This window comes from Primulina huaijiensis, chromosome 9 (assembly GCF_012295235.1).
Source record: "Primulina huaijiensis isolate GDHJ02 chromosome 9, ASM1229523v2, whole genome shotgun sequence".
In the NCBI taxonomy this organism is placed as follows: Eukaryota; Viridiplantae; Streptophyta; class Magnoliopsida; order Lamiales; family Gesneriaceae; genus Primulina; species Primulina huaijiensis.
In genome coordinates, this window is record NC_133314.1 from 1,874,279 (window position 1) to 1,940,705 (window position 66,427).

The 66,427-nt window shown below is 32.0% G+C and overlaps 3 protein-coding genes and 1 long non-coding RNA gene across 9 annotated transcripts; 3 read left to right on the forward strand and 1 right to left on the reverse strand.

Annotated features, from left to right (window-relative positions):
- The first annotated feature begins 2,669 nt into the window (after window positions 1-2,669).
- Window positions 2,670-6,174, forward strand: LOC140984931 (protein DETOXIFICATION 29-like). Of its 2 annotated transcripts, none has more exons than XM_073452630.1 (7): window positions 2,670-3,081; window positions 3,330-3,871; window positions 3,962-4,048; window positions 4,367-4,423; window positions 4,575-4,813; window positions 5,027-5,232; window positions 5,845-6,174. In XM_073452630.1, the coding sequence occupies exons 1-7, from the start codon at window positions 2,824-2,826 to the stop codon at window positions 5,935-5,937; spliced, it is 1,482 nt and encodes a 493-aa protein (XP_073308731.1). In that variant the 5' UTR covers window positions 2,670-2,823; the 3' UTR covers window positions 5,938-6,174. The 2 variants fall into 2 exon arrangements, with proteins under 2 accessions (XP_073308731.1, XP_073308732.1); XM_073452631.1 differs by having other exon boundaries at window positions 2,948-3,081; window positions 3,334-3,871.
- A 10,244-nt stretch (window positions 6,175-16,418) lies between these two features.
- Window positions 16,419-18,999, forward strand: LOC140984297 (protein DETOXIFICATION 33-like). Of its 2 annotated transcripts, XM_073451597.1 has the most exons (7): window positions 16,419-16,676; window positions 16,975-17,516; window positions 17,614-17,700; window positions 17,917-17,973; window positions 18,090-18,328; window positions 18,542-18,747; window positions 18,828-18,999. In XM_073451597.1, the coding sequence occupies exons 1-7, from the start codon at window positions 16,419-16,421 to the stop codon at window positions 18,897-18,899; spliced, it is 1,461 nt and encodes a 486-aa protein (XP_073307698.1). In that variant the 3' UTR covers window positions 18,900-18,999. The 2 variants fall into 2 exon arrangements, with proteins under 2 accessions (XP_073307698.1, XP_073307697.1); XM_073451596.1 differs by having other exon boundaries at window positions 18,542-18,999.
- A 15,893-nt stretch (window positions 19,000-34,892) lies between these two features.
- On the reverse strand, window positions 34,893-53,793 carry LOC140984471 (F-box/kelch-repeat protein At3g06240-like). Of its 4 annotated transcripts, XM_073451910.1 has the most exons (5): window positions 53,635-53,792; window positions 52,990-53,571; window positions 36,535-36,542; window positions 35,912-36,495; window positions 34,893-35,079 (listed from the first exon to the last, which is right to left on the reverse strand). In XM_073451910.1, the coding sequence occupies exons 2-5, from the start codon at window positions 53,528-53,530 to the stop codon at window positions 35,076-35,078; spliced, it is 1,137 nt and encodes a 378-aa protein (XP_073308011.1). In that variant the 5' UTR covers window positions 53,531-53,571; window positions 53,635-53,792; the 3' UTR covers window positions 34,893-35,075. The 4 variants fall into 4 exon arrangements, with proteins under 4 accessions (XP_073308011.1, XP_073308010.1, XP_073308008.1 ...); XM_073451909.1 differs by lacking the exons at window positions 34,893-35,079; window positions 35,912-36,495; window positions 36,535-36,542 and adding an exon at window positions 52,312-52,950 and having other exon boundaries at window positions 53,635-53,790; XM_073451907.1 differs by lacking the exons at window positions 34,893-35,079; window positions 35,912-36,495; window positions 36,535-36,542 and having other exon boundaries at window positions 52,312-53,541; window positions 53,635-53,793.
- On the forward strand, window positions 38,072-39,948 carry LOC140985086 (uncharacterized). The gene is made up of 3 exons (XR_012176695.1): window positions 38,072-38,319; window positions 38,918-38,966; window positions 39,684-39,948. It is a non-coding gene; the product is annotated as an uncharacterized lncRNA (long non-coding RNA).
- Window positions 53,794-66,427: the final 12,634 nt, after the last annotated feature.

A 66,427-nucleotide genomic window follows, 5' to 3' on the forward strand; every position in this document is an offset into this window, starting at 1 on the left:
TGCAACTCAAATCCTTTAACTCTACAACAACTTAAACTTCACGTTTCAATTACTTTATCCAATCGAAACAATCATTCCGCACAACGAATAAGATCAAAGTCTTAACCACAAACACAAGAGTACCTAATCTCAATAAACACAGACTATGACTAGAAAAAGACATTTAGATGCATGTCGATGACTAATAACCTATATGATAATAACATTTTACATTTGAGATGAGTTTGTGATTGAGACTTAATTATATTTTTTTTTAAAAAAGCCCATTAAAAAACGCATTTAGATGGCCAGTCGATCCTCGTGCAATTAAATTCAAGCAGGGACTCATTAATTCAGTGAGTCAGTGAACGTTACGTCGGAAAAAGTATACACATGATTTTTTATAATTAATTAATATAATATATAAAAAATAATTTAATTTTTAAATTTAACTAACACGATCATAATTCACATCCTTGATATAATCGTCTTTGAAAGATTAAAAAACAAAACTAATTTTGTCTTTTTTGGGGGACAAACAAGAAAAGAAGAACAAGATTACAAGGTCTCGATTGATTTTTGGAAATAAAAAAAAATAGCCAAGAAAATATATATGCAAACATTATTACATTATAAGTTTTAATTTAATATTTACTAGTATTAAATTTATAATATTTTAATATATTATCAATTACTTTTATTTAATTTCAAATTATGAGTTATTGTTTTTTTTATATAAATAAAATTGATTTATTTGAGTTTCCGTATGCTTGGTTGTTTATTTTTCAAAATCTGATTTATTTCGGTTAGTGGACTCAAATATCGGAATTTAAATCATTTCGATTGTATTTGAGACTTGAGAGAATATTTTACTTCGATCTAAGAAATGATTTAATGCCAATCATTTAAGTGTATTTTTAATCCATCATAATTATTATTCAAAGTTTTTAAATTGATATATAATAGATTTAAATTTATTTGAATTTATGCATTTAGTTCATACAAAGAAGACAGAGAATTTTAAATCACGGATCGCAGGTAAGTGATGTCGGGTCGTCCTTTATTGTAACGACCATGGGTCTTTTACTGTCTTGAGTTCTCACTGGGGTCTTTTCCTTCACGAGCTTTCCACATGCGATATTATTCATAGGACTCCACACCAAGATGGTGGAGTGATACCTTCCCAAGTCTCGAACCATGACATCATTCGATCTAAACATAACCTCAACAAGTATAAAATTTATTTGAATTGGTGTCAAAAAAGAAAATAATTAATTGGTTTTTAGTTATGTACGTGTTTCGCTACTTTCAGACGGACCTAATATGATAATAATATTAATCGGGTTATTAGTTACGTTTGCTAAGTATAAAAGTCAAAGATTGCCTTCGGTTTCAAGCTTTCACCAAACACTTTTGACGTTGAAATTTCAAGAAATGCATGCACATATTATTGGCCCACAAATATACCAACAATGAATATGATCATGCTTCTATTGTTATAACTATATCGTTTTTGTTTTTTGTTTTTTGTTTTTTGATTTTTGATCTTGATTACCATTTTCATATATATGGTTTCTAGGTGATAGTCGGGAAAAATTATAATTTTATCATTTACGCTGTCAAATTTTAGACATAATATTAGATGTATCTTTTAATTTTTAACGATTTTAGTCATTTTTATGTTAGAGTTTTGATGTGACGTTACACAAATGAAGTTCATGTCAGCTTTACTTCAATGCTATATCGTGGAAAAAAATCTAAAAATCAAAAACAAAAACAAAGATAACACATTAAATTTAAAGTTTGACCATATTTCTTATAAAATTTATAAATTGACAAAAATACAAGATTGAAATTGCAATTTTTTTCGTCAAAAATATTCAAAATCATGTAGAGATATATTTTTTTATGCAAAAAAAAGATTTTTTTTGTGTGGTAGTAATTGAAATTTGCCATTTAACAAAAAAAAGAAAAATAAAAAAACAGAGATGATTAATATCAGACTGCATTCCTATTTAGAGTGGGTCTCATGTGAGACCGTCTCACACAAGTTTTTGCCTCCTATTTAATAGGTTTTAAATATCTGAAGAAATAACTATCAATAGAGTAAAAATAAGAGACTAGTCAAAATACTATCTTGATGCATCAAATATATAAAAGAAAACATAATACTATGAACCTACCAAATACATTTCGAGGCGAGCCAGTCGTCCATAATTTGTCCAATGCGGTTTACTTCGCTAGTATAGTTTATATTTCGTTAAAAAACGATAATACTTATAAATTGAAACTTGATAAAAATGGATTTTAAATATAAATTAGCAAAATACAACCTCATCATTGTATCTTCGTTGACTCAAGTTTTATTATAATGGTTGGTGTAGATAAAAATAACTATTTAATAAATATATTTGCTTTTATTATTTCATTCTAATCATGGCCAAACTAGAAGGCATCTCCAGTTCTTAATCGGTGCTTTTTTTCTTCTGTCAAACAGAGGGGAAAAAAGGAATTTATATTTAAATTATGAATATTTTTTTATTAATATATAACTTTACTATTTTATATATATTAAAAGATACTCAATGTTGTTATTTACGGTTGTTATTTACGTCGGCCACACATGCATGGCCAACGAAGATTTTTATTTTTATTTTTGAAAATCCAACGAAAAAATTTCGAAGATCCTCAACCACTACACCTAATCATTTGATAAAGAAACAAATTACCACACCTGAAAGATCTTCCACGAGACAAAACTAGAATTGTTTGAAACTAGTTAGTGACAAATAGTTAAATACACATGCATACATGAAACAAAGATAATAATAAAGGCCACAGAATATGAAGTCATCTACTTTAGAAGTGGAAAAAGAAAATGAAGTTCAGATTTCCAATGTTGAGCTCAGAAAAATGGGATCTAGAACCTGTGATGAATCGAAGAAGCTGTGGAAGATTGCTGCGCCGGCGATTCTTACAGCCATAGCACAATTCTCTATTGGATTTGTGACTGTTGCATTTGTCGGCCATCTTGGAGAGGTGGAACTTGCTGCTGTTTCAGTCGTGCAGAATGTGCTTGAGGGTTTTGTGTTTGGCATAATGGTGAGTCTTGTGTGAATCAAAAAAATTACTTTTTGTGGTAATAATCTGACATTATGTGATTGATCACAAAGCTACAAAGGGCTTTGTATATCAGATCTTGAATCTTCTGCGTTTTATTATCTCAAATTTTTTTCAAGGGATCCATGATTTCAGTAGAGTGGGGTGATTCTTCATTGTGGAACTAACTTCAAAGTTAACAAAAAACGCGTTTTTTGTTAACTTTGAATTTGTTAATTTTCTCGTATTAGCTAGGAATGGGAAGTGCCCTGGAAACACTCTGTGGCCAAGCAGTTGGTGCTGGACAATATGAAATGCTTGGAATCTATCTCCAAAGATCATGTGTCATAACTCTTGTCACAGCCTTGTTCCTCTCTCCCCTGTATATTTTTACGTCACCGATACTAAAACTTCTTCGACAAAGTAAAAGTATCTCAAATCTTGCTGGAAAGTATGCTCTTTGGGTGATCCCTCAGTTATTCGCTTATGCATTGAATTTCCCACTTCAAAAATTCCTCCAAGCACAGAGTAAAGTATGGGTTATGGCCGTAATTTCGTTACTCGTTTTGGGTTTCCATGTCTTCTTGAACTGGCTAGTTGTCATAAAACTTGGGAAAGGCTTGCTTGGTGCTGCTGTGGTGGAGAATATATCATGGTGCCTTATGGTCTTAGCTCAAATGGTTTATGTGGTATCCGGATTCTTCCCCGAATCATGGACTGGATTATCTTTCAAGGCATTCAAGTCCCTTTCTAGATTTGTGAAGTTGTCTCTTGCATCAGCTATCATGCTCTGGTAAGTATTGTTGGATTTTAAATGAAGGTGTATAAGATCTGTTTCTTTCGTTTTAGGTGATTGCTTATGAATTCTTTTCGATTTTCGAAGTTTGGAGCTATGGTATTATACGGTGGTGATACTAATGGTTGGCTGGTTGAAGAATCCAGAAATTGCAGTTGATGCCATTTCTATTTGGTTAGTTCTTCAATTCTGTCACAGTTTCAACACCTTAATACATAAAGATGAACGCTGCTGTCGATGAGAGGGATAATCATGTCCCTCAACAAAATTTTTTGGATTTATTCATGTAATTTTATAGAAGCTACAAGTTTTTTCCCTGTAAGTCCATTCAGTTCCCCCACCTCACCCTATGCATCCCTCTCTTGCCCATTTTTCTTCGAATTCCTGCGTGTTCGGCCTTGTTTAAATGCGTTGAGTTTTGTTATAAAATGGAATATAGAGTACCCCATTTGGATAATTGATTCATTTATTCATTAATCTTGTCCATGACAGTATGAATCTGGAACTTTGGACATTAATGATAGCTCTGGGTTTCAATGCTGCAATCAGGTTAGTATTCTTGGTTTATCCCCTATTGAGAAGAAAATAATCGAGTACTTGACACAAACAAAACAAAGTACTTTTCAATTATAGAATTACAATGAATAGTTGAATTATTTCCGAATTGCGACCACTTATTGCTAGATTCGTTGATTTCCAGTGTTCGTGTTTCAAACGAACTTGGAGCTAATTGTCCCAAAGCAGCGAAATTCGCTGTTGCAGTAGCTGTAGTTTCATCAACAATGTTTGGAGTGGTATTCACAGTCTCCATTCTTGCAACCAAGAATGTGTTTCCCAAGATGTTTTCTGATAAAACAGAAGTCATAAAGGAGACATCCAAGTTGGGTTATTTCTTGGCTGCAACCATTCTCCTCAACAGCATTCAGCCTGTACTCCATGGTGGGTAGTACAATATTCTACATATATATCTCATATCAAATCATAAAGAGATATGTGAATAACCTTATAAGATTGAATAATTTAGCCTTCTCGCAACTTAGGTAAATTATTTTCGTAAACTAAAAGCACACGTAAAGTATTTGCTAGCAGAACCTATTAGCGTGAAGTCGCATGGTTTTGAGCCTACTGACGATTTGGTCCTCGACTGTGTAGGAGTGGCAGTAGGTGCAGGGTGGCAAGCATCTGTCGCACTAGTAAATATTGGGTGTTATTATGTATTTGGGCTTCCTCTCGGGGCGTTGCTCGGTTACAAGTTCGATCTTGGTGTGAAAGGGATATGGTTAGGGATGTTATCTGGCTGCTTGCTTCAAACCGTGGTGTTGGTTTTGCTCGTGGCTCGTGCTAATTGGAATAAAGAGGTTTGCATTCTGCACAATGTAGTTGTTTTCTTGTTCTGATTCTAGTTTTTGAGCGAACGAAGCGAAGTAGTGATCAGAAGTAGTGATCATTAGTGAGTAGTTTTCAAATCGTTTAAGCAATGTCTGAAACTTTCCAATGAAATTATCTTTCATTCCAGGCCAAAAATTGGCCTGAAACCTGATCCGACCTGTCCATTTACTCCCTGATAATAGTCTCATACATGACCGACCTGGATTTTACACTTGCTAAGATGGAGCTAGACGACTCTGTTTCCCTGCACCCATCACCCTAACACGTTCATGTAACAAGTTGGGGGAGGGGCCGTGGCCTCGTCTGTCCCCCTACGGCTCATGGCTCATTATATGTACATCGGGAGTGTTAACTCTCGTATATTTTTATACAAGATGTTTATGTGGATATTTTGCATAAGAACAAATAATACGAGACTCGTTAGTACTTTTTTGTTTTCAATTTAGATGTTAATATGAACATTTTGTATAAAATACACGGTGTTGCATAGATCAAACTACTTGTATCGCTCTCGAGGAATATTTTTAGATTACTTTTAATGCAATGATTTTGTTATATATTATTTTTTCTTTGGAATGCAGGCTTCCAGGGCTGAGGAGAGAGTTCGCATCTATGCCGATTCATCGCTGCCTCAAATAGAGAGAACAGAAAATAGTACGTTAGTGAAAAATTGAAGGAACTTGCTTCCCATGATAGGAAAACATATATTAAAATTAAAATATACACACGTTAATTATTGTTTTACTCATTCTCTATGTATTTGTACGAAATTCTCTTGCAATTGTAATTCCTCGCACTTGCTAGATCTTTGAGAGCATGTTCAATGATTAAATGAAGTTAGTAAAGTGAAGTTGGTAACTTCATCTCATGTCGATGTCATTGTATGTTCCTAGAGTAACGAAATTATGTTGGTGAGATTATGTTGAAATATTAATTTTTTATTCTATTTAAAAATTTTGTATTTTAAAAAACAATAAAATTGCATATAATTGAAAAAAAAAATTAAGATTGCACATAATTAAAATTTAGAACAAAAATAAAAAAAATTATTACACATAATTAAAACATATAAATAATTAAAAGGTGAAGTAATTCAACTTGTATCTCTATATATACTCCAAATATGTTCGATCAAATGTTTTTGAAGCCTATGATGTAATACTCGGTTCCAAATGCTGACATGTCAGCTCCAGAAAGACATTGAATTTTATGGTAGGATTTCTTGAATGGACAACATCTGGGGGCACATATTAACCATCTCGAGCTGGGAAATCACAATCTTCTAGCATATAATCCATTTCGTTCTCAACGATCATATTATGGAAATTGATGCACGTTTTCGTTATACAATCTAAATCAATTGGATCTCACATGTGTGGTGAACCTCTTACTATATGCCAACGTTATTGGAGTACAACAAATGCGCGTTCAACATCTTTTCGCACCCTTCTTGATATCATGCAAAAATCTTATGTTTTTGTGAGAAGGGCTGAGGTATAGTTTTCATAAAGGTAGTCCAAAATGGATAAATACCATTGTTTAGGTATTAACCCATGCTGTACCCATTCTCGTTCACCTAAAACTGCAGTGGAGGTGCTTCATCCTTTGCAACGTTTATGAACAAATTGGACCTCTCCACATGTTGATGTCGTTGTTGAATCCCGATACACCAAAATATGCATGTCAAACCCATAAATACCTCGATGCAACCGCCTTTAATTGTTGGATCTAGGTTTTCTACGCGCCCAAACACAGCGGAAGTTTTAAAATTTTTTATTTATTTTGACAATCAAAATATGTTTTGCTTTGAGCGCTCGTATGATTTTATCATAAACATTCATAGGGCGTTTAGAATTTATACCTTTGGTGAATTAATCACATGGCTCCAACTAATCCGGGGTTAGCGGATATAGCTCTTGATTAATTCCCTACGAACTTTCTTCAAGGACTCCTTCCTTCAATCTTCTAATCAGGTCCACGACTAGGTGATTTGTTTTTCTTCTAATTTGCATTAGAAAAATTAGAAGAATTTTTACGTTGGAGATCAAAGTTTGAGAGACGGCTCAAACTCCTTTTCAAAAAGAAGATGGCCGAAATTCTATGAGAGGAGATGGAAGTGTTTTTCGAAAATTGTGTTCTCTTGGAGGCTAGGGTTTTTTGAAAAATTATGAATGAATTAATTCTAACCTTAAGCCTAATACACCTATATATAAGCTTAGGGCCCATTACTAAATTAAATATTTAATGGGCTTAATCAATTAATTATTCTAGTCTAACTAGTTTAATTAATTAATTAATCTTTTAAAGTCTAATTAAGAACCTTAATAATATGTATGTTGGTCTTGTACTCTTACAAGCCCATTATACATATATCCATTACATTTAATTTAAATCTCTTATAAATTCAACATTTGAATTTAATATTTAAATTATAAATTCAACTCCTTGAATTTATTACCTCCAAAATTTAATATTTAATACACTCAACATTTGAGTTTAATAAATTAAATTATCAAATTTTATAAATTCAACTCCTTGAATTTATTCTCTCCAAATTTCATAAATTCAACTTCTTGAATTTACGATATCATAAATTCAACTCCTTGAATTTACTATATCATAATATAAATTCAACTCCTTGAATTTATTCTCTCAACGAGAACAAACGATCCAATGCTTGTGTGACCCTCAATGGTTCAGGGATACAGCTAGCTGTGGATTCACAACTCTTTGTGATTCAGAATAACATTTATTCTTATTCGGGCTTACCCTAGTTAGCCCCATTCTTTTCATCAACACCTTGATAAAGAATGTCACAACTCATTTCTGATTGCACCCATCGGATCATGGTAAGAGCGTCTAGTAGCATGGCCCCATGATCCCCTAGGTATCACTGATAGTGCCTGCAAGGACCAGTCGATTATGATTAACGTACAGTACGGTCCCTCCATTTCATATATCCCGATCGAATCTGCAACCATTGGTTCATCGAGGGTTGCATATTAATTCGATAACTATGTGACACATATAATAGTGGCATCGCGTGTACTATTAGAGAACTCCTTCTCCAACGTATATCTCATACTCTGGCCAGAGATTCCATGCACTATTATTACATTAGATCACATAGGATATCCACACCCGTAGGTGAGTGGTGAATCCCCGACAACAATACACTGGCTCCTATATGTGTTGCAACTGTACCCAACCTCGCCACCTGATGACTCTCCTGGAGCCGGTAAACGAGTCAAAGCACAGCCCTAGCATATAGAGCCTCAGTGTTGTCCCGGGTTGTAAGGACTAATGGTGTACAATCATAACAACGGACTTATCCTCTCGATGAATGATAACCACTTGGAAAGTCAGAGGGAGGGTTGTTCGGTATAATCATCATATGACTACTCATCTGCATGTTTGGACATCTCCATGCCCTTACCAAGAAACGCAGTACACAACATCACATATGCTAGTCTCGAGCTCAAGCGACCTTTATCCCTGTTTTAGGCGGCTGAATCGACTAAGAACGAATTTAGAATATGCAGTGTTTACAAATGAGTTTCAACATCGAATTACGATTCATTTGTATTAAAGAATAACCAAAGACTTTATCTATGTTGCTTGCATGAGTATACAGATAAAGTATAACGAAATGCAGAAGCGTAAAATACGATAATATAACTAAAAGACACAATAACAAGGTTGTTCTTAAATTGGATTGGCTTCATCATGATCCCCAAAAATATTCTTGTTCTTTATCTTCGATTTGTTTCTCGCTCTTATCTGGGATGAGAATGTAAGGGGTGAGTATTTGGGAAAATACTTAGCAAATAGGGGTCTATCGTGCATAACAAATATCAAGGTTATAATTATACAAATACATTTATCATAATTTCAATAATAAACATGTAGAATCGAATACGAACAAAATACAAACATAGAACTGAAAATCATCTAATTTTCATGGTTTAATGATCAGTCCCCTATTTGTTACTTCTCTAAGGGGTGAGGCCAAATGAATGGTTATTATATCCCACCGCATCAGGGCCTAAACAAAACATATCAAATGTCAGAATTTCTTTGCTATTTCTAATTCGAATCATTACAGTGCATTTTAAATATTTCAAACATGCTTTCAAATATTATAACTGACATCAAATAACAAATTGTTCAAGGATTTTCATAATAAATAGAAACTAATATATCATGTCGATCGAATTTTCAAAGACATACGTAAATTATTTTTTTTTTTAAAAAAAAAGTTACTAAGCCCACTTAAAAGAATTATAAGTGTGNAAAAAAAAAAAAAAAAAAAAAAAAAAAAAAAAAAAAACCCCACTTATTTTTGCAAATCTTGCAAGAAAGAATGCTGCTCGTTTTGGGAACCTAACTTAGCTGCTGCAAGGCTTCGAAAATGGACAATAATGAGCTGCTGCAAGGCTTCGAAAATAGCTGCTGGTGGTGTGATTCCTCTTAACCTTTGGCCACTATTTATAGGCCAAAATGAGGAGCTAAAAGGGCAGCTTTCATTCTCGGTTTTTAAGGCTGCTAATGGCCATTGAATTGGCTCATTAACTCTCGGTTTGTAAAGCTGCTAATGGTCAATGAATGTGTTGTTACAACTTGCCCTTAACAGCTGCACATATCCTTCAAATTTCTAATTTTGAGTTGCATTTCTTGATATTTCTTTCTTGATTTTAGTAGTTGTTGCATGCTTGGTCAAAGTGCTAATTTATGGCTCGGTTTTAGGGGCATCATTGTCCTTCAATGTGGTTCAATGACCATAATTCTACCGGCTGTTACAACTTTTTTTAGGTCTTCACATGGCCTTTTCCTTTTTCTTATGTTTTGTAAACTAAAATTTCTGGAGCAGCACTGTTGCTGAGTTAGAAATGGCGTGACTGCCTTTTATTATTTTAAAACTATTCTTTTTCATTATTTTAATATTTTATAAATTAAAAATGTTTTTTTTAAAATATATAATTTGAGAAAATTTTGACAAATTATAACACTCGGGGGAGAGAAACAAAGTATCAGAGTAGTTAGTTGTCCCACATCGGTTAGATAAAATTCCTGAGAGTTACATATATGAACTTGGATAATTTTCCTCCCATAACCCACATCGGTTAGATAAAATCCATGTGAGTTGCATATGTGAACTTGGACAACAGCTTTTGAAGTTGAGTTAGGTCCAAGTTCCAATCTTAACATGGTATCAGAGCTCAAGTTCCACCGTTATGTGCTGAACTGCCCATATTTGGCTACCCGTTCTGCCCATAATTGGGTCATTTGTAAACTTCACGCTCCAGATGTTCATTCCTAGGCGTGAGGGGGTGTGTTAATTGTCCCACATCAGTTGGATAAAATTCATGGGACTTGCATATATGGGCCTAGACAATCCTTCCCATTTGAGCTAGCTTTTGAGGTTGAGTTAGGTTCAAGTCCCAATTTTAACAAGAGTCCAGCTGGTGAGCTGCTGAATTTTGAGCAAAAACAAATTTTTCTCAATTACATATAAATCTTGTTGGAACATATTTAATTTTAGTGATGTGAAACTATACAAAAGTATCAAATTCATGCAAATCAGCATACCGTCAAAATAGAAAATTCTTATAATTTTTTTTACTGATCTGGGAACATAAATCTGCAGACCTCACGAGATACATTTCCTTAAATGGTCATACATACTTTTCAGAAGATATAATCTCATTGAATGTTTTGAAACATAAGACAAATTCATTATGGTTTTTTAATATTAGTGTATCAGTCATTAAATGATGTTTACTATTTTTATAAGATATGTGACATTAAATACTATTTTTGGATAACAACCTTAGAAGAATTCATTTTTTTCAAATGTCAATTCAAAACTCAGATTTTACTCTACACACTCTGCAATCGATACTATCCGATATACATTCAACAGCTCTTCTAAAATTCTCAATTACAAGCTTAAAGTTCCATCATATCATTTCAAAGATCATCCAGTATTGATTCTACACTCACAATATATTTCAAGTATTTTATCTTAAGTGTGAGCTGGTTGTAATAGTGTGAAGGAGCCCTTCCACAAGCATTATGTTTGAAAAATGTTGTTTACTAGAAGTTTCAATAGGTTGTGATGTAAGTCCTATTGAATTGGATTGTAAATGTTTGTCTACGTAACAGTTAAAGTCTTATAATGATACCTTCTGAAAACAGAAAGGGGGAGACGTAGTCGAACATCCAAAAACAAATCTTTTGTCTTACCTTTATGTTGCTTACACTTCCATTACTGTTTCTTGATTTATGTTTTCTTAATTAAGTATTCAGATTCACAGAGTTCAGTGAGACTCATTTCACACTTATTTTATTAGTTGTCTTTCAACTTTGCATATTGAGATTTGATTGATGTTGTTAACACCAGTGCTGAGCCATTCATATTGTTAAGCAAAGAGTTTTTTTAAGGTTTAGCATAATCCTAACACCAATTCTGAGCCAGTCTCTTAATCCCTCTAAACACCAGAGCCAATCCCAACAAATTTATTGGATTGGTTTAGCATAATAATAATAATAACAATAATAAAACCACAACAAAATATGCCATTTTAATTGGCTCATTCTGCATGGCTCTGTTTTTTAAAAGGAAAAGGAATGCTTAGTTGTGTTGTGCATATCCCCCAACCATGTAATCTGTGGGATCCTTAACTCATAATCTTTATTACAATATAATTTGATTAGAGTTAATTAATTACAGTGAAAAACGAGTAAAAATTTTCTTTACAATGAGCCCAAAATGTGTCAACTATAATTATAATACTATAAATAGTATATAATAAAGTCTCGTCTAAACATATCACATCATAAAATAAGCCAACACATGACTAAAACCAACTACATGCAAACAACTCATATTCCCGGGACATACCCCGGTATATAGATACATATATACATTGGGATATACAACTCCACCTCGACTCAGATGTGACTCTCTCCAGAAGTACCCTCTCCGGTCTCCTGATAAATTGGAGTACCTATCATTGTCCATACACAAAGAAAACAACAGCCCCCTTGGGGGTGAACAAACGCTCTGTATGGAACAACCATAATATACACAACATGTATCTACACAATGATATATGATATGCAATGCATGCATGTCGTGGAGATATCAGGTCAAATGTTCCTCCACTGAGCAAGTATCGGAAGCAATCGAATCGCTATCAAATCAATACTCGAGCTGGCACACCGACCTCAGTCAAGTATAAGAGATTATTTGTATGATAGCGTCGGAAACGTGCCATCAAATCTCAAATCTCAACCAATTAATTATAGGGGTCACAAATGACTATTTTTTAAGGGCCACATAATGCCAAACATAGCATCGTACTCAAAACAACAAAATCAAAATCCAAGGATACAAATGTATCCAAGGATCATAACATAACGTATATGTCATGTATCGATGTATGTATAAAATGATGTGTGTTAATAAAATATTTATTTTATACATCGATCTACCAATCATGAATGTCGTGTATGCCACATCAAATCAACAAATAAGACATATAGACACATATTTTCAGTCAAATCAATCAAGCATATATCATACGACACAGATACTTGTCGTATGTTACTCGGTCGCAACATACCTCAATTCTTCGTCTCCGGTCATTGTAGCATGATCCACAATTAGGATTTTAATACCAAAACTCAATCTACATAGCCAAAAAATTCATTTCAATCAATGAATTCATTCAATTGCAACTTTATTAGTATATTTGAATGTATTAATTTGTTATAAGCTATTCAGTTTAACATTTAAATTATTAAGATAATTATATCGTATAATAAATCCTAATAATTCATTAATATACAATCAATAATATATCTGTTCATTTCAAATCAAGATTTAAAGTTTTAGAATTGTTTTGAAACTCTCAAAAATTCATATAAAATTGAAATCTTGATATAATTCAATTGTAACTTTGAAAGTTAATTTCTCGTCGACTATTCTATCGCATATATTGAAATCAAATTCAAATAAACACATATACATGAAGAACCAATTGACAATTCACATGCATCCACTTGGATTTATGTTCATAATTACTATTTTGCCACCGTATCCTTGAATTACAAAATGGCGATCAAATTTTAATGGACTATTATAATTACAATTTTGCATCAAAATTTAATTGTTTATTTTTCATATTATTTACAATTTTGCCATCGAATTTTAATGAAATATTTTTCAATTTATTTACAAGTCTGTCATTAAAATTAAATGCATTATTTTCCAAAGAAATATAGAATATGTTCAACTTGTATAGTTTATTTCATTTGCATAGACTATTTCAAATCAATTTCTAATTACAATTATATTATGAGTTGATTTACTCTCGTAATCTACGTAATTATTGTTAATCAGATCATGGAGTCTCACACAATCTTTGTACAATATTAACATGGATTTCATTTTTTTAAAAAAAAACATGGAATTGAATGTAGTAAAAAGAGGATGACAAATCTTTTTTATTGGAAAAAATCAATTTAATTAGAGTATAAGATTTAGAAAGAATTTAATTTAATTTATAATTTTTTAATAATATAAAAATAATTATAAACTAATGAGGTGACAAATTAAATCTAAAGGCTTAGAGCTCATTAAAAAATTAAAATCCTTACCGTTAAGAAATTTAACCAAACTGTTAAACCAAACCAATCTATATGGTTTTGGATCGGTAAATCACGTTTTGAATCGATTTAAAAACCATCCAAACAAAAAAAAAAGTTGGTTCAAGTTTTAGAAACAAATAAAGCGAACCAAACCACTCCAAACCGAATAAACTAATATAAAAAATTATGTAATAGTTTGTTAATTTTGTGTTATTTTTTTTGATATAGACATATATTGTTTGTTTTTCAGTTTGTATTATATAACTACAAAAAAGGGTCAATTAACGATGAAATTTATAAAATTGTTGAGTTTATTCAAATTTCATCGCTAATTTGAAATAAATCATCGCTATTTTAGCGACGTCAATGGGTATTAAAAAATGTCACTAACAGTGACGGTTTTGTGACCGTGGATAAATTTAGATATTTTTTTAAGACAGTTGCTAAAAATAGCGATACTTTTTTAAAAAATGTTGCATTTAAATATATAGCGACGATTTATATATAATTTTTTTCACTAAGTACGACGGAATTTCTAGATTAAATTCCGTCTCAAATTTGAAATTTAAAAAACCACCGCAAGTTTGCGAGGATATTTTTTTCAAAAACTATTGGTAGTTGCCTAATAGACCCTTCTCAATTTTTTTTAGCAATTTTTGCCTTTCTCCTTTGCTATGGGAGAATTTTTGCCAATATTTTTTTGCCAAATTTCATGCATTTTAATTATTCTAACTTGTGTTTTTATTTAATATTGCAGATTTGGTTCTAGGCTTCAACTTNCTTACATGTCATATACATAGTTTTACTGTTAACTAGAAGATTTTTATATGAAAATTATGTATGTTAAATTATTTAATTTATTGTAATATTTAATTATATGTTGGATCTAAACAGTATATATGTGCATGTAATATAGTGTATTTCTTTTATGTTAATTTGATAATAATTATATAAATTTACATATACTAATTATGTGTATAATTATTTATATTAATTATTATTTAAAGTAATGTACTATTTTAATATTAAATAATAATTTAATATTTAATAAACTTATATTATATAATTATATGATTATTTAATATTTTGAAAAAAAATTAGCAATGATTTTTGAAAAACCATCGTAATTGGCGACGGTTTGAATAAAAAAAAATCGCTTATTAACGAACAATAATTAAATATCATAATTGTCTTATTATTTAATATTTTAAAATTTTTAATTTAGAAACTGTTTTGCAAAAAATCGTCTAAGTAACGACGGTTTGAATAAAAAATAGTCTCTAATTAGCGATAGTTTTGTTTAAAAATTTTAATTTAGTGATTGTTTTTAAAAAAATCGTCGCAAGTGGCGACAATTTGAATAAAAAAATAGTCGCTAATTAGCAACAATTTTAATCTAAATTGTCGTAAAACAGTGTAAATTAATTAATATCATAATTATATTCTTATTAATATTTTTAAATTTTAATTTGGGAAAAATCATGGCAAAGCGATGGTTTAGTGACATTGTTCTTCCCAAAACTATCGCGAAATTAGGTACATTTTTTTCAAAATATTCATTAAAATCGTCGCTAATATAAATAGCGATGTTTTTTTACTGTCTTTAGGTGCATTTTTTTTATTATATCGAGAATTTATTGATGGCAGATTTTAGTCCAATAAACATAAGCACATTTTTAAAATTTTATGTTATTTATAAGTTCCAAATTTTGTAACTTGTATAAGATATAATATGGTTTGGTTCTCATTTTTATATAAAATAAATCAAACCATAATTGAACACCTTAATCTTCACCTGCTACGTTTCTTTCTTTCTTTTTTTTTTAAAAAAAGGTAACAGAAAATCTGATACTTTGTGTATCTCCCACAAAGTATAATACTTTGTCAAAATTTTCCGAAATTTATAATATATTTTTGAAAAAAAGAACCAATTTTTTTAGTTTTAGGACATTACATTTTATTTTAGCCCCACTACTAGGTACGTCTTCCTCTAATTTTTTTTTTTTAATTAATTTTGGGGTAAATATTTTTATTATTGGATAGAAAAATAGAAATTCACTTTAATAAAAAATATTAATAAAGTAGTAAATAAAATTAATATAATTTATTAATTAATTGAACAATAAATTATTTATTTTAATTTTTTATATTTCCCCGACGGTATGAAGTAAGAGCTACATAAGACAAGTCTTGAACATAGAGTAGACGTCATATCCTCGTTCGTTCTAGCAATCGGTGCGATTTTTCTTCTGTCAAAATAACCAATATTTTGCAGATTCCCAAGCAGTAGACCTTATCATTTGTATCTATATCCGAATACCAACAAATTTCTGCGCCAGAAATTAAGACTTTTTCTTCGAGATAAAACCAAGTTTCAACTAAAATTGGTCAAAACTAGTAAGTGATAAACACTGCAAAAAAAAAAAAAAAACATTGGTTTTTTTTAATTATATTATACATTCCTGCATGAAACTGAGCAAATCAAGAAAGCTAACAAAACATGAAACCCACTTCTTTAGAAATCGAAACAGAAAGAGAAGCTCACCTCTCCAGCGTTGATGTCAAAAAAACGGGATCAAGAACCTGGGATGAATCAAAGAAGCTGTGGAAGATTGCGGCGCCGGCGATTCTTACCTCCGTCGCACAGTTTTCCATCGCGTTTGTGACTGTTGCGTTTGTCGGCCATCTTGGAGAGGTGGAACTTGCTGCTGTTTCAATTGTGCAGAATGTGCTCGAGGGCTTTGTGTTTGGCATCATGGTATGATCAACTCTATTGTGGACAAAAATTTACTCATTGGTTTTATAATATTACATTATTTTATTGATCACAATGGTTTTGTATAGATGAGATGGGAAATATAAAATGTAATTTCGAATATTATTTCAGGTCTTGAATCTTGAATCTTGAATCAATCAGTGTTTTTTTTAAAAAAAAATAATAAATCATGGGATTCAAGATTTTAGTAGAGTGGGGTGAAACTAACCCAAAACTCTCTCACACACACGCAAAAAAGCGTGAATTTTTATTCAAGATTTTGTTGATTTTCTTGTATTAGCTCGGAATGGGAAGTGCCCTGGAAACACTCTGTGGCCAAGCAGTTGGTGCTGGACAATATGTTAGGCTTGGAATCTATCTCCAACGATCATGCGTTATAACTCTTGTCACCGCCTTATTCCTATCCCCACTTTACGTTTTTACGTCGCCGATACTAATACTTTTCCGACAAAGTGAAAATATCTCAAGTCTTGCTGGAAAGTTTGCTCTTTGGGTGATCCCTCAGTTATTCGCTTATGCATTGAATTTCCCACTTCAAAAATTCCTTCAAGCACAGAGCAGAATATGGGTTATGGCTGTGATTTCGTTACTCGTATTGGGTTTCCACGTTTTCTTGAACTGGCTAGTCGTGATAAAACTTGGGAAAGGCTTGTTTGGTGCTGCTATGGTGGGGAACATATCATGGTGCCTTGTGGTCTTAGCTCAAATGGTTTATGTGGTATCCGGATTCTTCCCCGAATCATGGAATGGATTATCTTTCATGGCATTTAAGTCCCTTTTTGGATTTGTGAAATTGTCTCTTGCATCAGCCATCATGCTCTGGTAAGTTGTTGGATTTTGAATGTAGATGTTTAAGATCTGTTTATTTTGTTTTAGGTGATTGCTTATGAAATTCTTTCCGATTTATTTGTGAATGCAGTTTGGAGCTATGGTTTTATACTGTGGTGTTACTTATGGTTGGCTGGTTAAAGAATACAGAAATTGCAGTTGATGCCATTTCCATCTGGTTAGTTCTTCAATTCTGTCACGGTTTCAACACCTTAAATATAAAAATGAATGCTGCTGTCGATGAGAGGGTCAATCGTCCCGTCTTGCCTGTTCTTTTCTGAGTCCCTGGATTCACCGTGGTCTAAATGCATTGAGTTTGTTATAAATTTGAATACCGAGCACTCCATTAGAGCTATTATCGATTCATTATGCATTAATCTATCCTTTGTGACAGTATGAATCTGGAAATTTGGACATTAATGATCACTCTTGGTTTCAATGCTGCAATCAGGTGTGAAACTTCAGCCTATACCTTTTGAGAAGCATGAACAAAGTACTTTTAATTTTCATTGATACAAATAGTTGAATTATTTGAAACCATTTAATGTTCAATTCGACGATTCGCAGTGTTCGTGTTTCAAACGAACTTGGAGCTAACTGTCCCAAAGCAGCGAAATTCTCTGTCGTAGTAGCTGTCGTTACATCAATATTGTTTGGAGTTGTATTCGCAGTCTCCATTCTTGCGACCAAGAATGTGTTTCCCAGGATGTTTTCTGATAAAGCAGAAGTCATAAAGGAGACATCCAAGTTGGGTTATTTCTTGGCTGCAACCATTCTCCTCAACAGCATTCAGCCTGTACTCCATGGTGGGTAGTACAATATTCTACATATATATCTCATATCAAATCATAAAGAGATATGTGAATAACCTTATAAGATTGAATAATTTAGCCTTCTCGCGACTTGGGTAATTTATTTTGGTAAACTAAAAGCACGTGTAAAGTAGTTGCTAGCAGAACCTATTAGCATGAAGTCACTTGGTTTTGAGCCTACTGACGATTTGCTCCTCCACTGTGTAGGAGTAGCAGTAGGTGCAGGGTGGCAAGCATCTGTCGCACTAGTAAATATTGGGTGTTATTATGTATTTGGGCTTCCTCTCGGGGCGTTGCTCGGTTACAAGTTCGATCTTGGTGTGAAAGGGATCTGGCTAGGTATGTTATCTGGCTGTTTGCTTCAAACTGTGGTGTTGCTTGTGCTCGTGACTCGTGCGAATTGGAATAAAGAGGTGTGCACTCTGCTCCATATATGTAGTTATTTGGATTCTAATCTATTTTGGATGAAAACAACATTTTGTTCGGAAATCAGGCTTCCAAGGCTGTGGAGAGAGTCCGGGCCAATGATGACTTGTTGCTGCTTCAATCTGAGAGAAGAGCATAACATAGTGCGACAGAAGAAAATTGAACAAACTTGTGCAAAACTTGAAATAAAGACATTTTATTGATAAGAAATAGATGAGTCAAAATACCCATATATTATTAAGCTAATCTTTTATTCTCTTAATTAATTTATATGTCTTTTTAATTTATTAGTGTTTTTTTAAAATTAAAAAAAAACAAATATTGCTAATAACAATACAAAATGCTAAACTTCAATAATAATATTACAAATATTCTCTGAATTTAATAAACAATATTAGATTATTTAAACAAAATATACTTTGTTCGGAATAACGGTTCCAAAAACTTGAATATGAGTAAAAAAAAAATATATGTTTTTTGGTTTAAATAATAATATTTTTTAATGAGTGACTTGAATGGAAGACTCGTCTCATATAATTAACATGTGAGATCGTTTCATAGGAGTTTTTTTTGTAATAAAGAATATATTTTAAAATTTTTAAATTGCATGAAAAGTTAAGTTATTTATATTATCTTCATAATATAGAGTTTGATTCTTTAAATTTAACTACATTATCAAAAATAGATGTTTTGTCTATTTTATCAAGGGTAAATTGTGAAAAATATCCAAACCAAACTATACTTTAAATTTAATACCCACACTAAAAAACTTTGGTTCTACTAACTAAAAAGAAGTTAAAAAGACATAAATACCCTTATTTTTTATTATATGTGATAAAATCCGAATGATTGATTTCTGGGTCGAAAATTGTATCAGAACCTAGGTAAAATTATTTCAAATATACGAATTTATTATTATCCAGTAATTAAAAGTTTGAGGAGGAGAATTTTCTCAAAATAACATTCCGAACCCAGGTTCGAGATTAACTATTTACAGGATTTATTCCAGAACTCTGGGATATTTGCAACAGGAAGATCTAACCAAGGTTAGATATCAAGAAGAACCTATCAGAATCCTAAGGTAAATTATGATTCAAAATAATAGATTCTTAGAAATAGTACCAGATTCATCTAAACTCTCTGGAGATCTTAGAGAAATTCAAAAGACGGTACAAAACTATGTCAATATGATGTATTATGTACCACAGGATGTGGAGAAAATCCTTGAAAACCAAGAAGAAATTCTTGGAATATTAAAGGATATTCGAACAAGAATTCAAATCCTAGAACAACAACCAAGTTCTAGTAAAAGGACTTCAGAAAGGAAGGTTACCACCATCTTTTGGTACTGAACTCTTATTACATCAAAGAGAGAAGGCCAAATTGATGCCAAAACCTTTACTGAAGAAGAAAATATGATCAATCTGATCAAAACAGTCTCGGAAAAGAAATTAATCTGATGACAACTTAAAAAAATGATTGGTCTGGAGGATCTACAAGAAATTGCAGAATCTTTTGCAAATCTCAAAGTTGAAGATCTAAAGATGAACACGACTAGTGGTGAACAACCTACCATAACCTGGTCATTTTCTCAGGAACCATCAAAAGAAAGTGTGGGATCTCAGAATATAAATATGAGAGAATCACAACCAGATTTTAATCTTGGTGAAATTTGGTGGAGAATTTCACCCAGCGGGAACAAGGTCAAGGAAGAATCAAATTCCTTTGCACCAAACACCCTATGAGAAATCTGTTTTAGAACCTATACATCATTATGGGGTTATGCTTAACTTAAATGTATTAGATTTCAAAAACAGAGAAGATCTCATAGATGATTGGACATCCGCTATGAGAATCGCGGCAGGAACACTAGATTTCAATAGAGAATGATTCATTAAACTTCTAGAAATGAGTCTTAAGTGATCAGTTAAAATTTCTTGGGACATGACTTCGGTAGAAACCAAAGAGTCAGTCCTAGCCGGAGAATCTCTTAGCGAGATAGCCGGAAGAATGACTATCCTGTTTAAAGCACAATTCATAGGGGTAGACTATTTTAAGAGTCAAAACACAGAGAAGAAAAAGAAATATACTCAAGCTCTGTATAATCTTGAATTACATGATATATGTTTAGTGGATGAATATATTATGTTATTCGCTAAATATAGATGGAATTCAGGGGTCGAAGAAGATATAGCGATGCAGCTCTTTTTCGCCAAGATGCCAAGTCCCTGGAGAGAAACGCACATAAGAGAATATGTACATGGCAATCCAGATACATTGGCACGAAGAGCCTCTTTTCTTAAAGGAAAATTGGCAGAATGGTGTCATCTGGCAGCATTACAAAAGAATTACAAACGTTTAAGGGATATTAATAAACGAGCTCCTTTGTGTTGTAAGGAAAATGACCTTCCAACAATTATTGGAAGTAAACCACAGAAGCATAAGAAGAAAAGTTTTAGGACTCATCCTTATGCGAGAAGTGGAAGAAGTTCTTGGAAACCAAGAACAGTTTGGTCTAGACGAAAAACCAGATCTTATAAATTTGGGCAAAGAAGTGGACCATCAAGAAGTAAGATATCTTTCCAAGCATCGAGTACATCTCGAAGCATAGGAAGAACACCTACGAAGAAAACTTTCAGAAGAGCTCATACTCAAGCTAATGAAAGTTTCAAGGATTGTAATTTCTGGACGTGTGGAGCAAGATGTCATATCTCAACCAACTGTCCAGAAAATGAAAAAACAGGTATTAAACTCTTTGATCCAAACTCGGATATTGAAGAAGCAGTTTGTCACATCCCGTTAGTCGACACCGGCGTTGCTCTCAAATTTAAATTCGAAAACAACAAGCCTCAGAAGTACAAAATTCAGAAACTAGTCTTTTATTCATAATAATGAATATTCATTGTCCGATACAAAGTCAAATAATAATGTTTTACAGCGGAAATGTAAAACCAAACATAATAACGTCTTAACAGATGCAGCGGAAAACATAAACTAGAACTGAGAAACAACGGTCTTCTTCACCAGCTCTAGAATTGATTCTGCTCGTCTTCTTCTAACCTTTCTTCCTCGTTCTTATCTGGGATGGGTTTGGTGGGTGAGTGATATGGTTGTCACTTAGTAAGTGGGGGTGGGAATAACTCTCAGTTTTCAAAATCGTTTTTAAACAGAAACAATAATACAGTAATATACAGAACTATTACTTTCAGAACAGAAATCGGTATTCAAGAATCAGTATTCAGGAATCACAGGTTTCAGAATCAGAAATCAGAAATAATTAAGCAAGTAAGCAAGCACTAAGCACGTTAGTGAATTTCATGGCTAAACTGATATCTGTCCCCTATATGTTCTCTCCTCTAAGATGTGAGGCCAGTAATCAGTAATCAGAATTTAGTAATGTTCAGAATATATATTCCTACCATTAGTTCACTAGGTTTCAGTGCTTCAAAATCAGATATCAGAAATCAAGAATACTTATACTTTTCTTTAAAACAGAAATCATCAAACTGGTTTCAAGATGTTTATACATAAGCCCACTTACTGTAATTTGCTAAAAAGTTTCGGTTGAAGTCTACTGGAATCCGGTTTCTCTCCCTACTGGATTTTACAGCTCGAACAGGGCACTCTCTTAGCTCGAAAATTCAAGTGATAACTCAATATTTGTGTAGCAACAATTTCAGAGATTGAGGGTGATATTTATAGGCCAAATTCTGACTCTTGGACTCCCTATTAATGACCATAATCTGTCATGATGTGCCATTAACAGTCTTTATTCCATGTTAAATGCTTCAGTTACAAGTTCTAATCTGAATTAGTAGCTTATCTGCTGGAAACTAGCTACTGAACTTCTTCTGCTGCTGGATTCTGTCTGCTAGATTCTATATGCTGGATTTTGTCTGCTGGAAAAATATCATCTTCTGAATTATTAGTTGCTGCTGGATTTCTTAGCTTCTGCTGAATTTTTGCATTGCTGCAGCATATTGCTAGCTGCTGCAAAAATGCAAGCTATTGCTGAAATTCGGGTTCTCACACAGTTTATTACCAAGATTTTATTCAGGTATACTGATTTGAGGACATTGCCTCAGATGAAAGTATATGTGAAGAAGAAGAAGTCTTAAGTCAGGGAGAATCTGATGGAACTGAATCGGAATCTGACTGAAGACGAGGTGTTTTGACAAGAAACACATGAAGATTTGTCTGGTTTCTTTGGCCAGACAAAAATATCTCATAATATGGTCCAAAGGATTATGAGAGAAAATCCTAATCTACATAGATATCAAGGATTCTCTGCAGGACAGATAGAAAAGTTCTTAGGAAGTCTTGGCCTAAGAAACAGAAAGCATCATCTAATGTATAAAGTTTCTAGAAGGAAAATGACAATCCCAATGGAACTTACAGGAAATAGAATGGAGATGCAATTAATTCCTTCTAAAAAAATTAAAGAGGAATTAAAAAAAACTCAAGATAGAAGTAGCAAGGACTATGTCCTGGATTAATATCGGAGCAATCCAAATTATGATAAAAGCTACTTTCAAAGAAGGAATAGATTCACCCATTGATATTGATGTATGCGATAAACGAATGGGGAACCTTCAAGATTCAGTACTGGGAACCATCTCAGGAAATCTCTGCGCAGGAAAGATTGTAGGAGTAATCTATCCGAGAATTGCCTACAACTTGGCAGATCAAGATTTTAGCCGAGCCTTGACATTGCACCAGAATTTCAAGGAAAAAGGCTGATGAAAAAAGGTAATATACCATATTCTATTACCTATCAAATTTCATATGCTCTATCTAATATACATCATTCAGAATTGTTTATTAGAAATGAGTTTATTGAGATACCTGAGATATTTGGAAAAGTTGCTCAGACAATTTATCCAGAAAGAGTTGAGTTTCCTTTAATACAGAAAACAGATATCCAAATACAAGGCAAATCGATTTTACAAAGGAATCAAAGTCTTAGATTGGAATCAAGAAGACTATCTTTTCAAGGAGATAGAATTACAAGTTACAAGTGGGAAAAAACACATGTCCAAGAAACCCAACAGGAGCCAAAAAGCTTTTCTACAATAGGAAAGCTTAGATGCCTAGAAGGGTGGAAAGAAGTAGAAATAGTATTTGATATTACAAAAAAAAAAAAGAATCAATTTCTAATATCATATACTATCTAGAACAACCTATGATAGGAACTTACCAAGGAATGATTAAGATTGGTAAATTGGAAGTTCATATCAAAGGAATTCCAGGAAAAGAAACAGATCGATTGGTTCTTGGACTAGAGTTTCTCAAGGAACACAAACCTTGGAAACGTCTAGAGTATGGAATGGAGTTTATGACGAACAATAGGATGTGGAAAATCCAATGACCACAAGCTCATTCTCCATATACATTCCAGTAGGAATGTTGTACGAACAATATAAGGCAGAATATTTCGCTGCTTATATTGATTCAGGTGTCGGAATCTGTACAGAAAAAGAAGAGTTTTTCCAAATAATTTGGAAGAAGAATTACCAAAAATTGTTGGAAGGGATTTTTCAAAAAGAATCTTAATCTTATGCAAAGGGATTAAGATGACCGAAATCGTAATTGGCGGTGCTGGACAAACACCATAGTACAAGGTAAAAACACCACCAATTTATTTTCATGATATATGCGCTGACATTTTGCTAGGAAACAATTTCCTACAAATGTTTAAGTCCTATACGCAAGAAAATGAGACTAGAAGATTAGTGTTCACAACACCTTGTGATCACAAAATCATAATCCAGAGACTAAGAGAGGCATTTTACAGAAAATTGCCAATTCAGTTTCGCAGGAAGCGTGGTGATCAAGGAAAACTTCTGAACCCAAAAATGAAGGATTCGAGACGGTTTGGAGAAACAATGCTCTAACTAAGAGCAGATAAAGAGCTCAAATCAGAAGAAATAGAATGCTTTCAGATAGCTCTACATAAGAATGAGGTAGAGTTTAAATCCAAGGTATCCTTAGAAGATGTCAAGAAAAAGATCAAAGAAAATTATAATGAAGATCCTTTGGCATGGTGGGATAAAAATCAACTCAAAGCTTGCTTTAAAATTAAGGAAGGCAAAGAGTATGAATTTGTCCGTTGCAAGAATATCTCAATGAACATAATTGATCAAAGGGATATGCAAATTATAATCAAGGAACATTTGGACCTTGATTTGATCAAAGAAAGAATTTCACCATACAGCAGCCCAGGATTCCTGGTAAGAAATCATAGTGAAACAAAAATTAACAAACCCAGACTAGTTATTAATTACCAAGAGATTAATAAGATTATGAAGTTTGATGGGTACTTTATACCTAGTAGAAAACATCTAATCAGTTGTATACGCAATGAAAAGATATTCTCTAAGTTTGATCGTAAGTTTGGTTTTTACCAGATTCGGATGCAGGAAGAAAACAAGAAATTCACAGCTTTCTCCACACCACAAGGACATTATATCTAGGATGTATTACCAATGAGATTGGCTAATTCACCACTGATATTTCAGAGGAAAATGGATAATCTATTTAAAGATTATTTCAAATTTATGTTTGTCTATTGACGATGTGTTGATCACATCTAAAAATATGAAAGAACATATTAAGCATCTAGAGATTTTCTCTGATGTTTGTAAAAAAGAAGGACTGGTTCTACCAGAAAATAAAGCAGTCATTGCCACAAGAAAGATTGAATTTCTAGGAATAGAAATCGATAAGTCTGGAATAATTTTGCAGGATCATATAGTAGAAAAGGTGCAAAATTTTCCAAACGAACTAAAAAAAAAGAAACAATTTCAAAGCTTTCTGGGAGTTGTTAATTTTGCTGGGATGTTTATTAAAAACCTAGCAAAACACAGGAAGGTGTTCAGTTCATTACTGAAAAAAGATTCAAAATTTATATGGACAAAAGAAAACACACAAAGACTTAGTCAACTAAAGGAGATTTGTAAGAATCTTCCAAAAATGGCTATTCCCCAAGATGAAGATGATCAGGTATTATATACGAATGCCAGTGATCATTGGTGGGCGGCAATCTTAACAAAGCTCACTCCAGAAGGAGAACAACCATGCAGATATTGCAGTGGACTATTCTCAGATGCAGAAGCTATAAGATGGCATATCAACGAAAAGTAATTCTAAGCAGTAAAAAGGGTTTTTGAAAAATGGTAATTATTCTTATTCGCAAAGAAATTCACTTTAAAATTTGATAATACACAGGTAAAAGCTTTCTTAAGGAATAGAATTGAGTCTAAACCTGAGAAGTTCAGGTTATTAAGATGGCAAGAATTATGTCAGAATTATATTTTTGATATTGTGATAATTAAATCTAATGAAAATATTCTTGCAGATTTTTTAACAAGAGATTGACAGCGGTGATATCGATGCCATCATAAAAATGCAGAGGTATTTGATGGAACACCTTGAAATGCTTCAAAACAAGTTCAACAAGATGGCTTTAAATGCAGAAGTTGCAGGAAGGCTATAACAAGCCGATAAGATAATTGTCTCTGATCGAATCACAGGATGTTTACAGGCTTATACTCAGTTATGGTCTGTAATACAAAGGCATATCCTCCAAGGCATTGAGAAGTCACTGGTTTCCCAAATGGAGAGTTTTCGAGTACAGGATTCTATACCTGGAGCAGGGGATTCAAATACCCCTAGCACAAATGTAAAGTCGGGATCATCTCCAGATGAGTCGGCTGAAACAAAAATTGAGACTCCAGATCCTTATCTCGAGTCCTCAAGTCAACCCTTCACCTCGAGGATTGAAGAGAGAAAGATCAACCTTAAACCTAATACTGACAAGGGTAAATCTAATGTTGATACTAATGAAGCTGCAATTTCTCTATTTCAGGTTTACCAACAAGACTGGGAGAAATTAAAAACAAGAGTGAGCATTAACCCAGCTACTATCAGGGTTGATGTTTCAGGAAAATATCCTAGAGTATGGATGAAACCAAATTCATATCCAAAAGAGGTCAAACCTTGATATGAATTCGAGGCTCTTGCCTCAGTTTATACCATATCGCCAAGCTTCCCAGAAATTTCAGGATTACCAAAATGGATTCAGGAAGCGGTTCATGAAACTTGGGCAAATAACGATTATTTGTTTAGAGGAAATATTCTGAAGTTATACTTTTTCAGTACAGCCCCAGAACCAACAGGAAAAGGCTCACACGAAGCCTTCATTTCATCAAGTTAAGGAGGCCAGATACAAATGTTCAGAAATTTATCAAATATCCTCCGTCAGAAGAAACACCCCTTGTTGTTTCAATAACTGAAGATGACATTTCCACCAGAAGAGCATGGGGCCTATGTGTCTGTCTTACAGAGATAGAAAAAGTCAAGTTTCCGTTTAAATTTTATCATAATTCGGTAAACAGATCATTCTTGTTAAATACTATGACAGGAAAAACCACAAGTTTTGCAAAACATCTATTCGAAAAGAAATCTTCTGTGGAATAGCAAGCTGCCGGGGAGTAAAGAAACTCGTCGAAAATTCTGCAATATGACTCATGTGGGAAGATGGACAGAACAAATCTGTCCAGAATGACCAAACCAAAAAGAGCCAGAATTCGGCAAGGGCTTCAGACCTCGATCAGACAGGAAACATCTTGCAGAAACAGGACCAAATGATGAAGGACCACAGTNATATAACGATTAAAAAATATTAGGAGCATAAAAAAGAGTAACTAATGTGTGTATATTTGAAAATTGAGACAGACTGACAGTGTACATACCGCCGTGATGAACTCTCCGGCGGCTTAAGCGGCAGGGCTGCCGCTGGTGACTGGTGCGCTATGGCGCAGAGAACCGAGAAGAGAGGGGGAAAAAGAACTAGGGATTGAGAGAAAAAGAAGAACGAGGTTGAGGCCCATCTATTTTGGGTTTTTCAATTTTGGAATTCTTTTTTCCCTTGTTTAGGCTTGTAACCTAGAAATCCAATTGGCTCGTTTTAATTACACTATTTTATGTTGGAAAAGCTATTATAAAAATTAAAATTGAATATATTATCATGTGTTGTAATAATTATTTGTACTCTGTATTTAAAGGTTAGGATGTTTAGAAAAACATTTTAATGATATAAATTGAGAAAAAAGTAAATAAAAGAAAATTAATATTCATGTTATATAAATTGTCCGCTTTGGCCCAGGGCCTCACGGATTTAAAACGCGTCAAAACGTGCGGGTCGACACACTGGCTTTGATACCAAATGTAATGGCCCAACTCACTTGTGAAATTGTCAAACAAATATAATTTTGTTAAATATTCCCACGTTGTGACCGCAACAAGCGTTAAAATATGAATTTCACAATTTTTAACAATTATAACTTTTGACCAAACGGCAAACGAAACACGTTTGAGCTTGCCACAATTAAAGATTCATTTCAATAATTTTGTAGAGTTAACTTTTTAACTCTACAAAATGTTATAAAATTAATATTCATGTTATGGAATTTTATATGCATAAAATGAAAAACTATTAAATTAGAGCTTTAATTGGGTGCAATATGTATCCTAATCAAATGCAATTAGTCAAAAATCATTAACTCTGTTTATTGGATATTATTGTGATCTATTAAGTATTTGATATTTTAGATTTATCATAATTAAAATATTAGTTATATAAAAATAATATCTCATAATATATTATTTTATACTATTACTATTAGTAATTAAATTGTATTGCACCAACGAATTGATTACTCTATTTATTAGATATGCAAATAAAAGTCATATATTTATAATAGTAAAATAGATGTTATTAATATTAGCAATTTTTTTAAATGTATAACATTATGATAGAGATTTTCCATGAATTTGATGGAAATATATAAAATTAAGTAATTAAATTAAATTTAAAAGTAAAATAAAAATAATAATTATCTTAATTGAGTTAGGTACACTATTAACGATCATATTAAACTAACATATAAAATGATTTAAAGAACCTCATAAATATAATAAATTGTAAAAAAAATGAAAGAGTAAAAAAGTAAGCTCACAAATGAAAGTCATATATTTATAATATAAATAGTAGAATAGTAGATTATTGTGATCAAATGCAATTTTTCAAAAATCATTAACTCTATTTATTAGATATTATCGTAATCTTTTATATATATTTCGTATTTTAGATAAACCATGATTAAGAGATTAGATATCAATAATAATATCCCATAATATATTATTTGATATAGTTTTATTTAATATATCAAAGTGCATCCACATTTTGAAGTAGAATAAAATTTTGGTTAGGCCATACAAGATATGCACGCAATACACACAGCTAAATATTCTTTTTCTGGTAATTATGGGAGTATCGCTAAATATTCGTCTCCTAATTAATATTTTTTTCTAATTAATATATTTAAAATAAATTCATCAATTAAAAAATATGTTCAAATATCTCTCATTATATCCAACAAAAGATATTATAATTTTCTATTTTTTTACTAATAATTAATTTAAAAAAAATTATCCCTATTAATTTTCAATATTTTCTGAAACATATAAACACACAGATAATAAAAATTGTAGGTGATTCATAATGAATATTTTATGTTTTGTCACACTTTTATATATTATTATTATTATTATTATGTTTATGAAAGGATCGGTTAAGATGTGAAAAATGTTTAGAAGGAGGGTTGAATAAACACTTCACGGATTATGTTCGTTTCTCGAAAATTTTGAGTTCAGTTCAGTGACAAACTGATACTCGGTATCTCGTCAGTCGATAACAATCAGTTTAACTGAAAAACAGTTGCGGAAGTCAACTGACTGAAAGATAGAATAACTGAAATGAAAGATAACTGAAGTAAAATATACGCGATTTGTTTCTGGATGTTCGGAGAATGGAAAAACTCCTATGTCACCCCTTCTATCACGAAGATAGGATTTCCACTAAAAGACTTTGATCGAATACTGTACTGACCCACTTCAGTTTGGTCTTATCAATGCCAAAACTGAAACTCTTAGTTACAACTGGTATATCAGTTCGTGACTGATCTTAGCACAGCTTGACAAGATAACTAAAATTACAATGTGCTAACAAGCTCAAATATGTAGCCTTGAATGCTACTGATAAAACTAGTAAGTGTGAGCTTTTGTGTAGAGATTTTAGCAGCGTAACAGCTTGAGTAAGATAGTTGCTTCGTTCGTGATTGTTCTCCATTCTTCAGCTGCTCTCTTCGCCTATTTATAGGCTTCTCTTTCAACGGTAACTTGATATAGCATTTGAATTTATATCCGTTGATTGCCACGTCGATATTCTCCTGACATTCGTACACTGTAGACTCTGAAATGCGACGTTCTACTACGAGTTGCAGTCTGCTTGTACTGTTGTCGGTTGAATGTCCTTTTCATTTGATGACGTGTATAGCTGAGCGTTCAGCTGATAAGTAGTAGCTGATAGGCTTGTGATGAGATAATCAACTGATCAGTTTCCAACTGATCAGTCATCTGTCTTTGAGAACTCAGTCAAGATCAACTGATCAGTCGGTTTCTTTCAAAAGTTCAGTTCAGCTGGATTTGGTTGCCTTAGATAATAGCCGTGGTACTCTTCGGTTAGGCAAGCTGTATAGTTCGAATATTTGATCAGTTAATCCAATAGATAAACGGTTTGTCAAACAGCCGAAATTACGTTTCTAACAGTTTATGTTTATATATATGTATTCCGTAACCTCTATTAAGGGTGTCAATTCGGGTGAGTTGGGTCGGGTTGAACAATAGTACTATTAAAAAATTGCCCAACCCGAACCCGAACTCGAACTCGAGCCAACCCGAAAAATCTCAACCCGAACCCGAATCGACTCGATTAACCGGATTTTGAATTTTTTAAAAATTTTTTTAACGAAAATTAAATAAAATTAAAAAAAAATAATATTTTAATTTAAACACATAATAACAAAAATTCCCTCATATACAGGATTTAAATTTGAAAGTCTAATTGTAGAAAAATAAAATATATTTACTAAATCAAATAAACAATTGTTTAAAAAATAAAAAATATTCAAAATAAATATTAAATTATAAAAATTTATGATATAAATATACAATAAATATTTCTTCAGACATACAATATATAAAAATGTAGACAATATTTATTAATTATATTATTTTTAAAAAAAATTACGGGTTGACCCGAACCCGATAATTTTTTCCGGGTCAGCTATCGGGTCCAACCCAATCTGACCCGAACCTGAAAACTCCAAACTCAAACCTGATTTTTTTCGGGTTGAACCGTGTCGGGTTGGTGGGTCGTGTTTGATTTTGACACGCCTAACCTCTATCTAACATTAATATAAAAAAAATTAATATATTTCTAATTTCTAATTTAAATTATCATAACAATAATAAACCATACAAAGTCAGAATGTTAAATGATAAAAAAATATTTTTTGTTATTTAAATGTCTCATAACACAATATCATAATATTTTATTGGAGTAAGTCTCTTATGAGACGGTCTCACGAATCTTTATCTGTGAGACGGATCAACTCTACTGATATTCACAATAAAAAATAATACTCTTAGGTACCGTTTGGTTCATGGTATGAGATATATAGTATGAGGATAAGTAATATTTTGTAATAATAAAATAAATAGAAAATGATAGTTAATATAGTGTTTGATTTAATTGATTTGATTGATTAAATTTGAGATAATATGATATTACCATTTTTTCCTTGTTGAAAATATTAATAGAATATTAATAATATTATTTATTAAGGGTAATATCGTAATTTTATATTATTGATTTGATTGATGTAAGATAAATTATTACGAATTTGATTGATGTGAAATATATAATTAATAATTTGATTAATCGAGATAAATAATACTTGTACAAAACAAGTGATATGATAGTACTATTTATATTAGTACTTAGAAATACTTGAACCAAACGGTACCTTAGCATAAAAAGTAATAATTTTTCATGGATGTCCCAAATAAGAGATTCGTCTCACGAAATTGATCCGTGAGACCGTCTCACAAGAATTTTTGTGTTTATGTATTTAGCATGAATATATTAATATAAAATACAAAAGATCATAAAAGATTACATTTATGGTGTGTTTTGACAATCTTTTCAAGTTTTAATCTTTGTTGATTTTGTGCTTTAAATCTTGAAAGTATCCTTCGGTATTTTCTTGTACTTCACACCGTATCATGTGTACATTTATATATAAATTATTATTTTTAATAATAATGATTATTGTAGTATAAGAGTTTTACCGAAACTCATCTTTTAACATGGGTTTTACTGACTTTTTTTTTTTAATTTTGACTATATCTGTAATGATCCGACACCACTCTCATGCGATCATTACTCATAAGATTTCTCTAGCCTAGGTACTGGAGCTTTTACCTTCCCAAGATTCGAACCCAAGACCTCTTGCGATCATTACATCATAAAAGTCGTAAAAAATCGTAAAAAATCTCCTGCAATCATTACATCATAAAAGTTGTAAAAAATATATGCTATACCAGGAGAAACACTCTCGGTGTATTTGAATAAGATGACCGATAGATCATCTCGCTAGAAAGCAAAAAGAATAAAAAATACTGATGAACCCATATTTTGTTTGCACGTGATATGATCGACTACAAAAATGCACCACAAAATCATCTATCCAGATGACGACATCAATTTACTTCCATGAATTGTAGCTCGCACCTATGAGTTTCAATATAGATTTGTACATCCTCTAGTAGGAAGATATGGATCCATCGGGAAAATAAGTATTTTGTTTTTGTAAGTTGATAAATTTTAGATTTTAGTCATATAATTTTTGGATGGAGTATTTGTCCAATAATTATTATGCATTTTATTTTAACTTTGTCAACTAATAGTAAATTGTATTATTTATTTTAACTTTATCAACTAATAGCAAATTGTATTGTACCAATGAATTATTAATCCAACCACATTTGTACAGTTCAAAAAATGATCAATATCGTTATCAAATGCAATTTGTCAAAAATCATTAACTCTATTGATGTAGAATTTATTTTATTCTTTTTAGACGATGGATTTCACATCCATTATTTTTAGATGCAGGATTTATCCAATAATTTGCAATAATTAGTATGCATTTATTTTAACTTTATCAACTAATAGTAAAATGTATTATTTATTTTAACTTTATCAACTAACAGTTAATTCTATTGTACCAATGAATCATTATTTCAACCACATTTCCACAATTCAAAAAATGATTGATATCGTTATCAAATGCAATCTGTCAAAAATCATTAAATATTTGGTGCGTTAGTGAATCTAAATGTTCCATAAATAATCTATAAAAAAAAATGCCCANACTCTAGAAAATATATTTCTTTATTTTAAATGCATTTATTTACACATGACACAGGCTTACTGACAAGGCTTTCCAGCGAATGGCCAAACTTAATTAAACCAAATCAGAATCAAGCTTTTTGGAAACACCAGTGGGACAAGCATGTCACCTGTAGTCTAAGTCTCTACGATCAGGATGCATACTTTGAAAAGGCTTTGGAGTTGAAAAACCAATTCGATGTTTTCGCTATACTTGCCAGCCATGGCGTATTTCCTAAGGGAAAATACGTTTCAATAAGGCAAGTTAACGGTTCGGTGTTTGGAGCTACTGGTCAGATGCCTATAATCAAATGCAGCGGCGGTTGGTTAACCGAAATCATTATTTGCTTCACTCCTTCAGGGGATTCTGTGGCTCCATGTCCCCAGCCTCCAAGTCCAAGTTGTGGGGCTACAGCATGGTTTTGAGAACCAATATAATGAAATTTAAATACTAGATTTATATATATATTTCCAAAGAATTTGACCTGTACGTATTGTTCTGCTTGGCTTGTTGAAATGATGTTTCTAGAAGGAACTACGCCATTTGTCGCAAGTATAGCCAAAACCTTGAATTGGTTTTTCAACTCCAAAGCCTTTTCAAAGTATGCATCCTGATCGTAGAGACTTAGACTACAGGTAACATGCTTGTCCCACTCGTATTTCCAAAAACCTTGATTCAGACTTTGTTTAATTAAGTTTGGCCATTCGCTTGAAAAGCCTTTTAAGCAAGCCTGTGTTCTGTGTAAATAAATGCATTTAAAATAAAGAAATATATTTTCTAGAGTAATATCATGGTCCGATCGGATAAAAAAAAAACAGCATGTACAAACTTTTATGGGCTTAATTTTTGGGAAAAATGATTTCGTTTAACCAATCGCCGCAGCATTTGACTATAGGCATCTGAACCAATCGCCGCATCATTTGAGTAAAGGCATATGACCAATAGCCATGAACACGGAATCGCTATTTGCTTCACTCCTTCAGGGGATTCTGTGGCTCCATGTCCCCAGCCTCCAAGTCCAAGTTGTGGGGCTACAGCATGGTTTTGAGAACCAATATAATGAAATTTAAACACTAGATTTATATATTTCCAAATAATTGGGCTCTGTACGTATTGTTCTGCTGCTGTACTCCAGTTATTAAGTACGCTATATATGCAAATTATCTGTTTTATCTATATATAAAAAGTGTGACTTCAACTATATTGTGGCATGGGTGATGTCTTTAAATGAGTGTTGTCATTGATTCTATTGGAATTAATTTGCATATATTCAAAATTATTTTATTTTCTAGTTTTCCGTCAAAATAAATTAAGAGGGGTTAAAATAAATTTCGTTTTAAAATTTTGACATAAAGATATAATGACAAATGAGAATTTTTAAATCATGTAATGTAATTATTTCACAACAATTTTATTATCTTCTTTTCCATGCTCCAAAAAGAATTCCGTGAATTCATTTTTATAAATAATCAAAATCTAATGGCCCATATTCGATCATTAAAAAAAATCNCACCATATATATATATATATATATATATATATATATATATATAGTTTTTGATAAAACGACAAACGTCCTAAAATTGATATCAGAGTTGTCTAGGTCACAGATTCAATTACATTGAACTCAAAGAGTGAAATTATTGATAAGTAGATTGTTGGAATGCAATAATTATTTATATAAGATTTGATGTCACCCGAAACTGAGATTATTCGATACCAACGTTGTTTATCAATCGCATAATATGTAAACAACAAGCCTTGTAATAATCAAATATCCAAATCAGTCTATTTCATAAAAATAGACAAATGTCTTTACAATGTGATTCAAAATAAAACGCGGAAGCGAATTATAAACTTGACAAAATCGAATTATTAACTATGCTTGATCTCGAACTAGTTCTTCATCACCATCCCCAAAACATGGTTGCTCATCCTCATCTAATTGCTCTTCATTTTTATCTGGGGAGGAAGAGTAAGATGTGAGTGTCTGAAAAAACATTCAACAAGTGGAGGGCGATCGTGCACAACAAATAAAAAAGATACATATATAAAGAGAGAGAATCATGAATTCACATCTTCATCTTGTCATTGTGTTGGTGTTCTGAATTTATTTGGGAACAAGTGGAAGCAATTATATCGAGCAAAAATGATAAGACTCTGTTAAATAACGAGTTTCATAGTGTACTTATACTTTTGTCAATGTTATTGGTCATAGATTATTTCATGTTACTAAAGGACAATAATCCAATATTACATTTACGTATTCAAAATTATTTTTACAATGAAAAAAATATGAACCCCAAATGACAAATAACATTTCGGTGCCAGTAAAAACACCAAAAAACACATAACCACTATTATAAAATTAATGATTTGTTGAAACCTTTTATTTTTCAAAATCATGCACAAAAATCTATGTTTAAACTTAACTGTGACAAATAAGTTGGTATTTACAGCAAAAATCTATTTATTTTGTTTAAGCTAAACTCGTAGTAATCTCTCTATATCAAGTCTTAGCATAGCAAAAATCTTGTAACAATTAAATAAATCAGTAAGGTTTATAATTGCAAACTTATATAACAATCTTCTTCAAAATATAAATAAAAAACTATAAACAGTGCATTAGATTTTAACAACATAAACATGATAAGACACTTGAAGTCATCTTCTAGTCTTCTAAAAAAAGACGTCACATAAGATTTAGCAGTAACGACTGCGAGTTCACAAATTCACAAACGATAATTTAAAAAAAATGTAGATGTTTTAGATCCTAAAACATAATAAATCTTACCCGTTTTCACAATCACTTGATATGATGTCATTTAAACTAATCAGACTCTCCTCATAAACCACAGCACTTAAGGACAATTCAAATCCGTAGAATGGCAATCCCTTGAACTTGTTTTCATGATGTGCACAAAGGCCCAATTGGCCGTTGTCCGATTCAACCAGCAACCACTCATCGTTCAAAAGCAAAAAAGGGCAAATAACCACGTAAGGGCCGATCACAAACTGCTTCGTCCATGATTCTTTCACCCCGTATTGCTTCATCACCCAAATCTCTATTACCTGACTTGGTTCGGGTTCTTCTCTCCATAGTGGAAATCCAATCAATGCCAGATTCTCATTTAACACAGTCAGGCTCGCGAGGTCTTCTGCTTTGGGGAAATCATCAGGAAAGTCTAACAATTGAAAAGCCTCCGTTCTTATGTCAAAGCAAAGAATGCATGGATAATCATTTATATTATCTTTCGCTGCGTACCAGTGAATAGCCCCACCAAAGAAAGTTTGAAAAGAAGGCATAGAAGTAATCTTAGGCAGTTCTTCATCTATATGCTTCCATGAATCGGAGGCTGAATCGTATAAATCAAACCTCTCGTATTCATCAAACCTCTCGTAATCATCCAGATTGAGATGGAAATCTTCGTAGTAGTCTTCATTTCCATCGTAGTAGACTTCACGGATTTCCGAAATTTGCATTACCTTGTAAGCGCCAGTGTTTGGGTCAAACCCAAATCCAAATTCAAAAGCCAATATTTCATAACCCTTTGGACAGGTAATGCTCGGAGGGGGAAGCGGCTTGAATTCACGCAATGCCGGATTGCATAAGAAAATGATATTATCAATTGGGATGCAAACGAGCCCATTGCAAGGACCATATATTCCATAAATGCGTGTAGGGAAGCCTAGATCATTCAAAACAGGAAAGGATAGATAGGGTGATACCAATAATTCGGGGAAATCTGGATTGTGAAAAGAGAGTATCGCCTCGTCTTCATATTGTCGTGTCGTATAGCGTATCANTATATATATTAAGAGCATAAAATTAAAAAATATTAAGAGCATAAAAAAGAGTAACTAATGTGCGTATATTTGAAAATGGAGACAGACTGACAGTGTACATACCGCCGTGATGAAATCTCGGGCGGCTTAAGCGGCAGGGCAGCGGCTGGTGACTGGTGCGCTATGGCGCAGAGAACCGAGAAGAGAGAGGGAAGAAGAACTAGGGTTTGTTTAGGCTTGTACCTAGAAATCCAATTGGCTCGTTTTAATTACACTATTTTATGTTGGGAAAACTATTTAAAAATTAAAATTGAATATATTATCATGTGTTATAATAATTATTTGTACTCTGTATTTAGAAAAACATTTTAATGATATAAATTGAGAAAAAAGTAAATAAAAGAAAATTAATATTCATGTTATATAAATTGTCCGCTTTGGTTCAGGACCTCACGGATTTAAAACGCGTCACAACATGCTGGTCAACACACTAACTCTGATACCAAATATAACGGCCCAACTCACTTGTGAAATTGTCAAACAAATATAATTTTGTTAAATATTCACGCGTTGGGACCGCAACAAGTGTTAAAAATATGAATTTCACAATTTCCAATAATTATAACTTTTGACCAAACGGAACACGTTTGAGCTTGCCAAAATTAAAGATTCATTTCAATAATTTTGTAGAGTTAATTTTTTAACTCTACAAAATGTTATAAAATTAATATTCATGTTATGGAATTTTATATGCATAAAATGAAAAACTATTAAATTAGAGCTTTAATTGGGTGCAATATGTATCGTGATCAAATGCAATTTGTCAAAAATCATTAACTCTGTTTATTGGATATTATTGTGATCTATTATTGTAAGGTCCTGTAATTAATTATCCGGTAATTTTGGCATAATTAAAATAATTATTGAGTTGTAAATTAAAATAATTATTTATGCCAAATAAATTTTAGAAGTGTGTTAAAGATATGTATTTTAGAATATCAGAGAATTTAACGATATAAAATACATATAGAGTTTAAATAACACACGAGAGCAAAATAAATACAGACCGAGATAGATGGGCTTGAGTTATTATTTTAGTAACCAAATACACAAGATATATATATATATACATATATATACACACAACTTACCAAATAAAAGAAGGAAGAACTGAGAAAGGGAAGAGAAGAAAGAAACTTTCCCAAACCCAAATTTTCGCCACCCTTGGAGCAGCTGCGGGAAAATCGCGATAACTCCTCCGTCCGGCGTCCAAATCTCAATCGGTCTAAAGGGGTTTCTTCCTAACATCCTAGGCTTCGATTCAAGTTAGAAATCGCGAAGTTTGAGCAAGGATTCGGGTAGATCGAAGCTGCTGTTCCGGTGCTCTGTTTCTGCGCGAATTCTTCCGATTTTTGGGTGAGAGTTTTTGTGTTGCTGCGATTTTTTTTAACTTGAATTTGTAGAAATGATATAAATAAACCTTATAGTGCTTTAAGTTTCTGTTTTTAGCCACTAGAATCATCAAATTTGGATAAGAAACGGATTTGATATGATTTTTCTACCAAAATATGTCGAATCGAATTCTGCAAGTGTGCTGTGCAGAACAACTACTGTAATTCGGGTTTATGACATATAAGCACTCAGATTCTGGGTTTTTGGCTAAAATAAAAGTTGTAGAGCTATGTGTTGTCTTTGTAATGATATAAGATTCATTAAATTTCATTAAGAATTGAGCAAGTTATGGTGGTTTTTCTGAAACTGCTCAGTAGGAGAATTCTGTCCGAAAATCTGTTGAGTGGCAGTGTGTTCTTGATAATTCTGGGATTAATCTACTAAGATTTGGAAGATGGCTTCTTCTAGAAAAAGTTAGATATTTGATTATCTTTCATTTCTAATTGGCGGATATTGATTTGAGTTAATATTGAGTGAGATACGAATTTTATGCTCTTTTGTGCCAAATCGGACATTGGTATGGAAGGTAGTTTTCATGATCGACTTATTGTGATTTGTTTAGGCCGAGAGTTTTGAAGAGAAGTTGATATTGGAGTTTCAAGTTGTTATAGGTATGTTACAGCTCGGTAACATACAACGGTAAAACATAACTTATGTTTGATTGTCATTCTGTGTTACATGGATCGTGTTTATGAATTGTTGGCTGTTATAAATTGTTAAATGCCTTCGTTGTTATATATGTTTATTATTATGACATATTATTGGCATTTAGAATCAGGCATACAGTTATGACATTCATGTTGAGCCCTATCGTTCTTGTTAGCCCATTTTTGATATCCGTTGTTATCTGGCACTGTTGTTTATATCGGGATCATTGTGTGGCTGATAGGCATATACACATGAAACCGTAGATGTGATTGAACAATCCCGTGGTTAGTGCAGCCTTTTGAGGTGAGCGCTGGGGTTGTGTCATTTAGTTCGTTCTGTTGTGCCATCCTGTTATATCGTATCAGCTGTTTGGAGGCCGAGTCAGGGGTGTTATTTAGCACAGCTTGGCATACCTCGCATACTTGGCAGGGCGATTTAGTTGCATGACGATGTAGCTCCCCTGTGTTGTTGCTCGATCATTATTCCAGTTATTGTACCGTTTGTTGGCTCCTGTTATCCCGGTTATTCGTTGAGCCTTTCATGCATTGCATATTACATTTTATTATATGATTATGCATGATTTATGTTATTGTTGTTATTGTTGAACTGTTTCATACCAGAACCCTAACCTCAGTTGTTTACTGGGGGGCTGCTGTGGTTGCTATTGGGCACCATGGTAGATCCCCCGAGTCGTTTTGCAGCATCAGGCCGAGGTTCCGCCAGTGGAGCTCGGGATTGAGGTTGGATTGCTTGGTTCTGTTCAGTGGAGTCTCCCAGTTAGTCTATATGTATGTCTTGAGTTTGTTTCAGACTTGCATTGTATTTTATTTTCCGGGGAGATGCCCCGTGTATCTGTAGTAGTATTTGGTTGTTTTGTGATGTTCTGAGTCGACTCTGTGATATTTTTGATCTGGTGAGTATTGGGTAAGTTTTAATTTCTGCTTAGTCCTGGCCAGTGCGGATATAGGTTGTTTAACTTCGGTTTTTGTTTGATTGACTCTAGTTGGAGTATATTTTGATATAAATTGCTGCTTGAGTTTTCAGGATGTCCTACTTACGGGGAGGTCATGCCGAAATTTTTCTAGGCCCTGAGGTTCGTTTTAAAGCATTTTAAACTTTTTTTTCCGTTGCAGTTTTAAATCAAATCATTATTGTTTGATCATTAATTGTCATTAGAGTAAATGAGCCTCACAATTATGTATTTGATATTTTAGATTTATCATAATTAAAATATTAGATATATAAAAATAATATCTCATAATATATTATTTTATACTATTACTATTAGTAATTAAATTGTATTGCACCAACGAATTGATTACTCTATTTATTAGATATACAAATAAAAGTCATATATTTATAATAGTAAAATAGATGTTATTAATATTAGCAATTTTTTTAAATGTATAACATTATGATAGAGATTTTTTTTGAATTTGATGTAAATATAAAAAATTAAGTAATTAAATTAAATTTAAAAGTAAAATAAAAATAATAATTATCTTGATTGAGTTAGATACACTATTAACGATATTTATAATATAAATAGTAGAATAGTAGATTATTGTGATCAAATGCAATTTGTCAAAAATAATTAACTCTATTTATTAGATATTATCGTAATCTTTTATATATATTTCGTATTTTAGATAAACCATGATTAAGAGATTAGATATCAATAATAATATCTCATAATATATTATTTGATATAGTTTTATTTAATATATCAAAGTGCATCCACATTTTGAAGTAGAATAAAATTTTGGTTAGGCCATACAAGATATGCACGCAATACACACAACTTAATATTCTTTTTCTGGTAGTTCTGGGAGTATCGTCAAATATTCGTCTCCTAATTAATTTTTTTTCTAATTAATATATTTAAAATAAATTCATCAACTAAAAAATATGTTCAAATATCTCTCATTATATCCAACAAAAAATATTATAATTTTCTTTTTTTTTTTTTACTAATAATTAATTTTTTTTAAAAAAATATCCATATTAATTTTCATTATTTTCTGAAACATATATACACACATATAATAAAAAATTGTTGGTGATTCATAATGAAAATTTTATGTTTTGTCACAATTTTATATATTATTATGTTTATGTATTGCATAACCTCTATTAAGGGTGTCAATTCGGGTGAGATGGGTCGGATTGAGCAATAGTACTATTCAAAAATTGCTCAACCCGAACTCGAACCCGAGCCAACCATAAAACTCTCAACCCGAACCCGAATCGAACCGATCAACCCGATTTACCAGATTTTGAATTTTTTTTTATTTTTTTTTAAAAAAATTAAATAAAATTCAAAAAAATAATATTTTAGTTTAAACACATAATAACCAAATCTCTCTCATATATATGATTTAAATTTGAAAGTCTAATGGTAGGACAATAAATATATTTACTAAATCAAATAAACAATTGTTTAAAAATTAAAAAATGTTCAAAATAAATATTAAATTATGAAAATTAATGATATAAATATACAATAAATATTTTTTTCAGACATACAATATATAAAAATGTAGGCAATATTTATTAATTATATTATTTAAAAAAAATAAAAAATTTCGGGTCAACTCGGGTCAACCTGTATTGACCCGAACCCGATAATTTTTTTCGGGTCAGCTATCGGGTCCAACCCGATCTGACCCGAATCCAAAAACCTCAAACCCAAACCTGATTTTTTTCGGGTTGAACCGTGTCGGATTGGTGAGCCGTGTCTAATTTTGACACCCCTAACCTCTATCTAACATTAATTAAAAAAATTAATATATTTCTAATTTCTAATTTAAATTATCATAACAATAATAAACCATACAAAGTCAGAATGTTAAATGATAAAAAAATATTTTTTGTTATTTAAATGTCTCATAACACAATATCATAATATTTTATGTATTTAGCATGAATCTATTAATATAACGTACAAAAGATAATAAAAGATTACATTTATGGTGTGTTTTGGCAATCTTTTCAAGTTTTAATCTTTGTTGATTTTGTGCTCTAAATCTTCAAAGTATCCTTCGGTATTTTCTTGTACTTCACACCGTATCATGTGTACATTTATATATAAAATATTATTTTTACTGATAATTATTATTGTAGTCACTACAAGAAATTTTTTAATCAACACAACCTCTACGACAACGGTTTTAACTAAAATCGTTGTTAAAAAACTTTTTAACAACGGTTTTATAAAAACCGTTGTCTTCTGGGGGTCAAAGACAACGGTTTTTAGGGTCAATGACAACGGTTCTATAAAACCGGTGTCTTTGAGTATTTATGACAACAGTTCTGCGAACTGTTGTCTATTAGCATGTTTTTTGGACAATCGATAACTGTTGGGTAAGTTGTTGCCATATTTAAACCGTCGCTATTTCAAATTTGCGACGGTTTAATTTACAACTGTCGCTATATTTAGCAACTACAAAACCGTCGCTAAGTTTAGCGACAGGTAATGGAAAATCGTCGCATTTTTTCACTTAGCGACAGTTTTACAAAACCCGTCGTGAATATTAGCGACAGTTATAGTCTTACCGTCGCTAAATATAGCGACGGTTGTAACCGTTGCAAAATTTAAATTTTTGAAAAACCGCCATAAGTAGTGACGGTTTAACCAATAACCGTCGCACAAGTTTCTATAAATACCGCCACTTTCCATCACCCACCTCACAATACTTAAAATTTTTTTCTCTTACACAACTTTACCACTTCACAACACTTAAAATTTTTCTCTCTTACACGATTTTAGTTTCGATTTAATGTAAATTTTTTCTATTTAATTTTTGGTAAATTTTAAGTGTTAGTTAAGATCATGAATTATGTTATCATAGTAATATTGTAAGTTTTTTTAAATTTATTAAATTATTAAAAGTAAATTTTTTTTATTTTACTGCAAATATTAGCGACGGAAATCATGATACAACCGTTGTTAAGTAGCGACGGAATGCATATACAAATTGTCGCTAAGTAGCGACGGCGATTCATAAATCCGTCGCTAATGTTGTAGCGACGGTTTCTCATAAACCGTCGCAAATTGTAGCTACAACATAAAAAAACCGTTGGCTTTGAGCGCACGCTTTAATAACAGGGTTTTTAAATTGTAGCTCGCACCTATGAGTTTCAATATAGATTTTGTTTTTGTAAGTTGATAAATTTTAAATTTTAGTCATATAATTTTTGGATGGAGTATTTGTCCAATAATTTGCTATAATTATTATGCATTTTATTTTAAATTTGTCAACTAATAGTAAATTGTATTATTTATTTTAACTTTATCAACTAATATCAAATTGCAATGAATCATTATTTCAACCATATTTCCACAGTTCGAATAGTGATCGATATCGTTATCAAATGCAATCTGTCAAAAATCATTAACTCTATTGATATAGACTTTATTTTATTCTTTTTAGACGATGGATTTCACATCCATTATTTTTAGATGCAGGATTTATCCAATAATTTGCAATTATGCCACACAACGTATATGTATTGAATGCCAATACTATTATATATATCCCTCATTTTTTTTAATCTCTTATTATATAAAAATTAATTAATACTTCATAAGATATATGTATATAGTTATATATTTAATATAAATTTTCTTTCATTTCAAATTAAATTAATTATACACAATTTAAAAAATATTATATTATTTTATGTATATACTATTATTCTCATGCATTAATGTGTGTGTATTGACGGCTAAATACTATACTAAAGTTAAAATTTAATATTACATATTTGGTGAGTTAGTTAAACCTTCTATTTTATCCATATAACTTGTAATTTCTACCACTTTGATTTTCTCCAATTTTCTTCATATGAATTTGGACATACAGTTAAATCCCTTAAAAAGGATTATGAATATCAACTGAATTTGATACGTATCTTTTGGACAGTAGGTTTGTTAAAAAAGGATTTCATTAACGAGTTTGATTTTGGGATTTATTGAATATTTTGAACTTTGGGACTGATAATTATTGAGTTAAGACCAGATGTTACAGGTCTTAAATGTAAATTGCATGCTAAGTTTTCCAGTGTTTAAGGAATGAATTGAACACATGGGTTTCGTAATAAATGAAATTTCTTTAGGAACAAATATTTGAATTACACCTAATTATGAGTTAAATAATTTAAATGTACTGTCACTATAAGGTTAGGGTAATGTGTTTGAACTTTGGGTGCCTCGATAGGCATGTTATTAAGTCGCAATAAGAATTATGTGATTTTGATATCGAGACTATTGGGAATCAAAGGTTCTTGTTGAATTATTTATTGAAATTATTTTCTAGTAAATCAAGTAAGTTGGAATTTTCTGATAGAGAACTAATATACGAACATTAAGTGGTTCTAAATCTTGGATGAATAGGTTGGTGAACTTACGTTGAGTTAGGTATCATTCCTACAGCTGATCTTGATACATATAATTTGAACATTTAGGAAAATAAGTGTTGACGACGAAATTTAATGGATTCCGATTTTTAAAATTTACTAAGTTGAAAAGACTGTAAGAGTTGGAGTACTTGGAAGACTTTAATCGGAGAAAAATAAAAAACTCAAAAATTATTCGATAGCCGGAGGTAACACTCGATCCGCTTCCGTATATTGTTTATCATGCTCATATATGTGTAGAAACATGATTTTGTTGAGAAAATTCTAACATTTGGTATCAAAGTTTTGATACATCTGCCTTGAATATATTTGTTTTCATTTTTCTAAAGTTCAGATATCATGAACTTTTGAAAAAATTCATTTATGCGTAAGAAATAAGAAGCTTGAAGCTTGAAGAACGGAAAAAATAATATTACGAGCCTATCACATAGACACCGATGCGTGAAAATAAAATATATTTTACACATACATATTTTATAAATATATATAGCATTGATGCATGACACGACATTGCATTACATTTTGAGTCTTGATCTCATTGATGACCCTATTGATATTGTTTGTACGATCGAGGTGATTGTCGAGATTGTACGGAGCTGGGATTATCTGGAAAGATGTTGTAGGCCGATAAGGTGCAATATGTCTTTAGTCCCTGACGAGCTAACCGACACACGATAGTAGACTGGCGCGAAGGAGTGGTCGCTACGACAGTGTAGTCAAGTCTTGTCTATTGCTCGAGCTGTTTGTGCAGCTTCCATTATTCTGATTACTCATGCATGTTGACATACTTTGATCATCGATTCACTAGTAGAGTTTTTTATTTTTACTTCGCCACTAGTTATTTCGGCGATTGTTAATAATGAAGTAATATATACCAATCAACTTCGGTAATAACATCAGCGAAAAAAAAATTATTTTTTAATTCACAATTTAAAAAACACGGGTTTCACTTCTAATATTCTGTAACATTTTACTTCGACAGAGTAGTTTTGATGAAGTAAAAACTTAAAAACAAATTAAAATTTATATTTAGTGAAGTAAAAAAATGAACCAAAATTTTATTGATCTCCCTTAAATTATCTTTTCTTAATCCATCGAGATCCTCATTGAAAAAAAATCGAGATTTGCTAAGTTATATATATATATATATATATATACACACACACACACACACACACACACTTGTGGACTCGTGGATTTTCATTCTTTTTAGATGGATAATTTATGAATCAAATGAATATATTTTCAGTTATATATGTGTGTATGTCTGTACATAGTGATCAAGAATTAATTAGTTAAATTAAAATTGTGTAACAATAAAATATAATTATTTACTTCAACACCAAATTAAATGATGAATTAATAAAATACAAAATAACTTTTCATATTAAAATTGTGTCGAAGTTAAAAAAAAAATTTATTCACAACAATTCAATAATTCTGAAGTCGTTTTCTATTAATTACTTTATTGTAATACAAACAAATGAGGTTTTTTAAATTTACTACTTCTTCATTAAAAATAAATTGTAGAGTAACAAAAGATCTCTGTGATGGTTTTTAAAAAATCGATTTGTGATGAATATTGACGAACGTTTTTAAATAAATCGGCGAAGATTTTAAAAAACCGTCACTAATAGCGACAGTATTATTATACCCGTCGCTAACTTAATCAGCGACAGTTTAATAACCGTCGCTAATAGCGACTGTTTTACAAAGCTTTCGCATATTAGCGACAGTTTGTTGAAAACCGTCGCTGTTAGCGATGGTGACATTTAAACCGTCGCGAACTAAATCGGCGGTACAATTTATAACGAAGTTAAATAATTTTATAGATTTTTTTTTAATTTGAAACAAATTTTTTTTATAGATTATTTATAAATTTAAAAATGTGATATTTAGACGATTGAAGGGAATTATTTAAAAATATTTACAAAACTAAATATTTTTAATTAAATTATAAAATAAATCTTTTTTTTAAAAAAAATAAATAAAAATAGCGACGGTCTTGTTATCTACCGACGGTTCTGTTAGGTAAACCGTCGCTAATTAGCGACAATTTTAATTAGTACCTTCGTAATTACTTAGCGACGGTCTTGTTGTCTACCATCGCTAATTAGCGACGGTCGAATTACAAAACCGTAGCTACCTAGCGACGGTCTATAACAAGGCCAACGACTTTGCTAATTTCTTGAATATGACTTCGTTGATAATGCGAAGTAAAATGGTACCCTATTACTTCACGTGCGTCTACTTCGACAATTATCTACCTATTACTTCATTGAATATGCGAAGTAAATCAAGAAAATTCTACCAGTGATTGCATTCATATATCAATAATTAATACAGTGCATGCATGTTGTTTTCTTTCGGTATATGATCATACCATGATCTCCAGCGAATGGCCAAACTTAATTAACCCAAGTCGGAATCAAGCTTTTTGGAAACGGCAGTGGGACAAGCATGGTACCTGTAGTCTAAATCTCTACCAACAGGATGCATACTTTGAAAAGGCTTTGGAGTTGAAAAACAAATTCGATGTTTTGGCTATACTTGCCAGCCATGGCGTATTTCCTACGGGAAAATCCGTTTCAATAAGCCAAGTTAACGGTTCGGTGTTTGGAGCTACTGGTCAGATGCCTATAATAAAATGAAGCGGCGGTTGGTTAACCGAAATACTTATTTGCTTCAATCCTTCGGGGGATTCGGTGGATCCATGTCCCCAGCCTCCAAGTCCAAGTTGTGGGGCTACAGAAAAGTTTTGATCCAGTTATTACGTACGCTAGCTATATATGCAAATTATCTGTTCTATCTATATATAAAAAGTGTGACTTTAGCTATATTGTGGCATTGGTGTTGTCTTTAAATGAGTAGTGTCATTAATTCTATTGGAATTAATTTGCATGTGTAGATATATTCAAAATTATTTTATTTTCCAGTTTTCCGTCAAAATAAATTAAGAGGGGTTAAAATAAATTTCGTTTTAAAATTTTGACATAAAGATATAATGACAAATGAGACTTTTTAAATCATGTAATGTAATTATTTCACAACAATTTTATTATCTTCTTTTCCATGCTCCAAAAAGAATTCCGTGAATTCATTTTTATAAATAATCAAAATCTAATGGCTCATATTCGATCATTAAAAAAAAAAAATCTAATTAATAGCAATTGGAAGCAAATATAGTCTCATATATATATACATACATGTGTGCATACGTAATAATTTGGAGGATCGTGATGGGAAAAATCTGGTTAATAAGTTTCTATTTGACATCATAAATTAATAATTTGAATCATGAACAAAATTAACTCAAATATTCTTATTTGAAGTCTAGTACCGTGGAATTAATTATAAAAGAAATAGCTTCTATCATAATTAATTTAGATTTAAAGCTTCATGCACGATATACTGTATATAGACAACCGATAGCTGTACCTCCATTAGAATTAATATAGTGGAAGGAAACAAAAATCAAGGCAAAACACTCTTATAATTTGTGAAAGTTTTGTTTCAATGAGTGATACAAAAATATAGTATATAGATCGATGCTGGAAAATAATATTTGTAATTAAATGACGTTTGAGTTCACATCTTCATTTATCATTGTTTTGGTCCAAATTGTTTTTGGGAATAAGTGAGAACAATTATATATGTTATGATCGCTGGGGTATTTTGAGTGGGGTGAATAAAAAAAGGACAACATAAACATGATAAGTAATCCCTTGAACTTGTTTGGAATTTTATATGCATAAAATGAAAAACTATTAAATTAATTAGAGCGTTATTTGGGTGCAATGCATGCGAGGGATCGGACAGCATTTGGAGCGGAGAGATCGATCGAGGTCTAAGTAAATATATATCGTGATCAAATGCAATGTGTAAAAAATCATTAACTCTGTTTATTAGATATCATTGTGATCTATTATGTATTTGATATTTTAGATTTATCATAATTAAAATATTAGATATATCAAAAATAATATCTCATAATATATTATTTTATACTATTACTATTAGTAATTAAATTATATTGCACCAACGAATTGATTAATATATTTTTTAGATTTACAAATACAAGTCATATATTTGTAACAGAAAATTAGATGTTATTAATATTAGCAATTTTTTTAAATGTATAACATTATGATAGAGATTTTCCAGGAATTTGATGGAAATATATAAAATTAAGTAATTAAATTAAATTTAAAATAAAAATAACAATAATAATTATCTTGATTGAGTTAGGTACACTATTAAAGATCATATTAAATTAATATAGAAAATGATTTAAAGAATCTCATTAACATGACAAATTGTAAAACAAATGAAAAAATAAGCTCACAAATGAAAGTGATATATTTATAATAGAAATAGTAGAATAGTAGATTATTGTGATCAAGTGCAATTTGTCAAATATCATTAACTCTATTTATTTGATATTATCGTAATCTTTTATATATATTTCGTATTTTAGATAAAACAATGATTAAGATATTAGATATCAATAATAATATCACATAATATATTATTTGATATAGTTTTATTTAATATATCAAAGTGCATCCACATTTTTAAGTAGAATAAAATTTTGGTTAGGCCATACAAGATATGTACGCAATACACACAACTAAATATTCTTTTTCTGGTAGTTCTGGGAGTATCGACAAATAGTCGTCTCCTAATATTATATTTTTTTCTAATTAATATATTTAAAATAAATTCATCAACTAAAAAATATGTTTAAATTTCTCTCATTATATCCAACAAAAAATATTATAATTTTCTATTTTTTACTAATAATTAATTTTTTTTTAAAAAAATATCCGTATTAATTTTCAGTATTTTCTAAAACATATATACACAAATATAATAAAAAATTGTTGGTGATTCATAATAAAAATTTTATGTTTTGTCACACTTTTATATATTATTATGTTTATGTATTGCATAACCTCTATTAAGGGTGTCAATTCGGGTGAGATGGGTCGGATTGAGCAATAGTACTATTCAAAAATTGCTCAACCCGAACCCGAACCCGAACCCGAGCCAACCCGAAAACTCTCAACCCGAATCCTAATCGAACCGATCAACCTGATTTACCCGATTTTGAATTTTTTTTAAATTTATTAAAGAAAATTAAATAAAATTCAAAAAAAATATTTTAATTTAAACACATAATAACAAAATCTCTCTAATATATATGATTTAAATTTGAAAGTCTAATTGTAGAAAAATAAATATATTTACTAAATCAAATAAAAATTTGTTTAAAAAATAAAAAATGTTCAAAATAAATATTAAATTATGAAAATTAATGATATAAATATACAATAAATATTTTTTCAGACATACAATATATAAAAATGTAGGCAATATCTATTAATTATATTATTTAAAAAAATAAAAAAAATTCGAGTCAACTCGGTCAATCTGTGTTGACCCGAACCCAATAATTTTTTTTCGGGTCAGCTATCGGGTCCAACCCGATATGACCCGAATCCAAAAATCTCAAACCCAAACCGGATTTTTTCTGGGTTGAACCGTGTCGGATTGGTGAGTCGTGTCTGATTTTGACACCCCTAACCTCTATCTAACATTAATTTTAAAAATTAATATATTTCTAATTTCGAATTTAAATTATCATAACAATAATAAAACCATACAAAGTCAGAATGTTAAATGATAAAAAAAAAACATATTTTTTGTTATTTAAATGTCTCATAACACAATATCATAATATTTTATGTATTTAGCATGAATATATTAATATAACATACAAAAGATAATAAAAGATTGCATTTATGGTGTGTTTTGACAATCTTTTCAAGTTTTAATCTTTGTTGATTTTGTGCTCTAAATCTTCAAAGTATCATTCGGTATTTTCTTGTACTTCACACCGTATCATGTGTACATTTATATATAAATTATTATTTTTAATAATAATTATTATTGTAGTGTTAGAGTTTTACCGAAACTCATCTTTTAACATGGGTTTTACTGACTTTTTTTTTTTTTTTTTTCATTTTTGACTATATCTGTAATGACTCGACATAACTCTCCCGCGATTATTACTCATAGGACTTCTCCAGCCCAGGCACTTGAGCTTTTACCTTCCCATGATTTGAACCCAAGACCTCCTGGACATATAGTTCTTGGCAAAGCAATCATGGTACCAATAAAAAGGTTATCTTCATTTCCATATCTATGTCTACAATAACCAAAACCCACTTGAGAAATACTTGAGACAGAAAACATGATAAGACAACAAGCCATCTTCCAAGATATTATTATAGGAAATTTTACATCAGTTTACTTTCATGAATTAGGACATGAGTTGTATAAAACCAGATGGGGAGATTCTATGCTATGTCGGAAGAAACACTCTCGGTGTATTTGAATAAGATGATCGACAGAGCATCTCGCTAGAAAGAAAAAAAAATACTGATGAACCCATATTTTGTTTGCCCGCGATATGATTGACTGCAAAAATGCACCAAGTGATTTCCACTCGTGTAGCATAAAATCATCTATCCAGATGACGACATCAATTTACTTCCATGAATTGTAGCTCGCACCTATGAGTTTCAATATAGATTTGTACATCCTCTAGTAGGAAGATATGGATCCATCGGGAAAATAAGTATTTTGTTTTTGTAAGTTGATAAATTTTAGATTTTAGTCATATAATTTTTGGATGGAGTATTTGTCCAATAATTATTATGCATTTTATTTTAACTTTGTCAACTAATAGTAAATTTATTATTTATTTTAATTTATCAACTAATATCAAATTGCAATGAATCATTATTTCAACCACATTTCCACAGTTCAAAAAATGATCGATATTGTTATCAGATGCAATCTGTCAAAAATCATTAACTCTATTGATATAGACTTTATTTTATTCTTTTTAGACGATGGATTTCACATCCATTATTTTTAGATGCAGGATTTATCCAATAATTTGCAATTATGCCTCGCAACGTATATGTATTGACTGCCAATACTATTATATTAAAGTTAAATATTAAATATTTGGTGCATTAGTGAATCTAAATGTTCCATAAATAATCTATAAACAAATAAAATAAAAAAGNATATACTATTATTCTCATGCATTAATGTGTGTGTATTGACGGCTAAGTACTACACTAAAGTTAAAATTTAATACTACATGTTTGGTGAGTTAGTTAAACCTTCTATATTATCCATATAACTTGTAATTTGTACCAAGCTTTGACTTTCTCTAATTTTCTTCATATAGTTAAATCCCTTAAAAAGGATAATGAATATCATGAACTGAATTTGATACGTATCTTTTGGTCATAGATTATTTCATGTTACTAAAGGACAGTAATCCAATATTACATTTACGTATTCAAAATTATTTTTACAATGTAAAAAATATAGACTCCACATGACAAATAACATTTCGGTGCCAGTAAAAACACCAAAAAACACATAACCACAAATGTAAAATTAATGATTTGTTAAAACCTTTTATTTTTCAAAATCATGCACAAAAATCTATGTTTAAACTTAACTGTGACAAATAAGTTTGTATTTACAACAAAATTCTAGTTATTTTGTTTAAGCTAAACTCGTAGTAATCTCTCTATATCAAGTCTTAGCATAGCAAAAATCTTGTAACAATTAAATAAATCAGTAAGGTTTATAATTACAAACTTTTATAATTACAAACTTATATAACAATCTTCTTCAAAATATAAATAAAACTATAAATAGTGCATTAGATTTTAACAACATAAACATGATAAGACACTTGAAACCATCTTCTAGTCTTCTAAAAACAGACGTCACATAAGATTTAGCAATAACGACTGTGAGTTCACACATTCACAAACGATAATTTAAAAAAAATGTAGATGTTTTAGATCCTAAAACATAATAAATCTTACCCGTTTTCACAATCACTTGATATGATGTCATTTAAACTAATCAGACTCTCCTCATAAACCAAAGCACTTAAGGACGAATGAAATCCGTAGAATGGCAATCCCTTGAACTTGTTTTCATGAAGTGCACAAAGGCCCAATTGGCCGTTGTCGGATTCAACCAGCAACCACTCATCATTCAAAAGCAAAAAAGGGTAAAAACCCATGTAAGGGCCGATCACAAACTGCTTCGTCCATGATTCTTTCACCCCGTATTGCTTCATCACCCAAATCTCTATTACCTGACTTGGTTCGGGTTCTTCTCTCCATAGTGGAAATCCAATCAATGCCAGATTCTCATTTAACACAGTCAGGCTCGCGAGGTCTTCTGCTTTGGGGAAATCATCAGGAAAGTCTAACAATTGAAAAGTCTCCGTTCTTATGTCAAAGCAAAGAATGTATACATTAATAATATCATTCGCTGCGTACCAGTGCATAGCCCCACCAAAGAAAGTTTGAAAAGAAGGCATAGAATTAATCTTAGGCAGTTCTTCATCTATATGCTTCCATGAGTTGGAGGCTGAATCGTATAAATCAAACCTCTCGTAATCATCCAGATTGAGACGGAAATCTTTGTAGTTGTGATCGTGATCCAGATAGAGACGTAAACCTTCGTAGAAATCTTCACGGATTTCCGAAATTTGCATTACCTTGTAAGCGCCAGTGTTTGGGTCAAACCCAAATCCAAATTCAAAAGCCAATATTCGATAACCCATTGGACAGGTAATGCTCGGAGGGGGAAGCGGCTTGAATTCTCGCAATGCCGGATTGCATAAGAAAATGATATTATAAACTGGGATGCAAACGAGCCCATTGCAAGGACCATATATTCGGACATTGGAATAAATGTTTGTAGGGAGGTTTAGATCATTCAAAACGGGAATGGATAGATAGGGTGATACCAATAATTCGGGGAAATCTGGATTGTGAAAAGAGAGTATCGCCTCGTCTTCATATTGTCGTGTCGTATAGCGTTTCACAAGCAACACACTCTGTTTTCTCTCACGGTTTTGGTATCTGTGGATGAATATAGGACTTCTAATCAAATCACGCCATGTTCTTGAAACGCACCTGAGTTTTACTATTGATTTCACCGGGACACGTATCAAAATTTCGATGATTACATCCTCTGGCAGCTGTGGATTCACCATGCTCACGAAATCTCAAAGTGGATACTTTATAATTTTGTGCCCTAATAAGTAATGAGTTTTCAAAGGATGTAAAACCAGATCAAGCAGACTGACAGTGTACATACCGCCGTTATGAGCTCTCCGGCAGCTTAAGCGGCAGGGCTGCGGCTGGTGACTGGTGCGCTATGGCGCAGAGAACCGAGAAGAGAGGGGGAAAAAGAACTAGGGTTTGAGAGAAAAAGAAGAATGAAGTTGAGGCCCATCTATTTTGGGTTTTTCAATTTTGGAATTCTTTTTTCCCCTGTTTAGGCTTGTAACATAGAAATCCAATTGGCTCGTTTTAATTACACTGTTTTATGTCTATTATAAAAATTAAAATTGAATATATCATCATGTGTTATAATAATTATTTGCACTCTACATTTAAAGATTAGGATGTTTAGAAAAATATTTTAATGATATAAATTGAGGAAAAAGTAAATAAAGGAAAATTAATATTCATGTTATATAAATTGTCCGCTTTGACTCAGGTTCTCACGGATTTAAAACGCGCCACAACGTGCGGGTCAACACACACTGGCTCTAATACCAAATGTAACTGCCCAACTCACTTGTGAAATTGTCAAACAAATATAATTTTTTTAAATATTCCCGCGTTGGGGCCAAAACATGCATTGAAAATATGAATTTCACAATTTCCAACAATTTTAACTTTTGATCAAACGGAACACGTTTGAGCTTGCCAAAATTAAAGATTCATTTCAATAATTTTGTAGAGTTAATTTTTTAACTCTACAAAATGTTATAAAATTAATATTCATGTTATGGAATTTTATATGCATAAAATGAAAAACTATTAAATCAGAGATTTAATTAGGTGAAATGTATCGTGATCAAATGCAATTTGTAAAAAATCATTAACTTCGTTTATTGGATATTATTGTGATATATTATGTATTTGATATTTTAGATATATCATAATTAAAATATTAGATATATCAAAAATAATATCTCATAATATATTATTTTATACTATTACNTATATATATTTGCACCATTTTAAAAATAAAACAACCAACTATGTTTGAAAATTCAAAGGAAAGAGTTCAAAACATAAAATCGTCAAACGTTTGTCAAACATAACTTAAAAATATTTCAAAATTAACCTAACTCTAACAATCTCTCAAAAACCACTCAAAAACCATCATAAAAGTCGTAGAAAATCTTTATCATAAACTTAACGTAAATGCGAAAAAACTTGCGCTAGTCCTCGGGTTATGTGCACCTTCAGTCCAGTAAGATCAACCATCAATACCCTCAACAATATCAACATCATGGTCACCTACATCGATCACACCTAGTGAATCTATTGACTGAGCAAACCATAACCATAATAGCAAGTAATACATATACAATCATATGCAACAATGAAAATATTTTTACTTAAAATAACATTTCATAACCATGCATAAACTTAAACATTTTCCTTTCATCATAAACATATCATTATTCCTTTTCATCATATACGTATACGTTTTCCTTTTCGTTGAATTCAGATCGTTAATTGTGACTTTCGTATTAGCTGGAGGTCGATGGATCCATCTACGTATTACCACAATACTGGACGGCGGGGACATCAGCGACACTCTTACCTGTCAACTAAGCATTGGCCTTACACATCAACGTATCATCATAATCATCGTATCATCGTATTAGTCACAATTACTTCACTTCCTTCAACATTTCATATTTTCATCACTTTATAAAATTTAATCATGCATAAATCATTTTTGTTTTAAACCAAGGACGCAACATATCTTTTATCATTAACATTTCATCATAAAATTTCATAAACATTAAAAATAAGCATATTTACAATCATATGCAATAATGAAAATACTTTTACTTAAAATAAAATTTCATAACCATGCATAAACTTAAACATTTTTCCTTTCATCATAAACATATCATAATTCATTTTCATCATATACGTATATGTTTTTCTTTTCGTTGTTTTCAGATCGTTAATTGTGATTTCGTATTTGTAACGTCTCGAAAATCTGAAGATCCACGTGAACCACATGCATGCAAGTTATTAAATTTCTTTGGTATTTTATTAAATTGTTTTAAATCATTAAGTGCTTGTTTATTTCATTAAATAGTGTTTAATTATTTTTATGCATTTTATGCATATTCATTGCATGGTAGAATTTATTTCATGAAATTTTAAGGGTTCATGCATTTAAAATTTTTAAGTTGCATTTCGCGCTCGAACATGGAACGGAGACCGAAAATTTTTAAGTTGCATTTTGCACCCGGGGTGAGATTTTGGCCATGGCAGCGTCCTGAGCACATTTTATCATGTTTTTAAATGTTTGTGCATCATGTTTATGATTTTTATGAAAATTATGGTAAATACGGTGCATGCTTGGTTTAAAGGAAAAAAAATTACGTATATGTACGATTTTATTTAAGTGATGAATATGATGACACATTTTGAAGGAAATGATTTAGTTGTGACTAACACGATGACACGATGACATGTAAGACCGGGACTCAGTGGGCGGGTAATGCTGTCGATGATGATCCTCGTCGCCGGGTACCACAGTTACACGTAAATGGATCCATCGAATGACATGATGATAGGAAAGTCACAGCTAATGAACGGATTCAAATTAAGAAATTTAACATGTATATACTGACATGATGATACATGCTATGATTATTAACATGTTTTGACAGGACACGTTTACACATACGATATGATAACATGATGGGACAGGTTTTGAGACGTTATGATTTTTACACGATACGCTCATGTTCATTTTTTTAAGTTTCATGAACTGTATGTTGATTATGCTATTTTTCGCTGCTGTGTGCTACGTATATGTACTTGTTATTACTGGTACAGGCATGTTGAGTCTTTAGACTTACTAGGCGTGTGTGATGCGTGTGATCATTTTGATCAGGAGACAGGAGGTGCCGAAGATTGAGTAGGCAGGCGGGGTGTGCGGTGACATGACCCAAGGACCATTATTTTTCCGCACATTGATTTATGGGCTTTTGAGAGGAGTTTACACATTTTTATATGTTAGTGATATTACGATTTTTACATGTTTACGTTTACGTTGATTTTGGATGATATTATTTATTTTTAAACTGCGATAATTTTTATTGGCAAATAAATACAATTATTTTAAATGTTACTTTGTAATGATGAGCTTTTATAATAAAAAAAAATATTTCCGCGTTTTAAAAGAGCAGACGTTACAGTATTAGCTGAAGGTCGATGGATACATCTACGTATTACCACAGTACTGGGGGCGGGGACATCAGCGACACTCTCACCCGTCAACTGAGCATTGGCCTTACACATCAACGTATCATCGTAATCATCGAATCATCGTATTAGTCACAATTACTTCACTTCCTTCAACACTTCATATTTTCATCACTTTATAAAATTAAAGCATGCATAAATCATTTTTCTTTTAAACCAAGTATGCAACATATCTTTTAGCATTAACATTTCATCAAATAATTCCATAAACATTAAAAATAAGCATATTAACATATTTTCAGCATTCCGGGCACTGCCAGGACGTTTACGATTTTCAGGTGTAAAATGATCGTTTTACCCCTAGACATAAAATTTCTCGACTTTGACTTTTCTTACTTTCATTGACTCTAGACCATCCCAAATAATTAATTATTTAAGCTTAAATTAAATTTCTCATATTTTTATTTAGTTTAAATTCAAGGCTTTCTATTTATTTCGTAATTATTAATTTGTAGAGCGTTTAATTCTCGAATTAATTCAAATATTAATTATTAAATTCCCAAATTTTAAACATAGAATTTAATTTACCCTTGTGAACCATGAACCACAACCGTGGACCCACGGTTCAAGCCTTAACCAATTACACATTAATTCAAACCCTAATGTTAACCATCGAGCCATATTGCGATTCCTTCGAGCCAAGCCCAAGCCACCTAGAGACAAACTATTCCCAGACCTCTTATGGACCCTACTGACTAGCCATGTTCCCTTGAACCAGCCCCTAGCCCGCTACAACCTCCTGTACGAAGGCAAGGGCTGCGCGATTCCTTGTTCAAGATCCTAGGACTCTTCGAACTCGGCTAGGACTCCTACCCTTGAGCCACCACCGAGCCATCAGCCTCTGGACCCTCTCAGGACCCTAACAAACCTAGCCTGGCCAAGCCGTGATCCCCCTGCACTCGCTAATCTTCTCGATTGGCTTGGGAAGTGTCCTAGCTCGCTTGGACTCTTCCCTAGCCGTTGTGCTTGAGTCCTAGCCACGCTAGGACTCCTCCACACACCCAACCACATCCAGGCCAAACTCTGGTCAAGCCCTGGTTGAGCCATGCAATGGTTTTCCCCTATAACCGAACCCTCGTACGCAATCATTCAATAATTCGGTCAAGCCTATTCCAATTCATGTGCAGCCTTTAACCAGGACTCGTGTGACTCCTAACATGCTGGAAAATCATGTCCTCAAGTCACCCTAACATGGCAGCCCTTCGTGCAAAAAAAAAAACATAAGTTTCATGAAAACATAATTTAATAACTCGACAAACATAAAAACGAAAATAATCATAAGAAAATCATGTTTTCCATGCAAACATAATTCAAAACAATAATATGGTGTGATAGATGAGAAAAATATAGTTAAGGCGTGTCTTTGCGTAATTTACGCATGAAAACAAATCGACGATGCGAAGAACGGCGACGAAGAAATCTCTAGGCTGAAATCCTTAAGAAAACCGATGCTCCTCTTGCAAAATTACTCGTGTGTGCGTGTGTTTTGAGGGGAGGGGAGAGTCCTTGGTGTTTAGGGGATGGGGGCGTGCATATGAAAATAATGGGGAGGGTTTATGGGCTTTAAATAATTGCTAATTGGCGAGTATACAAGCCTAGACCCATTAGCATGGTACAATAGGCCCACTAAGCCCACTAGTGCATATTTAAATAATTCATTTAGGAAAGTTCGTGAAAATATTAGCCGAGTTCTCGAAAAGTTCATATTTTCGTCGAAAATCGAATACCGTTAAAAATACGACTCGGCGTATAAAATCACCTCAAAACACCTCATTTTCGAAAATTCCATTTAAAATACATCACACATTAAACAATTAAAAATAATTATTTAATAAAATATTTTTTCTTTTATAGTCATCGGTTTCCGTTCCTCGATCGCATCTCGAATAACATTTAAAACAAGTTGTATGCATTCATGTAGAAAAGTACATTTTAAATGTGTAGACATGCATACCATATTTAATTCATGCAATTAAACCATTTAATTAAAATACGTAAGAAATTTAATAACTTGCATGCATGTGGTTCACGTGGATCTTCAAATTTTCGGGACGTTACAAAAATAGATGTTATTAATATTAGCAATTTTTTTAAATGTATAACATTATGGTAGATATTTTCCATGAATTTGATGGAAATATATAAAATTAAATAATTAAATTAAATTTAAAAGTAAAATAAAAATAATAATTATCTTGATTGAGTTAGGTACACTATTAAAAATCATATTAAACTAACATAGAAATTGATTTAAAGAACCTCACAAACATGAAAAATTGTAAAACAAATGAAATAGTAAAAAAGTAAGCTCACAAATGAAAGTCATATATTTATAATAGAAATAAAAGAATAGTAGATTACTGTGATCAAATGCAATTTGTCAAAAATCATTAACTCTATTTATTAGATATTATCGTAATCTTTTATATATTTGGTATTTTAGATAAACCATGATTAAGAGATTAGATATATAAATAATAATATACCATAATATATTATTTGTTATGGTTTTATTTAATATATCAAAGTGCATCCACATTTTGAAGTAGAATAAAATTTTGGTTAGGCCATACAAGATCTGTACGCAATACACACAACTAAATATTCTTTTTCTTATAGTTTTTGGAACATCGTCAGAATATTCGTCTCCTAATTAATATTTTTTTCTAATTAATATATTTAAAATAAATTCATCAACTAAAAAATATTTTCAAATATCTCTCGTTATATCCAACAAAAAATATCACAATTTTCTATTTTTTTTACCAATAATTAAATTTTTTTAAAAAAAATATCCATATTAATTTTCAGTATTTTCTGAAACATACACACACACACAAAACATATATTAATTTTCAATATTTTCATATTCATAATGAAAAATTTATGTCTCGTCGCACTTTTATATATTATGTTTATGTATATTATTGCATAACCTCTATCTAACATTAATAAAAAATAATAATATATTTCTAATTTCTAATTTAAATTATCATAACAATAATAATCCATACAAAGTCAGAATGTTAAATGATAAAAATACATATTTTTTGTTATTTAAATGTCTCATATATAACACAATATCATAATATTTTATGTATTTAGCAATATAACATACAAAAGATTATAAAAGATTACATTTATGGTGTGTTTTGACAATTTTTTCAAGTTTTAATCTTTGTTGATTTTGTGCTCTAAATCTTAAAGTATCCTTCGGTATTTTCTTGTACTTCACACCGTATCATGTGTACATTTATAGATAAATTATTAATTTTAATAATTATTATTATTGTACTGTAAGAGTTTTATCGAAAATCATCTTTTAACAGGGGTTTTACAGACTTTTTTTTTCATTTTTGACTACATCATAATAATTTCTTTTACAAAAATATATCCACTTATTTTTCACTAACCTTTTGAATTAAATTATAACATATTATGGAAAAAATTGACGATTCACAATGAATGTTAGATTATATATTAATAATAATAATAATAATAATAATAATAATAATAATAATAATAATAATAATATTAATGGTAGTTTTTGAGTTTGACCGACTTTTCAGTTTTGATCATATTATAATAATTTATTTTACGAAAATATCACAATTTATTTTCACAAAATTTCTGGAATATATATAAATTATGGAATATTACATTTTTAAGCACAAAATCAAAAGATCCTCGAGCCATCCAGTCTTATATCGAGTGTTTCTAGCCATATTATTGTCTAAGATACATAGGATTGAGTACACATTTCTCTGTGTTGCATATTACTTGAAATACTTTATGTGTGTATTATTTCACATTTTTATTTTGCATGCATATCATGTTGGACATGTATTAATTCTTTTGATTACCCAATCGATGAGGGTCGCTCAACCCTAATTTTTTATTTGATTGGACATCAGGGTCCACTTTCTTAGACTACAGTTGACATGGACATTGGTTGTCCATGATCTCGATTTGGTGTGGGAGCCAACTCCTGATGCAACAGTGTGTTGGGGAAATTACACCCCCGAAGCGATGTCGATCACGATAATAATATAATACCAAAAATACGGAATAAAATAATCAACAAGAACACAAAGATTTACGTGGTTCACCCAATATAGGCTACGTCTACGGAGCACTGCAACTTTTATAAACTGGAAGAAATATTACAACAAGTGTATACACCAATACACTCAATATTTCTCACGCTCCCAACCCGAGTATACCGAGAAAATAATTTCTCTAACTCACACAAGAGAATTCCCGCACTCAAGAAAAAAATACACTCTTTTTTTCTATGCACTCTCTTTTTATCAAAGCTAAAAAGCTTTTGATTTTGGGATACAATAACTGAAGGAATTGAGCTCTATTTATAACTAATTCCCTTGTTCAGTTTTAATAAAAATTCGATGTGGGATAACAAATGTATTATTATTTAATTTAATGTGGGCCCCATCCCATTAAATAATAACTCACCTAACAATTCTCCCACTTGAAGACTTGATTTCAATCATGTCTTCACACCATCATCATTGCAGCAGCTCATATATCTCCATTTATACTTGCAGTCCAACTGAAGTTGAACACAACTTCAGTTTGTCCATGGTTACCGTCTTCGTGAGCATATCGGCTGGATTTTTACTTCCAGGAATCTTCTCCATCATCTCCGGCCATCACTTCTCTAGCCTTAACAAAAAATCTAAAAAATCTTTTCTGATGTGGAAGATCAGACAAAGCTGCAACCACAGAGCATACTCAGAATTCTTAAGAATTTTCACAACAAGGCTCTGATACCAGTTGTTGGGGAAATTACATCCCCGAAGCGATACCGATCGCGATGATAATATAGTACCAAAAATGCGGAATAAAATAATCAACAAGAACACAAAAATTTACGTGGTTCACCCAATATAGGCTACGTCCACGGAGCACTGCAACTTTTATAACTGGAAGAAATATTACAACAAGTGTATACACCAATACACTCAATATTTCTCATGCTTCCAACCCGAGTATACCGAGAAAATAATTTCTCTAACTCACACAAGAGAATTCCCGCACTCAAGAAAAAAATACACTCTTTTTTTCTATGCATTCTCTTTTTATCAAAGCTAAAAAGCTTTTGATTTTGGGATACAATAACTGAAGGAATTGAGCTCTATTTATAAATAATTCCCTTGTTCAGTTTTAATAAAAATTCGATGTGGGATAACAAATGTATTATTATTTAATTTAATGTGGACTCCACTCCATTAAATAATAACTCACCTAACACAGTGTAGCGTGCTACACACCATGACACCTCCAGACTGAACATGTTAATCTAGTCTGATTCCTGATACCCTATACACGTGCATATATCCATCATTTAGAACTAATTAGTCATACTTTATACATGGTGATTTATCACTCATGTTCTAGAATTTGTTTTCTTGGACACCATATTTCGCGGGGCATGTCTTAGGTTGGATGAACCCGGAGAGAGCGGTGAGCTAGCAGGGGCTATGTTGTCTGGAGTTACCTTCCTGGTTTTCTGTGTCTTTGGAGGTTTAAATTCTTGATTCGATATGGTTGTATAACATTTGGTTGTTGCAGTTTCTATCTTCAATGGGGTTGTATAATATTCAAGTTTGTTTTTCTGTTGTTTTATCTGTTTATGATTTAATTAAGTTTAATTTCAATTTTTAATCTTTGTTTAATAGGTGATCCGGGTCGGGTCTTTACACGTAAAGAAAAAATAACACAAGTTTTGTTTCTGAAATATCAAAGGATAAATTCCTTCTATGTCTCCCCTTATTCTGTTTCTAGAGGTATCACTAGAAACTTCGAAGAGTACCACCCTTGAACAAACCACTTCAGTAGGTCTTACATTTGTTTATTGAAATTCCTTGTATCATAACTTTTTAAAATGTAACATCAAGATTTCTGGAAAATAATCTTTCTACATATTACAAATACTCAAAATTTATACTGATAAATACAAAATACAAAGATTGTGAGTACGCAGTAGAACGAATGATCTCCAGTATGTAATAAGCTTTCAATGTGTGCTTTAGAAATAATTTTAGTAGTCTTGATATTAGGGATGTAATCGAGTCGAGCCGAGCCGAGCCGAGCCGAACTCTTGAATGTTTGAGCTTGGCTCGTTTATAATCGAGTCGAGCTCGAGCTTTATTTAACGAATATATGCATGGCTCACGAGCTTATTCAAGCATTTATCGAGCCTAAACAAGCTTAATAAATATGAATTATACATTTAAATTTTCATTAAATTAATTAAAAATAAATTATATATTTAAAGAAAATTATATTATTCTTATTAAAATTTGTAAATTTATTATAATAAATAAATTTAATATATATTTCTATATATTTCATAAATAATATGCAAAATTGTTAGGACCAATGGAATCCAGATATCTCCACACCGGTATGATATTGTCCACTTTAGGTTTTAACCCTCATGGTTTTGCTTTTGGAACCACCCAAAAGGCCTCATACCAATGGAGATATCATTTCATCTTTATTAACCCATGATCTTTCTCTAGATCTTCCAATGTAGGACTTTGGTTGCATCCCAACAATCCTCCCCTCAAACGAAGTTCTACTATTATTCTCATGGTCCGAGCCTCCCCTCAAGCCTTATTCGTCCTCCAATCGAGGTTACTCCACTTCACTGCGTTGGAGCGCACGCCTTACATGAATACTGGGAACATAAACCACCTCGAGAGTTTAATCAAGGATTTTTACCAGGAGCCCTCACCTCCTTCGTTTAGGTATCGAGGATTCTACCCACACGGCTCGATCTAAACCTGTGTTCTGATACCACACGTTCCACCTCAATCTTTGTACCCATCGCTTTGACTTGCATTGCTTTGAACCTGAGCTCTGATACCACTTGTAATGGAACCAAGCTCTCATAATATCTTGTAACCACTCGTTAACAGATCACACTTGAGGAATTACGAGACAATCAATCCAAGAACTCAACACACGATAACAAAAATAAAGAAAATAACTCTCGAGACACGATTTACGTGGTTCGGTCATTAATCGACCTACATCCACGGGAGGAGCTCATATTTATTAATCAACAATCTGAGTTTGAATTACAAAGAAAAACAACAAGCACTCCTACAGAATTCACTCTCAACATGCACTCTCTTCTTTCTCAGAACACATGCTCTTGAATATAAGTACACCAAGAGAGAATTCAAGAGCATGTGTTCTGAGAAAGAAGAGAGTGCATGTTGAGAGTGAATTCTGTAGGAGTGTTTGTTGTTTTTCTTTGTAATTCAAACTCAGATTGTTGATTAATAATGATGAGCTCCTCCCGTGGATGTAGGTCGATTAATGACCGAACCATGTAAATTGTGTCTCGAGAGTTATTTTCTTTATTTTGCTTATCGTGTGTTGAGTTCTTGGATTGATTGTCTCGTAATTCCTCAAGTGTGATCTGTTAACGAGTGGTTACAAGAGATTCTGAGAGCTTGGTTCCATTACAAGTGGTATCAGAGCCCAGGTTCAAAGCTGTACAAGTCAAAGCGATGGGTACAAAGATTGAGGTGGAACGTTTTGACGGAAAGGGAGATTTTGGTTTATGACGAAGGAGAATGTACGCCATTCTTGTTCAACAGAAAGTTGCAAAAGCCCTATTGGGTGAAAAGAATCTCCCTGATACACTTGACCATGAGAAGAAAGATGAAATTCTTGAATTGGCTTTCAGCACCCTCACTCTGAATCTAGACGATAAAGTTCTTCGGGAAGTATCCTCGAAAAAAACAGCTGCTGGCATATGGAAGAAGTTAGAATCTCTGTATATGAAAAAATGCCTTCAAGACAGAATCTATCTAAAAGGTAAACTATTAGGGTTCAAGATGACAGAGACTAAATCAATATACGAAAATCTTGATGAGTTTAACAATCTCATTTTAGACTTACAAAATATTGGTACAGACGTAGAAGATGAAGATAAGGCCATTATCATTCTTAAGGCTCTTCCAAGATCCTACTCAGTGTTCTCTGATACTATGAAGTAGGCAAGGGAGTCCCTGTCATTCGAAGACATACAAAAGGCCCTAAAGGAAAAAGAATCTCAAACACACAATGAAAATGAGTATATAGATGTTGGAGATGGATTGTACTCTCGCGGCAGAACTGAAAAGAAGGATTCTCGATCAAAACACCGAAGTAGATCGAGATCCAAGACAAAACAATTCAAGTGCTTTCTCTGTCATAAACCTGGTCATATCAGAAGAAACTGTCCAGAACTTAAAAGAAATGGTGAAAAGCATCGAGATCAAGGTGAGGCAGAGGCAACACTTGAAGGATATGAAAGCGGGGATGTCCTGTGCACATCAGACCTCAAAAAGGAAAACTGTTGGATACTAGACAGTGGATGCTCTTTTCATATGAGTCCTAACAAGGATTGGTTTGAGTCTCTAAATGAGTCCAATGGGGGACAAGTCATTCTTGGTAACAATAAAACCTGTAGAGTGAGTGGTATTGGGAACATCAAATTGAGATTAAGAGATGGTACTGAGAAAATCCTGGGAGAAGTGCGCTATGTACCAGAACTTAAAAGGAATCTCATTTCTCTTGGCACTCTTGATAAACAAGGATATACATTCAAAGCTGCTCAGGGAATATTAAGTGTCTCCAGAGGGTCTCTAATTCACATGAAAGGAACTCAGCAAAATGGCTTATACATTCTAGATGGAAGTACCATTGTTGGATCTGCTGCTACAATAGAAAAGGACCAAGTTAATACAATGCTATGGCACTTAAGGCTTGGGCATGTCAGTGAGAAAGGCTTAATAGAATTACATAAGCAAGGATTGATACGAAATAAACAAATTACTCCACTAGCATTTTGTGAAAACTGTGTAAAGGGAAATTCTACTAGAGTAAAGTTCACCAAAGGATTACATACGTCAAAGGCTCCCTTGCAATATGTGCACTCTGATCTGTGGGGGCCTTCACGTGTTGCTTCAAATGGTGGGGCCAGATATTTCCTATCCATAATTGATGACTTCTCTCGTAGAGTATGGGTTTACACATTAAAGAATAAGAGTGAAGCTTTAGATAAGTTCAAAACTTGGTTGACTCTCACTGAAAATCAGTCCAGACAGAGACTTAAGAAGCTAAGGACAGACAATGGGCTGGATTTTTGCTCAAAAGAGTTCTTTGAATTCTGCAGGGAAAAGGGTATCTTGAGGCACCTAACAATCCTTGGCACACCACAGCAAAATGGCACAGCAGAAAGAATGAATAGAACACTACTTGAAAGAGTGAGATGTATCATGTCCTATTCAGGGATGCCCAAATCTTTCTAGGCTGAGGCAGTAGCTACTGCATGCTATCTAATTAATAGAAGTCCATCAATACCATTGGGTTTTAAAACTCCCATGGAATTGTGGACACGGTCACCTCCTAATCTAGATGAACTAAAAGTGTTTGAATGTGCTGCTTATGCACATATAAAACAAGGAAAACTAGATACAAGAGCCATCAAGTGTGTGTTTCTCGGCTACCCAGAAGGAGTTAAAGGCTATAGATTGTGGTGTATAGAACCTGGAACT

Excerpts from the sequence above, each read along its gene's own strand:
- LOC140984297 (XM_073451596.1), top strand. The coding sequence starts at position 16,419 with ATGAAACCCACTTCTTTAGAAATCGAAACAGAAAGAGAAGCTCACCTC. Across the intron at positions 17,701-17,916 it reads GTTGATGCCATTTCCATCTG|TATGAATCTGGAAATTTGGA; the intron begins GTTAGTTCTTCA and ends CCTTTGTGACAG. Across the intron at positions 18,329-18,541 it reads CATTCAGCCTGTACTCCATG|GAGTAGCAGTAGGTGCAGGG; the intron begins GTGGGTAGTACA and ends TCCACTGTGTAG.
- LOC140984471 (XM_073451907.1), bottom strand. The coding sequence starts at position 53,530 with ATGGTGAATCCACAGCTGCCAGAGGATGTAATCATCGAAATTTTGATA.
- LOC140984931 (XM_073452630.1), top strand. The coding sequence starts at position 2,824 with ATGAAGTCATCTACTTTAGAAGTGGAAAAAGAAAATGAAGTTCAGATT. Across the intron at positions 3,872-3,961 it reads GCATCAGCTATCATGCTCTG|TTTGGAGCTATGGTATTATA; the intron begins GTAAGTATTGTT and ends CGATTTTCGAAG. Across the intron at positions 4,049-4,366 it reads GTTGATGCCATTTCTATTTG|TATGAATCTGGAACTTTGGA; the intron begins GTTAGTTCTTCA and ends TGTCCATGACAG.